This window comes from Ambystoma mexicanum, chromosome 7q (genome assembly GCF_040938575.1).
Source record: "Ambystoma mexicanum isolate Mex_15411 chromosome 7q, UKY_AmexF1_1, whole genome shotgun sequence".
Classification (NCBI taxonomy): Eukaryota; Metazoa; Chordata; class Amphibia; order Caudata; family Ambystomatidae; genus Ambystoma; species Ambystoma mexicanum.
The window spans coordinates 462,661,312-462,733,400 of NC_090941.1; positions in this window are offsets into that span (position 1 = coordinate 462,661,312).

Here is a 72,089-nt window from a genome sequence, read left to right on the forward strand (position 1 = left end):
GTGTGGCAAACAAACTCAATTCTACTTGTGTTACATTCTACATGGCAGCGGCATACACAAAATGTTACTTTATTTCAGCTTCTTTATTTTGTATATTCACTCCCGTTTGGCGACAGGTGAGGTGCGCCCTTGCACATCACCGCCTTTATCTCCACCATCACAAAACCACAAATAGCATTTTTCATTTTACTGAAATAAATACATAGATGCCAACTGAGGGACGTTAATATCATCATCGGGTAAAGCTGCTTTAGATTCCCCTTACAAGACCCTTCTCTGATAATAAAAAGGGGAAAGGAAAACCAGCATACTATTGCTACATACATTATCAGAATAACAACAAAAAATGACATGGCAATGATGAGCCACAGTACTTGGATTTAAACAAATGTTACTTATACCACCAACGGCAGCTGGCAGTTGAAATGAATTGACCATTATAGGTAACACACATTATGCTAAAGAGATAACAGCCACCTCCATAGCTCCAGGTTAATTATAGCATGAAAAACGATTAAAGTAGGTTGATGAGCTCATCTCAGAAGCGTAAACTTAGCCATCGGCACAAATGTGACTGGGGAAATCAGTTACAACTGTGCCCATTGGCACTTCCTTCTCCAATAAACGCAGGATTGCATTAAAGTCTAATTACAATGCCTGTAGGCTATCACAAATCAAATAATGTTAAAGATAATACCGTTCGTAGAGATGCAACTTGGACATACGGAGGATATCTAAGAGTTTAATTAAACTTTGCATCACCAAACGCTGGCAGTTGGAAATTAGAGTCTCAAATATTAATAATTTCGATATCTAGAAACTACCACTAATGTGATCACAAAAGAGTCACACACGCACACATCAAATAACATTATATGTAATTATTCACAATACCCACCACTCATGAATGAGGCAGAAGGGAAAAAAAGCATTGACACAGATAATTTTGACTTTGTACATTTGTCAGCGTTGAAAGGTCTTTTGAGTTTTGCCAAGTTGTGCAATTTAATAAGTACTGGATTCGCCATAGGTCAGGTGCTCATTTCACATGTAGCTACTCACTCTACACACCCGGTTTGTCATTGTATGCAAGCCACTCACACCATATGCACCGTTTTGCCATCAAATCCCCAGCTAACAACACTATTTTAGCTGGTGTTTTCAACTTTTGGCATGTATTTATTTCTTAGGCACGAAATGACCGCACCCAGAAACTCACATTGAAATGCATACATTGCAGTATTCTTCTAGTAATGACACCACTTTTCAAGTGTGTACATGATTGGCCAGCTATGCAAACATACAAGTAGCCCTGTAATATCATCATTTGGCCAAGTATTCACATTGTATTTCAGGAACTAACATGATATGCAAGCTAGTCCCATTGCATCCCAGGTGCGTACATCATATGTCAGACATTCACATCAAACTCCCAGGATCTTAGATCATAAACTATTTATTGACATCCTACCCATGTACGTACACCATAGTCCATATCTCACCATTTATGACTACATGCTGTATCATCTGCTTGCTTTCCATCCTTCGAGCAGGTGATCACATCATATGAAATGTATTGCCTTCATTTGTTCAAAGTTCCTTTCAAATGCTAGGTATTCGTACCAAGTGCCAATGCGCTTAACTCGTATGACCATCAAATGTCCAAGTACTTGCATCATTTGGCAGATTTGTCATCTATTTTCATGGACACTCCTGTCACGTGCCAGTTATCACTCCCAAATGTATAGCACTTATGCTGTTTACCAAGAGCATGCGAGGGTGAAAAACTGGACGTTTCTCTTCTTTCCTGATCCTGTCAGCAGCAGGAGAAGACAGCAGCAGTCCTGTTCTTTCTGTGGCCTACCTAGAACAAAGTTCTTGCTTCAAACGTAGTGTGGTCTTGGAATCAAGTAGGGCAGATCAGTGCAAGGACATTTTGGGCCTCATTACACGGACGGCGGTGGGAATGGAGAAGGTGCTAATTACGGCACCGCAAATTGCGGTACCGTAATTAGCTCCCTGGTCCCTTTGCGGGTTGGTTTTTAACGCCTGCACAAAGCATTATAGAATCAACATAAGCAATGTATGTTTACCAACCTCATTCTAGCTGAATGAGGCAGGACAATTTTTGAGAATATATATGAATGCAATCGGTGAACTCTATAATACACTTTGCAGGGATCGGGTGACGTACCCTACCCATTCATACTACACCAGTTTATGGCACTAAACAAGTAAGTCCATTTAATCTATTCATTTACATAGTACATTATTTGTACTTCTGATTCTAATAACAGGAACATGTTTGATTGTATTCCCATTCAGAAAGTACTTTTTACTTCGACATGTAGATTACCAGGGAGCAGACCAGAATAGAGATCCCTGAGTGGGTCGTCCTACTGCCAGCGACATGCACCTCCTTTACAGCGGCTTAGCTGATATTTACTACTACATGACAGAGTAGTCATTAAGGTTTTTCACTATACAATTAAATGTAAGAACTGTGTTCTTTTACTTACAGATGCTATGTTGAATTCATAGCACCTGAAGAAGAGTTATATACTTGAAATGCGTAGTGACAGTACAATCTTTATCCAAATTATTTACTACACACGGTTCTGGACCATCTTTGAAAGATATTGGGTGTCATTATGAGTCTGCCGGTCCGGAATCCGTTGTTTCCGTGACGGCGGTGACGGCGGTGACACTGTTACCACATCCGCAAGCATGCGGAAATAAGGTGTGATTATGGTTTGTCGGTCACGTGCAGCAGACCATCGCTGAAACGGTGAAACCGCCAGCACGGAAACACCTACGGACATGGTTGCACCGCGAACCAAAGCAGTGTTATATCCGTATCCACCTCTGCCTCCACGGAAACGGAAATACTGGTTCCTGAAACTCTGTGATCACGAAAACCGGAAGCAGAGCGGCGGGCATTACTTAAGCCACAATCCACTGTCATCCTCTGAGACCACAGGGCCTACTTCGTCTGGGAACTGCTACAATCGACCAGTACGATGGCATCATGCATCCCAGTCCCCCGACAGCGGAAGCCATTCTTCAGTGAGCCCGAGTTGACTGTTCTCGTGGAGCACATTGTGGAACAAGCCCCTATGCTCTTCAGCGCTGACCAAAGGTGCAGCACCCTGCACTGCCGCAAGGAGATCTGGGCGGAAGCAGCACGAAATTGCATTGCTGTTGGAGTGACTCTGCGCACAGTAAAGGATTGCCACAAGCAGTGGGACGATCTCCAGCTGCGAGTGCGCAACCTAATTGCAGCACACCGCCAGCACAGCACTGGCACAGGTGGAGGGCCTGCATCACCCCTGAAGCTGCAGTCATGAGCAGAGAGGTGTAGCAGTGCCCTGCACCTTGAAGGAATCCAGGGCATAGGCGATGCAGAGGCCAGAGTTAGCCCAACTGGAGATGTTGATAAGTACACAGAGTTGAAATCCAAGAGTGTGAATCCCCCCCCCCAGCGAGGCCCGAGTGACCCCACGCATTCACCAATGACCCACTCACCCCCCCAGCCATGCCCGAGTGACCCCATGCATCCACCAATGACCTACTCACCCCCCCAGCCCAGACCGAGTGACCCACGCATCCACCAATGACCCACTCACCCCCCCCAGCCAGAACCGAGTGACCCCACACATCCACCAATGACCCACTCACCCCCTCAGCCAGGCCCTAGTGACCCCATGCATCCACCAATGACCCACCCACACCCCCTAGCCAGGCACACACACCTGAGTACATCACCCGTCACATGTGTATACATGCAAGTGGACAGAGATCGTGGAGTGTGTTGCATGTGATGGACCCATTCATATCCCACCACACAACTAACAGCATGCCCTGCATTTCCCCACAGCCACATCAACCGACAGTGACACTGCGCAACAGGCCATGCCACGTCCTCCATCACATGGCCGACGTAACCGTCCATCGCAGGATGCCACTGCTGGCACCTCTGCAGCACAGTCATCGGCTACACCGACATTGGCCACGGATACCCCCATCCCTGTTGAAAAGCCATGTGCTGCCTGTTGCCACAGATTCAACAGTTGCTTCCACGTCAGCCCCACACATCAGTGCCAGTCCAGTTATCACTGTGGAGGAGGATTCATGTAGCGGCAACAGTGCACCGGTTGCACAATCCTACGATGCACCACAGTATCTGGATGACCGGGGCAAGATCACCACCCTACCTGACCTGGAATTCTGCCCCTCAGGACTCCACAGCCACATGCGCTCACCCACCCCCTCGAACACCGAAATCAGAGCCCGCCTTCAGTGCATAGAGCAACACCAGGCCAGCCTCAGACACAGCTGATCAAGAAACAACTGGAGGAGGCCAAACTGCAGCACGAGGAGACAAGGTTGCAGCGTGAGGAGCCAAGGTTGCAGTGCAAGGAGGCAAGGATGCAGAGGAAGAGCACTGCCACCTCTGTGCACAGGCTGTCAAGGACAATAGGCCGATTTGCTACAACTAACGTGACCCTGTCACAGCGTGTGAGGGAGGGGAATAATATAATGACCTCCATTGCGGAGTCAATGTCGGTGGCCCAACAGGCATTCCTGGCAATGTGCCAGCAGTAACACCACCTGTTGCCTCCATGAGCAGCACCCCCTCGAGTTCTATGGCTAGTAGCCTGTGGAGGCGCTCAAGCCGGCGGGCCGGACCCTCTGGGAAGGACACATACTCCTACAAGCGTGGTCAGAAATAGTGCAATAAACATTGGACTGTCGTCCGCACACTTGGGATGGGGTTGTTGTATGGGGGTAGGTACACTGGGGAGGTGGGAGAGGTCCTTAGTGGGGTTAGTTGGTCAGGGCCTAATTGGGGGTGGGTACGTTGGGGAGGTGGGGGGGGTTCTTAGTGGGGTTAGTTTGTCAGGACCTGGTCGGAGGGTGGGTACGTTGGGGAGGTGGGGGAGGTCCTTGGTGGGGTTAGTTGGTCAGGCCTGGTTGTGGGGTGGGTACGTTGGGGAGGCGGGGGAGGTCCTTAGTGGGGTTAGTTGGTCTGGGCCTGGTTGGGTGGTGGGTACGTAGGGGAGGTGGGTGGGCACATGTGTTCTACTTTTGCATCCAATTCCCTTCACCCCTGTATTGTAGAGAATAAAAGGTTGTGCACATTCAAGTGACGAGTAGACATCCATGATTTCATGTGCATTTAATCCATTTAATATCGTGCAAAATGAATGATTAACATGATGTGCATGTACAGTCTCTCAAAAGAAATTGTGAATGAGTGCTGCCCGTGCTTATTGCCCATCCTGGCCACCCCTGCCAAGGAGTCCACCCATCCCATCATCACTGTCATCATCATCATCGTCATTACCATCACCATCACCATCATCTTCTTCTGTGTCCGGGGGCAGTGGAATGTTCCTGCGTATGCAGAGATTGTGCAACAAGGCACATGCAAGCACTATTCTCCCCGTCTTGACTGGGCTGTATGGCAATGATCCACCAGATCGGCTCAAGCAGTGGAACCTGGCCTTGAGTAATCCAAAGGTACGCTCTATCAGGCCACTTGTGCGTATGTGTGCCCTGTTGCAGGCCTCCTCATGCCTGTTCCTTGTTCTTCATATGGGCGTCATCAGCCATGGCGTTAGTGCATATCCTGCATCACCTACATGGAAGTGGAAGCAAGGGCACATGTCAGTGTTTGTAGTTTTGTAGTCAGAATCAGATACAGTAGAATCATGTACCGTTTGTGGATCTGTCATGTGGAGCATCTTGTGATCGGAATTGGAACACTATACCACTCCGGGCCCTTTAATGTTCAAATTGGTGCATTGCTATTGGGCAATGGCTTGTTGCATGCAAGTCGATGCCCATGAGTACATGTGTGGTTGGTGACAATTGCATTGTGCTGTGAAGGCCACACATGCACCAGTCAGACTATGGTCACTGTGGTTTTGTGATCAACGCACACTGCTGGGTAAGCCCACATCGTGTGCATTGTGGGTGCACAGGAGCATTGGGCGGGCAAGGGACCCACATCCTCATGTCGGCCTTGCTCGTGTTGCAATAACATGTCTAGGGTGTGCATGGCCGTTGGCGGGGAAGGTACTTGCACACTGTGGCATTTTGGAATGTGAAGCGATACACTGTGTGGGGAGTGGTGACTGCCCATGCCCTTGACCAGGGGTCATGCATTGCCAGTCGTGCTTACCCAATAGCCATGTGCTTTGTCCTGCATAACGTTCCATGTAGCATGGCAATGTCGAAGTCCGCAGGACCATCGAGTCATGTGTTGACCCCAGGAAACATGAACAGCAATGGGTAATCACTTGCCCTGCGTCACATACCATCTGGACATTCAGTGAGTGGTATTGTTTCCTATTGCGGTTCACCACCTCCTTTGCATTTGGAACTGTCAGCTCTATGTGGGTGCAGTCTAATGCACCTATGCAATTTGGCATGCCAACGATGGCATGGAAGGCCAGCTTGGTGGCAATGACCTGGGCAGGGGTACGGGGGAGGGAAATGTACAATCTCTCAAAAGAAATTGCGAATGAGTGCTGCCTGTGCTTTTTGCCTATTCTGGCCACCCCTGCCAGGGAGTCCACCCATCCCATCACCACCGTCGTCATCATCATCATCATCACCATCACCATCCTCATCCTCTGTGTCCGGGGGCAGTGGAATGTTCCTGCGTATGCACAGATTGTGCAACAAGGCACATGCAAGCACTATTCTCCCCTTCTTGACTGCGCTGTACAGCAATAATCCACCAGATCGGCTCAAGCAGTAGAACCTGGCCTTGAGTAATCCAAAGGTACTCTCTATCATGCCACATGTGCGTATATGTGACCTGTTGTAGGCCTGTGTGGGGTGTGGTGACTGCCCATGCCCTTGCCCAGAGGTCATGTATTGGCAGTCGTACTTACACAATGGCCATGTGCTTTGTCCTGCATAACGTTCCATGTAGCGTGGCAATGTCGAAGTCTGCAGGACCATCGAGTCATGTGTTGACCCGGTAAAAATGCACAGCAATGGGTAATCACTTGCTCTGCATCACATACCATCTGGATATTCAGTGAGTGGTATTATTTCATATTGCGGTACACCACCTCCATTGCATGTGGAACTGTCAGCTCTATGTGGGTGCAGTCTAATGCACCTATGCAATTCGGCATGCCAGCGATGGCATGGAAGGGCAACTTGGTGGCAATGACCTGGGCAAGGGTACGGGGGAGGAAAATGTACTCTGCCGCAAGGGTCAACAGCACATCCAGTACATGGTCAAGTATTCGGGAAAAACAGGGTTGCGACAGCCCGTGCAGCCCATCAACAGTGTGCTGATATGTTCCACTTCCAAGAAAATGCAGTACCGAGACTACCTTCAGCAGGGGGGGGGATTGCAGTCCGGATGCCGATACAGCTGCTGAGGTCCTCCTCGATCAGGGTGACAATAGACATGATAGAGGGACTGTGAAGCCGGTACAATGTGTGCATCTGCCCTGGGGTCAGGTTCTAGGGTGAGGCCATGATGCGGGGTATTGCAGGCTGCCTGCAGGGTCGCGCCGGCTGCACATTTATGTTTGCTATCGGTACGGGGTTCGCAATTTGCCACCTGTGCCTCCTCCTCCTCCTCCTCTGCACCACTGCTGGCACAATGTGTACTGCTGCCTGTAGATTCAGTAGCCCAAATGCTGCTACAGCGGCTGGCTGCATGGTTGTGTTTGGAGGTAGCCTGGGTGTGGGCCTTTTGTAGGCTCCCAGTTGCCCGCAGGGTGCAGCTGGGCTCACTTTGTGCACCTGTGGCCTGATTCAGCTCACCTGGCACTGTTTACCGCCAGCTCCGAGGTGCCGGCGCTACCGCCACGATGTTCACAGTGTTTCTGCCATTTTCTGGCCAGTTTTTCCATGTCTGTGCCACTCGTAGTGTGAACGGTGTTACGCATTGCCGGTAACTGGGGGTGCATCTGTGTGTTGTGGTGCTGTTTCTGCGACTCAAATTTAGGGTGCATTGGCACCGTGGGGGTGGCTTCCAGGTGGTGGTGTTCTTGGGATCGAAGGTCAGAAATAGCCTGTCCGGTAAACGGTGTCGGTATGGTTTTACTGGCAACGTTAAATCTGGGCCGGCTGACGTGTAATGAGGCCCATTGTTATATTGGACTCATATCATCCCAAGAGGTTACCTTAAATCTGATGAACTGATAGATATCTGTCTATGCTTTTTTGACAGATTATATAAAGACAAAATACTTTTTATAAATGAATCATCTGAACTTTGATTATATTGCATCATGTGAAACTTGAATAATGACTATGCACAGTATGAGTTATTGGGCCTCATTACGACCCAGGCGCTAATGGGTTAACGGTGCCGTAAAAGGCTGCGGCGCCGTTAACCTATTAGCACCTAATTACGAGGTCCCTTTGCGGGACCCGACCTTAACGGCTGGTTTTACCAGCCGTTAAAGTAGGGACCCGCAAAGGGACCTTGGTGCTAAGTACGGTGCCGCAATTTGCGGCACCGTACTTAGCGCCTTCCCCATTCCCATTGAGCCCTATGGGGCAAAAATGGGAATGGGGAAGGGCCATGGAGGAAGGGGGAATTACCGCCCCGCCAACCTTGGAATGGGGTGGTAATTCCCCCTTTCTCCATGGCAGAGTCGGTAACTTACCGGCATAGACCATGGTGCTAATAGCACCATGGTCTTCCGCCAGGGTTGTAATGAGGCCCATTATATTTGATTGAATTGTGAACCCAGATAATTTTAGATTTAATTGATTATATTATTTATTACACTTCACAAATTGTTTATTACAATTTGTTCTTAAAAATTAATTGAGGCATTTCTTCCCCTTTGTAGAGTGCACTGCGATTTGTCTGATTAACTTCAGATGACACACCTTTTTTCCTTTTGTGTTACCTTATCCCTTTAGCCAGGGATAACTCTAGCAGTCACACCTTCAATTTAACTGAATAGCTGCTCCTTAATTCTTTTAAACTAAGAAGAATGTGTTATCCAGTGCATCCCTCCAAATCCTTTTGTGTTACAGGAAGATACTAACTCATGAGCAAGGAGCTCAATCCTTAGTTATGCTAAAACTGTAGGAATAAAAGGTGGTCAACACAGCGGGTTACAGTCAGGGGTGGACTGGGAACCAAAGGAGGCCCTGGAAATAATTTGCAAAATGGCTGTGTATTACACATTTTCAGAAAGCCCAACCTTGGTCCTTTTGGAAATAAAATAGTGTGCCACACAAAAGAGGCCCAGAGTGCATATGCCCACCAGGAAAACTCCAGAGTTCCCTATAGGCCAGTCCACCCAGTGTCTTATTGAGGGTCACACTAAAATAGGAATACCACTCTATGTCTGACAGGCTAAAAGGGACAACCAATTGAAAAGACACTTGTCCAACATGAGCATATTAATCCTTGACATAGTATGTCCATTTATGATGATGACTCCCAGCAAAGAACCATGGTGAAAAAAATAAATAGTAAGAGTGCTCTACCCCAACAGCAATAAGAGAAGGAAGACAAGCAGCCTATCAATCGGACGAATTAGAGGAGACAATGGGCCTCATTACACGGTACCGGTAAACCCTTACCGCCTTACTACGAGTTCCCTTTGCGGGACCCGACCTTAACGGCTGGTTTTACCAGCCGTTAAAGTAGGGTGCGGCAAAGGGATCTCGGTGCTAATTACCGTACAGCAATTTGCGGTACCGTAATTAGCTCCTTCCACATTCCCATTATGCCCTATGGGGGCAAAAATGGGAATGGGGAAGTGCCTTGGTGAATGGGGAATTACCGCCCCCGCTCACCTTGGAGTAGGGAGGTAATTCCGCCATCCACCAAGGCGGACACAGTAAAATACCGGCGGCAACCATGGCGCTAATAGCGCCATGGTTACCGCCTACCGTGTAATGAGGCCCAATGTCTATATAACACACCCCAAACAGAAGCCAAGACTATCAATGGTATCTGGTTCCCAGGGCAGTGGTATGAAGGCCGCCAGACCCTGGGCAGGTGCATTTCTGGACAGTCATACTTTTGCACCATGTGCCTATAGATAGATAATGCCCACCCCTAGTGCAGGTGGACCCTAACACCAAAATGACTGAGAGAATATTCACTGTAAAACGAATTTGGGATGAAAGGAAAACCTTAAAGTAAAATGTATTTTTCAATTGGATTGATTCCAATGGACAGCCATTATCTTCTATGGGCCTCATTCGGTTCTAAGGACTGCATTGATTTCAATGGGCTGCAACTTTCCATTAATTTAGCTTTGCTGTTCATTCCATCCACCAGACCTGTTTACCAGACTTTTCAGTTGTGACAGCTAAACAATTTTCTTTGTTATTTTTCCACTCCACCATCCCTATAATAGAGGAAAGTTCCAGTCCTCCTCCCCCACTCAGGAAGATATAGTCCACTCGTGCCTAACTGCAGGATGCTAGTTAGACATCTTCTGGAGCCTGCATTTTCTGTTTATGTTATAGACAAAGAAACTGTTGTGTCATTTTAATATTATGAGTGTTGTTGCAATGTTAATTTCAGTTAGCATTCAATTTGTAATTCGAAAGGGAATATATATTTTTGTTGTTTCTACCCCTTTATATGGTAAACCAAAAGGTCTGCCCCTAAAGAGGAACAATAACCGGAACAAAAACAGAGAAGCCAAAGGGTTGCTATTTCCCTATATTGAAAATGGTTCAGAATAAAGAAATTACTATCCGTACTCACACTGCAGTCATAAACAAATGCACTATTTAAATGATAGCTGTTTAATTCAAAATCTATCACCACAAATGTGCACAAAATATTTAAAATTGCACAGATAATCACAAACAAAAATGAATATATGCCCTAGACCAACTATTAAACATCCAGTACATAATCAAGTGCTGCAACATGCAATGCATGCTTGTTCAGCATTAATGCATATGACCAAACACTATCAAAGAATTGGCAATTGTACATATTATACAGAAAATGAGCTTCAATTTCAAATAAATCCATATGCAAATCAATTCACACATGTACATAGATCAAAAAGTGGCCGTCCATTTGGGCATTAGTCACATTAGTCAGGTCAATACATGGTTAATTGGACATTGAACATAAGTTCATTAGACAAAGTGAATGAATTAATTCATTGGACATCAGTCATATTGGTCGGGTCAACGTATAAATTAATTGAGCATTTGTCACATTCGCCGAAGTGTGCATTCCAGCATTAAAACATTATCACCTTTACCAGGACCCAATGCGTGGTATTTGTAATATCAGTGGTATTTATCCAAACTGACTAAAGAGTGGAATCCTTGTGCCATTAGCTGAATTATAAAACAAACATACATAATCATTATGGGGCCAGACTAAAGGGGTTTAGGCAAATTAAAGAGTCTCCATAACATTGTAATTATGATTATAACCCACATCCATGCTAAGCACCTATGACTTATTCTGTCCAGGGTGATGTGCAAAGCTGTCTTCATGATCAGGGTGTTGTGATCACCTGTAGATCATAAGATATCAAGTAATGCATATTCGAGGAAACATCAAACCACTAAAAGGTTTGTAGGATTATGATAAAAGAGAATAGAGAAATGATCACCGCTCTGCCTTACAGCGTATGTGCTGTCAACATAGAGCAAAACGTAGATCTATGGGACCAATCAATAAAAAATCAGAGTCAGTATTGAAGTAACAATATTCAACTGAACAACATCAGGAGGGGATACGCTATCCACTCCTTACCTTAGGTGAATTGTTATCCTGTGCCACGGGCGACTATTTTGACAAAACATTTTCAGCAGGCCGGCTATCTGATGTTGTATTGCATCAGTGTCAACAGATCACTGTCTTGAAGCCAGAAAAGTTGTATATGAAAAGACTATGGTTACTTTAATGTGGAACGGCAGCCATGCCAGAAAGAGGTGACATGCCCCAATGCATATATTTCACACAGGTTAATAAAAGTTGACTACAATTGATTAAAGTTATTAACAAACTGTTGGTGAAATGATGTTAGAAATCTATGCCTCCTGTTATGTGGGATGGTGGCTATGTCTGAAAGGGGTGACATGCCTAAATATATATTGCTCAAGCAGGTTAATAAAAGTTGAATCAGGAGCTTAACAAATTAGGTGAGCTGATGAAAACTATGCATGCAGAATGTCTACCGTGTGTATATTACCTGGAGTTACCGCTTCAAAGAAAACCAGCAAATAAAATCATTTAACCCTGAAATATGGAAATCGAGCTGATAAATTCGCATTTGTTTGCAGCGAGTGAGTCGGCTGTCTATCAAATGCTGTGGTATGTCTGGCGAGATGGTTTCCATGATCCGCCACTGCAATTTCAAAAGGTGCTGGACAAGTGGAGCTCTTTTCGTCCTGCAATTAGTAAATATGCGTAATTGACATTCTAGAGAGAATTAACATGTCCTTGAGATGTTTAGGCACAATTTGTCTAATTTTGTATGCATGATTGTTGAACATAGACACACAAACAATCTTTGGTGCATGTTTTTTAACATTTGTAGATGGATTAGGCAAAAAGTCCCACTGCAGATATTTAGCTCTTTTTCGGGACGATTAATTTAACTTGTATGCATAGCACCTGGCGATAAAATGGCTATCCAGTTAAAACACAAAACAATTGTACTCATTGATTGACAAGCAATTCCTCCAGATTCTAGGGAATTGACCCAATGATAGATGATCACAAAGGGCCAGAGGATGAAAGCTAGTGTACTGCAACACTGTATTCCTGTCAGTAGATTTTCTAAACAATGACAAAGAATGTTTTAAGTTGTGCAGAGGGATGCGAAAGTTCAAATATCAATGTTATTTTTATCCGTAGTCATGGTGAACTGAAAGTTGGACTTAATATTGTTCACACAGGCGTGGAATCTTTTTAAATTGCCCAAATCACCTCTCCAAATCATTATAACATCATCAATGTATCTCTTTCACAAGGAGAAGTTATTCACAAATGGATTGGCAGTAGGAAAAACATACTTATGCTCAAGTGCCTCCACAAACAATATGGCCACTCCCGGAGCAAAGACCGTGCCCATGGCCGTGCCCTTGACTTGTTGATAGCGGTGTTGTTAAAGTTAAAACAATGTATTTCTAATGCTATTGATATGAGTTCAATGAAGAATGGTGGGTGCACCCGGTGGTGGAGCTCTGTATGTCAGAAGAGGTCAGTTATGCACTCAATTGCATGTTGTTCTGAGATGTTACTGTATGATGCTAATATATCAAAACTGACCAACAAGTCTAAGGCTCGGTCAAAGGGATGATTTTAAAGTAAATTAATCACAGCTGTTATCTCCTTAAGGAATGAGGGAGTCTGTTGGCTTGACGTTTGAAGATATTTGTCAATGGATTTACATAAAGGTACAAGAACCGAGCCACAACAGTAGATGATAGGTAGCCCTGGGTTATTCGTACAGTTCTTGTGGATTTTTTGGTATTCGTGACTGAAAGAAGAGCATACAATGCACCTTCCTTTAAGAAATCCAATGTCTTTCGAAAGCAAGAGAGGTGACATCCTCTATGAGCATTTAAATTTCTGAAATTGGGTCCTTTTTGACTTTCTTATAATGTCCAGGTGTTGGCACAAATGTCCAGCAGCATTTTCTTAAATTGTTCACTTATCAGAAGGACAATGCCAGCTACCTTGTCTACAGGCTTTATAACAAGGTTAGAATTATTCCTGAGGTATTTGATTATTTAGCTTCGCCTCGGGCCATAACCTGGTGGTGGGTAATTTGACCCCTTCCTCACTCTATATTTTTTATTTATTTATTTAAATTTTATAATGTGCCACACGACTGTATGCCTCAGAGCGCACACTTAAGACATGACAGGACAAACACTGAAAGAAGAACGAGCAAAAGGATCAGCAGTGGTCAAAAAGGCAATAAAAGGATAGTCCTAAATTAGTCTGGATTAAGGTTAAACAGATGGGTTTGTATTGCCTTCTTAATGCAAGGCTAAAATAGCACATGGAGATGGTCATTAACCCCCTCTGAGTCAATCAGAATGTTCAGAATGCAGTCACTAACTACTTGTATTGACTCTATTCTGAACATTCTGACTTCAAACGCAGACAGGGAAATAATAATGTAATGCCCAGGCAAGATGGTTTTCAACAAGACATTTCCTCTCCAGTTGGACCTGATTTTTCACTGCAACATTGCATTTAACATACCAAAGAAAGCGATAAAACATGACAACAATGCACTTTCTTATAGATAAAACACTTACTTGTGCACAACCTGTAAATCATGTTCATGTTAAACCCTCTCCAGATTAACCAAGTTTGCAATTAAAATGCTTAATGTATTAAGACACCCTTGTCATTTAAATGTTACAAAAAAACACATTTAATTTACTGATTTTGTCGATTTACTTTCACATTTTTAAACTAACTTGTTTTGCTTCACCACCAGAACTTTAAAAACATGATTTGCTAGTACCACTACGTGCTAATAGCCTTATAGACCTCGGGTCACGGGTCATTATCCCATGGAAAGTACCCCTCCCATAGGATAAAAGACTGTATTATGTTCTTAATATTTGTATGATTCATAGTGTGGCCCACAAACTATGACACAGAGTTGCTTCGAGTTCGGGTACTGGAAAAGCTACGTGTAAGAACAGGTGCTAACATTAGACAATGTAAAGGCGCAACATTAGATCTGAGTATACCGAGCCAGGTATCGAACGAGTGAAATCATTTCTAAAGCGGACTGTGAGTTTGCTGAGCTCTCTTACTGGGTGTGTGCATAGATGTTGAAGGATGCTATGTGTATCAGCTAAACACTTGGGAGATGGACAAACACTTGCTTCAGATCTGGCTCAGTGCCCAATTTCCTGCAGGACAGATTAAGTTCAGTCACCAAAAGCAGGTCAGTGCACCTCATGAGGTCTGCCCCACCCATGCTGGTAAGGTATGCATGTGTTTTTTTTTTCACTTTTCCACATGTCCAATATAAGGCACATTAGTTTCCTTAAATTTGTCATGTGTTTTTAAAACTACGTCACCATCTGACCCAGCAGTTCAGACTTAGAAACTTAAAAGAGAAAATGTTGTTTACATAATACCTTTCGCCAAGAAAGGCTTATGCCGTTAACTAGGGAGAGTCCTCCTTCTATGCTTATTTCAAAGTACATAATTACAATAATGCAGAAACTGCACGTGTTATTTCTTTTGAAGATCTGGTATCATTAGCATTTTCATCCACTGACACTTTGCTTCCCATCAGTACGGTTAGTATAGCGTGGCAACGTGCTCGTCGTGGAAGCAAGACGATACAAAGCAACACAGGTTCGAGTCCCGTGTCTATGCTTAGAAACCTCTTTGGTATTAAGATCATTATAAATAACCAATTATTTTATATATATCTTTTAGTGAGTTTTGTTAGTTTTGGCCATGATTGTTCTATAGCTTTCAGCTTAGTCAAGTACATGTTCCTAACACTCCTACTTCCAAAACTCTTAAGATTCCCGTGTCTTCCCTTAGGTCTCCCAAATGCTCTGACTATTACAGAGTCTACAGACCAAGCAAGCCTTGGACCCTGTATCAGAGTCACATATCAATGCACTTAAAAACTTGTGTCAGGTTTGGGAAAATAATAGCAACTAGTAACAAGTAATCAGAAGCACTCACAAGTTTATTGGCAACATGCATCTGGTCTGCCACAATGTATCTTCTTTTTCCTCTCGCTTGCGCACCGGGTTTCTTTACACACAGAAACTCACTGGTTGCTTAATTTGATGCTACAGCTCCTCCACTCTCACGGCTTCTCTCGAACTGATGTCAGGATCTCACCACCTGTCCCTCAGGCACTCCTGGACCAGCTCGTCTGCCCAGGGGAACACGCACTTGCAGAACCAAACGGGAAGGTCCCACACTGCATTCGGCTTCCTCTCTCTTACCTCACCGGCTCCATGGAGACACGGCTCCCTCACCACGCTTCAGCAGAGCGCCCTGCTCTGCAACATTCCAGTGTTCTCATTTTCCGCTCTCCTTAGGTTCCCAACGGTCTGTCTTTGCTTCGCTGCTGCTCTCTTCCTCTCTGCTGCTCTCTTACTCCCTGCTGCTCTGTTCTTTTATACAACTGAATCCCATCAAGGGTGTTCAGGTGTGCTTCTCTTGCCTGTTCTGCCTGATTACAATTAGACCAATTACTGGGACATGCCCGACCTTTAGTTCTGTAGCATTCAGACTTCCTCTTCTTTGTCCCAGTACTACAGTACTATAGTGGTGTTTCCAAGAGGAAGTGTGCATTACTCTTAGTGCCTCTTCCTCGTTGCAGTACTTGATGTGAGATTACATGGAAAACCGGTAAAGGACTGACAATATCACATAAAGACTGAGGGAGGGTCTGATAGGTCTGTATTAGTGAAGGGGGATACTATGTCTCGCCTTCAGGTACACTCTCTCCAATCCCCAAGGACCTTCCACCCTGGTGATCCTCCCTCGCAAGTCCACCCCCAGGGTCAGGATCCAAAAGCAATGTCCCTTCCCAGGCCACCTGAAAAGAAAATCCCTGGTGAATAGATGTGAGAGTACTTTCAGGTTTCTCACAGGGGACACTTGATTTGGGTTTTGAGGGGCCAGCTAGGGATTTTCTTTCCACAATTGTTTTTCCTGATAACCGCAGTTATTTATGACTACCGATAGCCGCGAGTATGTGAAGTTCTGTGCCCAGAACTATAGATTTTTTGTTGTTTGTATTATATTTCTTTTTAAAATATATTCTTATAGGTTTCGTGACAGCGGTGTGAGAAATCGACCATGGTCAGTGACACGGTAGGTATTTGGGAGTCTTATCTATTTTGGTTGGGTTTTTCCAGACTTTCTGCCTTGACAACAGTAAGTCTGAGATCCTTCTCATTGGGGCGCCTATCCCCTCCTTCCCCCTACACTCTGGTTACCCTCCTTGGGCTCCTTCCCCTCACACTCGTGTGAGGCTAAAAACCTGGGTGTCATCTTCGACTCCTCTCTCTCCTTCTATCCTCAGTAGCAGCTTCACTTCCTTGGAGGCATTCTCCATTTCCTCAGCTTCCCCCAAAAACCCAATGTCTCTAGTTGACTGGTTTTCTGAAATCTTGCTTCCTGTAACTGCCTCTTTTTTAATCTACCCCTCTCCTCCCTTCACCCTCTTCAACTAATCCTGAATCTGACTGCAAGACTTATCTGTGGCCTCAAGCCCAGGGCCTGCTTCTATCCAGCCCTAAAATCTCTCTACTGGCTCCCGGTTGTTGAAAGGATCAAATTCAATACCCTTTGCATCATCCACAAGACCTTCTGGGGCCTGGTACCCTGTTACATTCAACTATCTCTCCCTAAATACCTCCCTGCTAGAGTCCTTTGGTCCTCTAGCTCCAGTTCTCTTCTTATCAGACGTTTCTCCAAGCACAGAGTGGGGGGTACATACCTCTCTTTGGCAGGAGCTTCCCATTGGAATATCCTCCCTATCCCTCTTTGACTTGAGCTGGATCTCCTTATGTTCTGGACGCTTCTCAAGACGTTCCTTTTCTCCTCCTCCTTCCCTCTCCCCTGCTAATCTCCTTTTACTGCTGCAACTGTTTGCCTGTGTTCCTTTATGAACCTTACTGGGGTCAGGCCGTTCATCGATGTAATGCACACCTGGTACCCACGGGGACGTCACTCAGCCTGTTCTGACCTCTTACGACCTCGAACCCTTCCCTGAAGTCTACTCGACTGGAGACTGGGCCTGAAACACAGGATTGTCTCTGTGTGCTTGAACCCCTTCTTCCCCGGGGTCCAACCCTTCTCTTTGATCCACAGCTCACCTTGTTTTCTTGGAAAGTGTGCTCTCCGTCCTGCTTTCAGCGCAGGGGCGCTTTGATTGATGCGGGCTCGTTGCTGCCTAGTTACTTCACTGGAAAGAGTCTGACAGGTAAGTATAATGAGTCTTTTGAACAGTTCTCTAACTTCGTTCCTTTCCTTCCTTAGATGATGGCCGGCGTCCGGGGATGGCAACGTGCTGCTGAGATGAGTAGCGCTGAAGGTGAGTGAGAGCGCGATGCGTGATGCGACACTTTTGTATTTGTATTGAACTTAGTTCTTTTTCTGTGTCTTTTAGGTGCTGCGACGTTTTCAGCGTGGATGCCGGTTATGAAGAAGAAATGCGGTAAGCACGGTATGTGGCTCCTCTAGATGTTTCCACGCTAACCTGGAGTGTCTTTTCCCTCTTGCAGATGGATGAGAAGTTCCAGAGACAGAGTTCTCCCAGAGCGGCTGGGATTAGCCGCTCTGGGAGATAAGCGTTTGAAGCTGGTACAGTCTTTAAAAATAAGTGAAGATTTGCTGAATGCTTATTAATGCCTTTTTTCTGTTCTTTTCCCTTTTCCTTAGGAAGCTGCGTGCCGGGAGGGGAATGACAGCGCCGAAGATGCCCGCAGAACAGAAGAAGCGATGAATGATGGGCAGAAGGGCCGCAAGGTAAGGCTGTTCCTAACAGTGTTCTTGTTCTTGCAGGAGCTGAGCACAGAAGAAAGATGCAGGCCTACTGGAGACCGATCCAAACACGGTGAGTGTCACGCTGTAGGTACAGAAAACACAAAGCATGTTTCCCAGCCTGGGCATGGTTTAAATAGTCTCTGGGTATCCCAGGTGTCTTTGGGCTGAACCACACCCAAAAGACTAGACTGCACATGCAGTTCTGGGAACCGAAATATGTGGGGGCATCCATCTTGTCCCCATCAATGCACTACAAGTCCAATCCCTAATGTTATCCTATGGGAGTGAGTGAGTCTGGTGCCACAAGCACCAAGTCTGACTCCAGGTGGGTCTTTGGAGGGATGGAGAGGCCCTTGAGGGCCATGTAGGTGATCGTGGCCTAGCTCCAGCCTGACATCTTGGAGGGCTGGGGACATGAGGGGCAGGAATCATGACAGCCGACCAGCCTTCCCCCGCACACCTTGCTACCCACACTTGCCCTCGGGCACCCTTCCGTGACTAGCCTTCTGAGGCTGGTCTGCCCCTCTGCTTGCACTTAACCCTACCCCACTGATTCCACCCAGGGACTCACCATCCTGGGTACCCTTTAGCACTTGCCCAGCCCTGGACCCCTTCCTTCCAGCCCTTCCCCCTCTCCATCCCCTCCCTATTCCATCCTCTCACCCTGATCGCCCTCCTCCACCTATGAACTTTTATACTGCACTTGCTCAATTCGAATGTCACAAGGCCTAGTAGGACCGTTATTGTTGATTTTCTCCTATGTTCCCACACCCCCCCCTCTCTTTTCTTGTGGTGCCTGGAAAAACCTTTGCTGTATAGGCGCTTTATAAGTGTTCAATACAAATGTACTTCTCTGTGATATGTGAAAATGTAATTTTATTAGTTTCCTTAAAATATAGTCCTCTTTTTCTGTTTTTGATTTTGCAAAGTATGAAACCCACCATTTTGTCTACGTTTCTCATTTTGACTGCAGAACACACACTGGTGCACATCATGTTATCTGTGACAACATATTATTGGCAATAATCAGTTGTTTGTCGCTGTTTTGTTAAAGGTTTTATTTGATAATATGTTTATAATGGGGCTTTTTGATTTTATGTATCTTACTGGATTTGTTAACAAGTTGTACTGCTGTATATGTAGAACATGGGTGGGACTAATTGTGGGAAATTGCTTATTAGGAAGGACAATGTTATTTGTGAGCGTGTGTCACTCAGTGGTTATTTATAAGAGAACGTATTTTGAATTAATTTGGTGTTTGTTGTTTTGTGAAACCTAGTGTTGAAAAATATGTTTGATTGGTGCTATATATAAATAATGTAGGAATGGTATTATTTGTGCAAACTCCTGTTATGTAAAAAAGAAATAGAATGTTTTTTCCTGGTGCACTTTGGCCCAATATATACATGCACACTATCTGCATCATCAGTGCAATTTCATTCTACACATAATATTTGAAGTATGGGTTTGTTGTGTCTACAATTTTCATTAGTTTTTAGTTTTTATTTTTGTAAAATAAGAGCATACAAATATCGCCACTGAATAAAACATATATATATATATATATATATATATATATATATATATATATATATATATATATATATATATATATATAAATATCAGTAAAAAAAACTTTGTTAAAGGGACACATCATATGAAACATATACATAGCGGAAGACACAGGCTTGAAAGAGAGCAATCCTTTCTGTGCATGAAGATAATCATTAGGGTTATCAGCACTTTCTCATAGTTTTATTTTTATTACTCTACCTTCCCTGTATATGCTCATATTTGTATACATTATACTCACTCTCCTTTCCTTTGGGTGCAGTCACATCATGTGATACACATACATATGGTAAGTAGCAGCTTTGAAACAGAGCAATAGTTTCTCTGCATAAAGACAATCAGTTAGGTTATGAACTCTTTCTGCTACTATTTCTGCGTTTTTGTTTACTTCACTGTCCCTGTATATACTCATATTTGTATGTGTCGTTGTCTCTTTGTGTTTTGTCTGTAATAATTATGTATTAAGTGGGTTTTATTATCTACTTATTACAGGTTTCACAGTACGCAAAACTCTAATAAGAAAGCAGTTATCATTTCAGTATTCAACATGGCAAGATTATGAATATGGCACCTTCATCATGTATGCTGCACACACTGCCTATGTTTCTGCACGAGTAGCTTAGTATACTGGATAGAACTTCATAATAGAATGCTATTTATATCAATGCATTGCTTAATGCAGTAATTAGCTCATGATATTTATCCCAATGATCCTTGACAGTTTTTGGTCAGCATTATAAGAATCCCTTGTACAGAGTTTTTATGAAAAGTAAATGCACATGTGATGTCATCAGTGATGTCATCATTGACATTTGTGATGTCATCTTTGATGTCCTGGGTGTTAGCAGTGCACGGTGGCGCAAGTTATGGTTGCTTATGTTATCATAACTGCCGAATTTCAGGGGTTTTTTGGTTTTACTTTGAACCATAACGTCCCTTTAACAACGTTTTTTCACTGAATTCCATAGGTTTTTTGTAGCGCAACTTAACCATAACGTCCCTTTAACAACGTTTTTTTACTGAATTTCATAGGTTTTTAGTAGCGCAACTTAACCATAACGTCCATTTAACAAAGTTTTTTCACTGAATTTCATAGGTTTTTAGTAGCACAACTTAACCATAATATCCCTGACTTCATATACATGTAACATCGAACATACTAACCCCCTCGTAGTGATTTTCATGTCCGCGGACTACCGCCATGTCCGCGGACATATCGAAAATCTGAGCGTGGTGAATGTAAATTTAAATAGTGTGCCCTATTTCCCCTTTGCAGTTGGCTCTGAAAAGAGCCGTTTTTTATTTATTTATTTTTTTACAGATGCTTGACAGACACCTGTTATTTTGTATTTTTTTTCTTGTTTTTTTTTCTTACTTTACCCCTAAAATCTTCACATAACCTTCTCCAAAGCAACCCTTACATTCCAAAATAGAAAGGCATTTCCCGTAAAAGATAAAGAAATGCCATCTTCTTTAAAATTAACAGCATTACTGGCATCAATATTCTCATTATTACAGAAGAACATACCAGCTCTAAGCATGAAGGCACACATGCCTCGGTTGATGACACACCTAGCAATGTTTTGCTGAGGACAAAAAACTGAACTATTGTCGCATATTGCCCTAGGTAGTAATCCAGAAAAAAATACTTTCGCATTTGGAAGGATCTTCATTACGGCTTGAACCAAGCGTTCCAAATCAGCCAACAAAGTAGGGGCACTGACGTTGCCCAAATGGAAAGCACCATAGTGCAAAACTACCACATGCGGACTGTTCATCGTGGCCATATCCTCACAAACTTGTACAATTCCCTGTACGTTGCAATCAGGCACAGTGCTCCACACCACCTCCACTCCTTTCACATCAAAGTTCTATGCAACATGCCTGCATTCAGCGTACTGCTGTAAACCATGCACAAACATATCTCCGAGCACCAACACCCTGACTTTCTCCACTTCTGTCATCTTCACTACACACAGTCTCTTTCAACACAAATCCACAACCTCGACATCTGATTGGCTGATCCGTACAGTCTTCTTTCCATGTTGGATTTCCTGGAAAAACCCGGTTGTAGCACGCCCTGTCCACGAACAGCCGCGGTGTCCGCGGACGGCGTCCACTTTACTCTCTGTGCCATTCCCTTATTGCATACAGCTAAGCAATCACACAATATGAATAACGTCCTCAGAACACCCCCATTTTGTGAATTTTTGAACATTTCAGGACAATTATCATTTCATTATTCAACATATTAACATTACAAATATTATACTTTCATCTTGTACTCTGCACACAATGCTATGTTTCTCCATTAGTAGCTCAGTATACTAGATAGAATCCCATAATACAATGCTATTTATATCAATGCATCGTTCAAAGCACTAATAACGGTATGATATTTATTGCAATATCCTTGACACTTTTTTCGCAACATTATAATAAAAATCCCTCGTACACAAATTCCATGAAAAGTACATACACATGTGATGTCATCAGTGATTTCATCAATGACATTTGCCATGTCATCTTTGATGTCCTGGGTGTTAGTCTTAGCAGTGCACGGTGGTGGCGCGAGTTATTTTTCATAGCTCACCATAACTTGCGATTTTCAGGGGTCTTTCGGCTGTACTTAGAACCATAACTTCCCTTAAACAAACTTTTTTTAATATCACGCAAACAATATACAAACATGGCGTGCAAAAAACAACTTCTCACATATGGCTTTACACAGAATGTTGCAAAGTAAGAATTTATGCTCGTTCACAGTGAAGGTCAGCTGCTTCCATTTTTTTCTCGGGCCCCGGAGAGGCTCACGAAGCGGACTATAAGGTTCTATTGTGTTTTGACCTTGACAGACAGAGATTGTGATGAAAGACTTCCCTTGAAGGAGTGTTGCTAAAACGTAAGAGAAGGTAAGGATGAAATTTCTGAAACGAAACCACTTTTATATATTATATCACTATGCGAAAGATCGTTCGCACACGCAGAGTCGTATTTTGGGACTGCACTACTCGTAGACAATGGAAATTGCAATTGTACTGTAAGTAACCCTTTAGATTATTTTATACCAAATATAATGACAATAGCGTAGCATTAAAGACCGCTCAAGTTGAACTTGTTCGTTGAAAGTGGCATAATGTTTTCTACCGCGCACTATCACCGCTGAATTGATCCCCTGTCGTTTAGAGGACTCTGAAAAAGGCAGACGACACAGGGTGGGTTAATAGAAATAATGTTACCGGTCTATAGGCGGTCAAGCGCTCTACTCGCTGTGCCACTTCACTGTAGCCTATCAAGTGGCACAGTGAGTACAACGCTCGCTTTGACATCCGTGCACACCTTGCTAACGCAAGTTCAAATCCCGGCAAGCCCAAACTCAGCCTTTCATCCTTCCGTGGTCGATAAATGAGCACCACACACCGTGGTTAATAATAAGCACTGCTTAGATACCTCACGGTTCTTAGCGCTATATGAATGGGAAAATATTATTATTTTATTATTAACATACTCCGTTGCACTATCTTCGATAGCAAATAGTTTCACGCCCTAATAAATAAAATGATGATTTTTAATGAAGATCGGCTGGTGAGACTAATTTATGTTTTTTAAAACAGGTATGTGGCCCCATTTTGCCTATGTCACGATTTACAGACTCCAGCGGATGGGGTCTTCAACTGCCAGGTGCAGGTCCAAATATGCAACTTCATGACCTTCACCATTTTATGGGACAATCGCTAAGGACCAATATGCCCTTACACAGTACTAGCGGCTACAAACAACATACCAACCAGTAGGGTGGTCTAATGGCTCGTTGTTGGAGCAACCTTCCGATTATCAAAGCGACCATTTACTGCTTTTATCATAAACCAACAGCCTATCTACCGCAAAGGAACAACGCGTGGCTCAAAATAAACTTTTGCTGATCGACAGCAGAGACAATAGCAAATCGCTGAATATTCACTAAACCTTTCATGTGAAATAAATGTACTTTACCAAATGTACAATCCTGCTGTTTACTTTTAAACCACAGTTTCATATTTCGAATTGTGGCGCACTGAGTTGAAAGCTGATCTAACACCCTCTGTACCGCAAAGGAACATCGCGTGCCTCAACATGAACTTTTGCGGATCGACAACAAAGACAAATGCAAATTGCTGAATATTCTCTAAACATTTGATGTCAAATAAATGTACTTTACAAAATTTACAATCTTGCTGTTTGCTTTTAAATCACTGTTTCATATTCCGAATTGTGGCGCGCTGTGTTGTGACATAATATGTGGTGTCTTCCGGGTTCTGTGTAAAGTCACTTAGTTTAGTTTAGTTTAGTTTATTTATTTGTACCGCGCACCGAACCCTGGGGTAGCTGGGCGCCGGAGACTTAAAAACAGTTACAGCATGGCAAAAATATACAGTACAGATTGTGAAAAAACAACAACGGCTTAGTAGACCGGGTTACAGGTGGTCAACAAAGGCAAGCAGAGAGAAAGTGCATTAAACGGCATTTTTGTTGGAAAGCCATGTTTTTGTTTTGGCTCTAAAAGTCCAAAATGAGGGTTCTGCTCTAAGGTATGGTGGCAAAGCATTCCATAGTTTGGCAGCTAGGACCGGGAAGCTGGCGCCGCCTGCTTTTTTTAGGGAGAATTTGGGAACAGAGAGGCAGTGTGCGTATGGAGTTCTAGTTGGTCTAGTTGAGGTGTGATTGTGGAACTTGTCTGCCAAGTATTTGGGTGCGTCGTTAGAGCGGCATTTATGGACGATGACGAGGGATCTGAGGGAGATTCTGTCTCGTACTGGGAGCCAGTGAGCATCTTGTCTGAAGCTGGAGATGTGGGCGTTTCGTGGGATACTGAGGGCTGCTCTGATGGCATTATTTTGAAGTACCTGTAGTTTGTTCAGGTTGTGTTCTGATGAGCCAAGAAAGAGGGTGTTGCAGTAGTCAATTTTTGAGAGCACTAACGCTCTGGCTAGTGTAATGCAGCTAGAAGGTGATAGGAAAGGTTTGCAGGCGTTGATGAGCTTATTGGTGTAAGCGGTTGAAGAGGCAGTTGCGTTCACCTGTCTTTTGAGCGAGAGAGTAGAGTCTAGATAAACCCCAAGGGTTTTAATTTCTTTGGCTACTGTGATTAGGTTACCGTCTATGTTGAAGGACGCGTAACGGGGGTCTAGTTTGTTTAGCCGGGGTTGGGAGCCGACAATGAGGAGCTCAGTTTTCTCATCGTTGAGGCATAGGCCGTGCTCTGCCATCCAGGCTTGGATCTCTAAATAAAGGTTGTTGATTTTGGTGGAGTCCTCGTCGTAGCACCCTGATAGGGTGATGAGAACCTGGGTATCGTCAGCATAGTTTGTGTAAGTGACACCTAGATTATCTAGGCGGTCAAACAATAGCTTTGTGAAGATATTGTATAGGGTCGGCGAGACGCACGAGCCTTGAGGAACGCCGCAGGTGATGGGGACAGGGAGTGCTGATGCCCCTGGGGAGAAGACTCGGGTGGTTCGGTTGGTTAGGAAGGACTGGATCCAGGCAGTCGCCTGGTTAGAGAAGGCCGCTGAGGTCATCAGATGTTCTGTGAGGATCTGATGGTCGACGAGGTCGAAGGCAGCTGATAGATCTAGCAGTAGGAGAATGGCTAGATTACCCTTGTCCTTTGCCTCGTCCATCTGGATTTTTAGGTCCAGTAGGGCTGACTCTGTTCCATGCCTTGGCCTGAAGCCGGATTGTCTGAGACCCAGGAGGTTGTTGTCTTCCAGGTGCTTCTGTATTTGCAGGTAGGCCACTCTGTCTAGGATCTTTAGGATGTAGGGAACGGTGGTGATTGGCCTGTAATTAGTTGGGTTATTGGGGTCTAGATTAGGTTTTTTTAGAAGTGGCATGACCCAGGCCTCCTTGAGGGTACTGGGCACTGAGCTTGATTTGAAGGATGCATTGATGAGGGCTGTTATGAAGGGGGCCAGAGTGTTGGCGCCTTCTTGGATGATGGGAGCTGGGCATGAGTCCCCTTGGCATCTAGAGGGCTTGAGGCCCTTAATGATGCTTTCCACTTCTTTAGTGGAAACTGGTGAGAAGGAGAAGGGGGGGCAAGTAGGTGTTTTGGGGGTGGTGGGCGGAGGGTGGTTTGTTTTTTTGGATAGGCTGAGCTTTTTCTGTTCGATTTTGGATTGTAACATGGTGATTTTGTCTGCAAGGGCTTTTTGAATCCTCTCACACCAGTCTGCATCTTTCACGCAGGTTTCAGCCAGAGTGGGGGGGGATTCGAGTTCCCTAAGGATATTGAAGAGCTCTTTTGTTTTGGATTTGGCGTTCTCAATTCTGTTATCATATGTCTCTTTTTTGGCCTTAAGGATAGCAGTTTTGTAGGTGGTGGCTGCTATCGAGAGTTGAGTTTTGTTGGAGAGGTTGGGCATTTTTCTCCAGGTGGCTTCTGCGGCTCGTTTGGAGTTTCGGAGGATTTTTAGCTCTGGTGTGAACCATTTGTTCATATGAGCTGCCGGTTTGGCTTTGGTGAGTTTGAGTGGGGCGATGGTGTCTATTGCTGATTCTAACGTTTTGTTGTAGAGGTCAGCGAGTTTCTCTGCATCTTGGTTGGCGTAGTTTGTAGGGGTACAGATATTGTCTATAAGTGGGCAGAGGTTTTGTAAAGTAATGTTGCGGTTGTTTCTGGTGAGGGTTTGGGGGACTGCACTTAGGACTGCAGAGGACTGGGCGTGTTTGATGACGCACCCTGTAACGTCACGGAGAGAGGCGGGGAATATGAATGCTTTGATAATATCAGGCTTCGGGGCGGCAGATATGATTTAGTGTAGCAAAAGCAAGTCAGCCAGGTCAATAGCGCCAGTCATAGGATTACCACATAATGTCGGCGCACACCAGCCGGATTTATCGTTTCTTTAGTGGACAAAAAGTCGGTTGACGTCCATAGGAAATTGTACTATTAGCGGACAAAAGGAGTGGTCTTAAAACACTTTCACCCTGACAACGAACAATACAAACAATGTTCTCAGAACACCCCCATTTTGTGTAATTGCAACCATTTTGGGACACCGCGAGTGTTCTTAGAACACATTCAACTAGACAGATTACAATACGGACAGCGTCCTGAGGACACCCCCAGTTTGTGTATTTACGAACAAATAAGTACACCGCGAGTGTTCACAGCTCATTTTTACCTTCCTTGGGAACAAAAATGACACACACTCCGTCCTCTAAACACCCCACCATTTAGTTTATTTACAAAATGTCAGAACAGCCGTGTTCTCCGCGACAAATCGAACGCAACAAAAACGTCTAGCACCTAAAAAAACAAAACATTGAACCTATCTCATACTCCCCCACCCTCCCCAAACACTCTTACACAACAACACACGGCACTAAATACAATTTTTTATCCACGTTTCACCGCGCTCTACGCGATCGACGGCGAATACAACCTGGCGGGCACCACAGAAAATCTGACTCGCTCCACGCCCCTCGCCATCCAATCAGCGAACACATTGCATGTCCGCGGACATGACGCAAGGCCATCGGCCAATTGGGGTGCTTTCCGCGGAGGGAACAGGGAAGTCCGTCCGCGGAAACTAATTGTTTTGCCTTACGTTTTGGTCATTTTATAAAAAACTACTGGATGGATTTACACCAAATTTGCAAAAGCACGCTTTCGGGACCAAGCCCCCGCTCCTGCCGCAAATTTGGTGTAAATCCGTCCAGCGGTTTGGCCTGTGGCCGTGCACAAAGTTTTTTCCGATTCAGTCTATGGGAAAAAAAAAGTTTAGTGACCCCACCTATAACTTTACCCCCCCTGGACGAATCCTCACGAAACTTTGCAAAAAAATTCAGAGTGACCCATACACTTTTTTTGCAAAGTTTGTTGAGGATCTGTCCAGGGAGAGCGAAGATATAAGCCACCCAAAAAGTGCTCTTCCTATGGAAACAGCAACTTAACCATAACTACATGGCCACTACCGTGGCCATGTAATATATATATATATATATATATATATATATATATATATATATATATATATATATATATATATATATATGTAGACAAAGGACTGGAAACCAATCCGGGTTACACCGGCACTCCGGCTATGATGAAAGCGAAAGGCTGGATGTCTTCAATAAATCCACACACAGACTTGTGTTCCGTGCAGTCAAAGTGTCCTTTATTATTTAAGATACATGGACAAAGGAGGCAGCAACGGTCTTAGGTGCAAGAAAGGAACGACGCGTTTCACCCTACTCGGGCTTCGTCTGGTATGTGACATAGAGAGAGGACTGTGGTATTATATAGACAAGTATATGAGTCCTTTTTCAATGTTTTGCAATGAAATAAGGTAACAAGTGGTAGACAAAAATGCAGCCATGTTGGAACCTGCATAACAACACATCTCAGTGCATTTATAAGAGATACAGCGTTTTCATAAACAGTGTAGCGGTTCGAAACATGTTTGTTTGATCAAACCAAATGTCCCAAGTGGGTAAGGGGTGGACAGAAAGCCTGAAGTTACTGATATTGAATCACTGATATTAAATCATGTGGTTTCATCTTGGTATTTGCCAATGTCAATAAAATTAGGTAAGACGATCGTACACCGTCTTCTATTGTGTGGGGTTTGTTTAGTTCAGCCCAAGTGGGCTGACACAGTGTCTCAACATGGACTGAAGTGTGCTCTCAAATTTTTTTTTACAACATACATGTTGCAGACATCAAAATTGAGATATGCAGATGTTTTATAGGTAATAAAGTGCTGCATGCTTTGTAAACATTGAAGGACGGTTGATTGATAAAGTGCTGAGTGCTATCAATAAAGTGCATAGTATAAAGTGCATATTGCAAAATCGCAAGTGATTGGGAATTAAATCTAGAGGCGGTACTTAACCCTTGCGGGTGCCTCTAATGTGTATTCTATCCCACTGAGATCTCTATATATCATAAGTATCAAAAATGTTAATATTAATGGGCAGTGTGTTACTCTCGCGGGCGCCCAGATGCTGTGACTTGAGGCTGTATATGACCCTTGCGGGTGCCTCATATATGGATCGATTCCACTATACATAACTATACTGAGAAGAGACATACGATCCATGATATATATTATGAATATTCATAATAAAACATATAGGTGGTCTAATATGTACACATAGGCAGTGTGTTACCCTTGCGGGCGCCTATATATTGTGACTGTACCAACCTGTATATTTAGCAAGGTAGTAAAAAGTAATTAATGCAAATGCAAGAATAAATATTGCCCTCTAAAATTGTTGTATGGACATATTTTGAAAGAAGTTTTGAAAAAAGAGTTAAGGTGCTTGATGTTATATGTTAAAATTACTCCTTATAATTCAAGTACAAACGATTTAAGGTGCATAGTGTTGGATGTCATATTCATGTGTTGGTGTTTTATGCTTAAAATTTTTTTTTAGTGGATATAGGGCATGATATTTTTAACATTCAAATGATTGCCTTCTCCCATACTTCAAACCCATCGGTTACATTTAAAACAATCCTGCGGTTGATGCACATTGTTTTGAGGGAACTTGCAATACAATTGACAACTAAATGATAAATGCACTTTACATATTGATAAAAACAGCACTTGGTAAAGCTAAAGATAAAACATCCTCTCCCTGAACTAAGTTGCTAATTTAAAATGATTGGTGAAATAAAAGAACACACAATCAAAGTGAAAAATGCTTGCAGGGAAAACCGTGTGGGGATGCATAGGCATCCAAATTAGCCTCAATTTCCTAAAAACCTTATTTCATTGTACATATCCACCAAATAGACAAGATATACAAAAAATGCAAATAATATATATAGAATTTTCAAAAATGCAGAAAAATGCAGAAAAATTGGAAAAATTGGAAAAATTGGCTCAGGTCTATGAATGATTAAGATTTGAAGTCTTTAAATGTTTAGGATCCCAAAAATGCCTATAGTTCTTCGTCACGATTGTGACCTCCTGGGTACTTGGTGTTAAAATCTACTATATATCTGGATTCCATTTGTCTGAGTATTCACAGTCTGTCCCCTCCTCTTGGGTTAATTTTAGCTGAGTCAATAATGAAATACTTAAAAGAACTAATGTAATTTTGATGTACTTCTTTAAAATGTTTAGCAAGTGGGTAAGACATATCATGATTTTTGATTGCACGTAGATGTTGCAATATTCTTAGCCTAGCTTCTAGATTAGTGCTACCTATATACCATAAATTGCAGGAACAAATAATCACATAGATGGCAAATTGTGTGAAACATCTCAGATCTTGTTTGATTTTAACTTCTTTCTTCGTCCGAGAATGTAGGAATATTTTCATGTTTATTCCATGACGACATGCTTTACATTTAGCACAAGTAAAAAAACCCGATATTTCGGTGGGTAGCCAGGTGTTAGTACTTTGTTTGGGCGATCGGAACATACTCAGTGATAGTTTACTTTGTATCGAAGGTGGTTTTCTATAAGTCACAGTGGCATGTGTTGGCAAGTATGGAGTAATGTCCTGGTCTCTTTTCAAGAGATGCCAGTGTTTCTTTAAGATTTGTTTGATTTCTTTTGCTCCAGAATTGAAAGTGGTAATAAATCTGAGTGCGCAATCTTCGTGCGGTGGATCCTTTGTTGAATTTTTGATTGTATTTCTTTTGGCTAGAATCATCTCTCGGGTTTTCGTGCAGGTTTGATCGTAGGCTTTGTTAATAACTGTTTTCTTATAGCCTCGGATTAAGAATCTAGCCGCAGTTTTTTTGGCATTTTCTTCCCATGTTTCATTCTCACTACAGTTTCTTTTTACCCGTAAGAACTCTCCGTATGGAATACTGTTTTTGAGACTTTGTGGATGCGCACTGGTTGCATGTAATAGTGTATTAGTACTTGTTTCTTTTCTGTGCAGTTCTGTGCTTATGCTGTTTCCAACGATTCTCACCTTAATATCTAAATAAACTATTTCTGTTTTACTATGATGTTCCGTAAATTGTAAATTCTGCTGATTTTGATTCAGAGTATGAAAGAAAGTTATCCAGTCAGTGTTCGTCCCTCTCCAAATAATAAATAGATCATCAATGTATCTTTGCCACATGATTACTTTATCTGTGTGTTCTTTATAGTTGTCATTGTGAAAAAGGTCTTCTTCCCATGCACCCATGTATATATTAGCAAAGGTAGGAGCCACTGCTGTACCCATTGCCGTGCCACAGATTTTATTGTAATATTTGGAATCAAACATAAAGGTGTTGTGTGTTAAGATGAAAGAAAGCATATCCAAGAGCATAATAGAGTGTTCTCGAAAACTCAACGATCTAGTTGACAGGAATCTTTTAACTGCTTGCAAACCTTTTGAATGAGTAATGCATGTGTAAAGGGAAACAACATCTAATGTGACCAAAAGAAAGTTGGATTGCCAAGGAATATGTGCGATTTGGTTCAAAAATGCTGTGGTATCTTTTTGTATATGAAGGTAACGTTCCCACAAAGGGGAACAAAAAGTTGTCAACAAATTTGGAGGTATTTTCAAATAAGGAGTCTATTGATGCCACAATGGGTCTTCCAGGTGGTCTAATCAGGGATTTGTGAATTTTCGGTATAAAGTGTATGATTGGTGTTTTGGGATGGTCTTTGGTTAGATATTGTTTCTCTTTAGTAGTAATGAGTTCCAAACCATGCCATTGGTCCAACATGATGTCATATTGTACTTTGTACTCTGGGTAGGGGTTACAGGGCAGTTTAACATAATTACTGGTGTCATTTAACTGCCGAGCTGCTTCTGCTTGGTAGTCTTTGGTGTTAAGGACTACCACATTTCCACCTTTGTCCGAGGATCTAATGATGATCGATGTATCCGCTTGTAAATTTTCCATAGCTGTATGCTGCAATCTCGTCAAATTCTGAGCTGTGCTTCGTCTGATCGTCATTTTTTTGAGGTAATCTATAACAAGATCTTCAAATAGATCTATCGATCTATAAGCAAGACGACGCAGAGCAACACAGGTTTGAATCACGGGTTCGCGCTTAGAAACCTCTTTGGTATTAAGCACCTTATAAAAAACAAATTATTATTATTATTATGCTGTAGAGTGTTTTGCGGCATTGTTTGTGTCCTAATGTTTTGAAAATAGGTCCACCTTTTGCTGCTATTAACTGTAGGATGTTTCAAAAAAATAATGTGTTTTCCTCCAAACAGTTCTTGCATTCTGAGGTAAATTAAAGTAAACTTGAGGTAAGAAACCACGCTTACTTCATTTATAAGGAGCACTTTCATTTGTTTCAGAAATCTGCATAGTTCAGTAGCAGCTTTTGCGGATAATTTGTAGTGTAAAGTTACACCTCCTATGTAGAATGTTTTGCTAGAACCAGCTTCACCACTTACATACAGGAGCAGAGGTTTATAATTTGTACAGGTACAAGTTTTAGTTTCATGTTTAAAACATGTTCAATGTCTTCACTAACTTCTACTTAAATGGTGAGTTTTCATCATTTAGCTGTGATTTTAGCAGTGACAAGTCTTCTTCTGATTTTTTTTATTTTGATACATGGTATTGTCTACTTCAATCATGGCTATTTCTGCTTCATTTAGAATGTGTGGTTCTCCAAGTTGTTATTGGTTTCCTGTAAGGGAAGATTGATTGCCCACAGGAGTGTCTTTATCTAGTTGAGCTTCAAATTCTTCCTTTTGTTGGCATTCATTGTCCAACATTTCTTTGTATTTCTTGAAATTAACATTTGTTATACTGCTCTGATTTGCATTGAATGCAGCTTCAAATGGTCATGGATACATAATAATTCTTCTTCTTGTCTCCATATTTTAAAAAGTTGCAATAGGGCCATGTAATAAAGTTCCCTATGTTGCAGAGATTTAAGTTATCATTTTATATGATTAATTAGGATCAGTTTAGTAAGTTTGACTAGGCATCCTTCACAAGTTGAGACTTAATATTTGCCAATTTTGTCATCTGGTGTGACATTATACTTCTAGGAGTAGCTTTGGGCTATGTGGTACAGGCAAATGTTTGTCTAAGCTTGTGGCTATGGTTTCTATCTCTGGGTAGGATTTCAGTACTCTTTTTTTGGGGATGAAGCTGGACCAAGGTTTAGCTCGACAATATGGTTAGATTTGCGATATAAGGTAGTACCTGTTAAACGGTCTGCAGCTTCTTAGCACCCGCATTCTCTATGGGAGAGCATTTTTGTACTGAATATGTAACATTTTTGTAACAGTGTTTTGTCAGATGTTATGTCATCACAGAGGTCTTTTAGCTCTGTTTTCTCAGCTGTGGCGAGGTAGGATGTGACATATATTGCAACAGCAGTGGAAATGTCTGCAATATATTGTATGTCTATATTTGCATTTAACAAGAGGACAATGATTGCACTGTAATCATTGATGTACTTTGATGGTTCCTCCCTTTTAATAGTGTATGTGTTTTTAGGTGATGTGCCTTTTTACACTGTGTCTAACAGAAATCATCAAGCTATTAACTTGTCCTTTTATGCAAACTGGCCTAGAGTAGCCAAAGCAACATTTGTTATACCATTTACCTTTGTTTGTATTTCTACATCTGCAGTATTTGCCCCACTTATGTTTTTGGAAGAGTAAGATGTGTGTATGCGGGTCACTAACTGTGGTTTCTGAAGGGATGTCTCAGGTTACATATTTCTCATAATCTGTAAAACAGTCAACTCACTCTCATGGCCACATTTGGGAGAATCTGTTATCAACAAAGCATGTGGATGTGAGGTGCACCTCTGGATTGAAATGTCTTTCTCCAAAAGAAGTGTTTCACTTCTCCAAGTAGAATGGTACTATTATTGCAGATGAAGTGCAGCATGGCATTAAAGCGATGGTGAAAGTACCGTGATACATTGAAAGGGTCAAGAGAAGAGAGTTCTCCTGATGTTTGTAGTTCTATTCCTTCTTTATTTTGGCTTGCAATGCGTAAGAAATCGTACAAGTCATCCCATGTGAATTCTGCACAACTTAAAGTAACAAACCATGTGTAGGGCATAGATTCCTTTGCAAACAACATACATCAGTGTGACGTCAGAGCCAGTATTCTTTTGTACACACATGTTTTCCAAGAGATTTGCGATACTTTACAGCAAAACTCCATCTTTGTCTTTTAGCTTTTGAAACAGTTGGGTAGCTGACATGTTTAAAAAATGAGAGCCTGTTTTTGATTTGTGTGTTCAACTCCATAACATAGAGTTGCTATTTCATTTTCGAACAGGAGGTGGACAATGTAGTCTACATTTTGTTGGAATCTGGGGTCTTCAGAATACATTCATAAAGAGTGATATTCTGATACAGTAATTTGTGTAGCTCTTTCATCATATCTTTCTCCATTTCACGTAGGAAAGATTAGATGAAAGGAACGTGCATCTACACTGTTCTCCCACATGCTCATTGGAGATCCTTTGGCTTGACACATTTGATATGTTTCTAATGCATCCTGTATGCTTTTGTTAGAGTGTAATGAGTGAATTGTACACTGGTCCAAATTTTGGCTGCAGTAATAGGATCTACATGTTCAAATTGGTCAGTTGGTGGTGTACCCTGAATTATTTGGGTGATTTCTCGCAAGTAATCCTCTATGTTTATATCTTTGTGCTAGTCATTGTTTTATTTTTAATATTGTAGGGCTTGTCTAACATTTTTTAAGTCGACTAGTTGTTGCTAAATTATTTTGTCTTTTGTTGGTACACCATTAACTAGTACAAAAATTGATCTATTAGCTATTGTACTCCTAGAGTTTCAACATTTTCTTTAAGATCTAATGGCAAATATACTACCTTGCCACAAGTTTGTTTGTTTGTTTGTTTGTTTTATTCACTTTTTATGCGTGCCAGACCCAGGGGTAGCAGGGCGCAGTGGCAAGAAAATACGAAACTTACAGGTTACATCATGGCAAAATGTACATTAAGATTACAGTGGGTTAGACAGATCAGGCATACAGTAATTACAGCAGGTATACAGGTTCAAGGAGGTCAAGATACCCGTGGGAAGTAGGAACCCCCGGTCAACAAAGGTCAGTCGAGGTAAGGAGTTGAATAACTTTTTTCCTAAAACAACGGTAGGGCATGTCTGCTCTCAGGTCTTGTGGTAGAGAGTTCCAAGTTTTAGCCGCCTTTACTGGGAAGCTGTTGCCTCCAATAGTGTTGAGTCTAAAGTTCGGTATTGTCAAACAGTTGAAGTTACCAGCTCTGGTGGGTCTAAAAGATGTTCACCTGTGGAATCTGTCAGACAAGTAACTAGGGGCAGAGTTATTGAGGGCTTTGTGGGTCAAGGATAGCATCTTGAGTTTTATTTTGTTCTCTGTAGACAGCCAGTTGTGTTGTCGTCTGGTGGACGAGATATGGTACCTTTTGTTAATGCCTAGTGCCGCTCTCAAGGCATTATTTTGTAATGTTTGTAATCTCTGGGTTATTTTTTTATTCGCTCCAGAGTATAGAGCATTACAATAATCTACTCTGGAAAGAATTAGGGCTCTGGCCAGGATTAGACAACTCTTGTTGGAGAGGAAAGGTTTACCAGCTCTAATCAGTTTGCACATGTAGGCTGTGGAGGAAGCAAGGGATTTTAGCTGTTTATCAAAAGATAGGGTAGAATCAAGATAGAATCTCAGGGTTTTTACATCCTTGGATACTTGGATGATATTCCCGTCTATGTTGAAGGAGGCAAATTCCTGTCCTAGTTTTTTGATATTGGCTCGGGTACCTAAGATGATCAACTCTGTCTTATCATCGTTTAGACAAAGGCCGTGAGTGGCCATCCATGCCTGGATGATAAGGTATACCTTGTTCACCAATTGCGTGTCCTTAGCATGATCCCCAGAAAGCGGGAGGAGGATCTGTGCATCATCTGCGTAGTTAGTGTAGGTGATACCAAGATGATCCAGATCGTCAAACAAGGGGTTGGTGAAAATGTTGTATAGAGTTGGGGATACGCAGGAGCCCTGAGGGACACCACACGAGATCGAGATAGGATCTGCCTCCGCGGAGGGAGAGAAGACTCGCATCGTTCTCTCGCTCAGGAAGGACTTGATCCATCCAATGGCTTCTGCCGAGAAATGAGCGGCGGAGTCCAGGTGGCTACAGAGGACTCTATGATCCACTAAATCAAAGGCCGCTGAGAGGTCCAGGAGTAGTAGGAGTACTGTTCTCCCTTTGTCTCTTAGCTCATCGATTTGGGACTTCAGGTCTATGAGGGCAGTTTCTGTTCCGTGTAGGGGTCAGAAGCCTGATTGTCTTACTCCTAATAGGTTGTGCAGTTCCAGGTGCCTTTGAATTTGGATATAGGCAGCTTTATCCAGAATCTTAAGGAGAAACGGTACCATCGTGATAGGGCGGTAGTTAGTAGGGATGAGAGGGTCTAATGTCTGCTTCTTTAGGAGAGGGAGAACCCAGGACTGTTTAAGGTTGGCCGGGATCGTACCTGAAGCGAAGGATGCGTTGATCAGTTTAGCAATAAAGGGGGATAATTCTCTGGCGGCGTCTTTTATCAGCTGTGCTGGGCAGATGTCACCTTTACAGTTTGAAGGTTTAAGCGACAGGATAACTTTTTCTACTTCCAGGGTGGTCATTTTGGAGAAGTGGAAGGTGTTACTATGCACCAATGAGTTCTTGGTATAAGGCGGATCCTGAATTTTTAGTGCATTTTTTTTTTTGCTTGATTTTGTTTTGGAGTGTGAAGATTTTATTGGTAACGGCTTGCTGGATATCCGTACACCAAGGTTTGTCCTTGGTACAGGTGTCCTGAATGGCAATGGGGGACTCAAGTTCCTTTAGGATCGAGAAGAGCTCTTTCATACTGGAGTTGGATTTCGCTATGCGGTCATCATATGAATTACGTTTTGCCTGGCAGACTTCTTTTTTATACGATGAGGAGAGAGTGGAAAGTTTGGCTTTGTTGTCAGCTGATGGGCAAAGCCTCCAGGCAGTTTCACTCTTCACTCTTTCTTTTTAAGATACATAGATCTTTTAACTGTGGAGTAAACCATTTGTTTAGATGAGCTTTCGGCTTACTCGGTCTAAGTTTGAGAGGGGCCACTTTGTCTAAGGTAGTGAGCATGATAGTGCTTTTATCTACTCAGAAGGAGACAATTTGACTGTTTTGGGTTGAAGGCATATTATAGCTCTTAATGGGTGTACTGTTTGGATAATAATGCTCACATACAAGTTAAGTTGTTGGAGAGACTTTGGAAGTTCGAATATTTCTGAGATATTAGTAACTGCACGTATTGTCAATCTTTGTATTGTAGGATGTGGAAACTATTGAGAGGTCAGTTTTTTGTAATTATTTTCTGTTGTTAGATATAAAGCTAATTTGAACCATTGGGCTTCCTCGTTGTCCTCTATTTTTTAGGGCATATCTACTATTTTTGTGCTCTTTTTATAAAATGTTCTGCGAAAACAGACTCATACTTGGTCTGGTATTTCAGCAAATGTGTTTTGAAACTTTGCTATTTCATTTTGTATGTGTTTGTTAGGAGGTTGGTGTTTGTAAGGATTTTACTAATGCTTTCCTGAACGTCTGGGCGCTTTTGGAAGGTCACTTCTGGTGGAAGGATTTAAGGCTTCTGAACTCACTGCCAGTGGCAGCTATTCAATTCGAGCTGGTGCTCCAGTCAATGTAGTAAATTGCAGTATGGAAAACAATGTAATTGTTCCAGAAATGCATGTTGACCGATGACATCCCGCCACTAGAAATCTTAAGAGAAAAAGCCCAGAATACAGGGGATACATTGCATCGGAATTGGAAGGAGAACTGTGATGCCATACTCAGGCATAATGATATTCCAATTGAAATCTTAATAGAGAACCCATTGAAAGCTAAGAGAAAACTGCAAAATTGGGATTGGATAAGTACCCAAGTATTAAGGACATCAAATGAATGCTACCTGAAAATGGGCAGTGAGAATAGGTCACTGAACCAAGCAGAAATTTTTTTTGGCTCATTTGTTAGACCTGTTTATGAGAGCGCACTTGAATATATTACCTACTAGAAAGATCCAATTGAGGAAGAAACAACTGGAGGATACAGAAGCAGTTTGTAAACACTGTAGAGAATAGGGGATTATTGAATCGCTATTCCATCTGATGATGACGTGCAATGCTTTGACAGAAATAAGATGTCGCTACCTCGGAGGGTTTTTTCATCAGTCAAAATCACTGAGGAATGGTGGGAAATGTTAATGATGGGGGTAAGGGTCAGCCTGAAACTGGGATGTATGAAGTTTATTGAAAGGGTACTCTCTTTTTAGATCTGGAGGGAATAAGTCTCCTCCTAAAATAAGAATAGGCCTTTAAAAGTATAAGGATAGATGATTTTATTTGATTGTATTTGATGTATTTTGAATGAAGGTAGGATTGGTAATGATCAGACCTGTTTGTTATTGATGGAGTTGTTTTTTTTTTTTAATGCGTGAATGTAAAAGGTTTGTGTAATGAAAGTAAACTAAATACAATAAAAAAAATAAGGTACATTTTCTAAGTGAACTTCAGTTCTAAAATATTTACCTTGGATGTGCTGTATTTCCTGAAGGAGTTGTTTGGCGGGTCCATACAGGAGAATGCCATTTAAATTTTGAAGTTGTAGAGCAGGATGTTTTGCATAGCACAGTCTATTCACAGAATTTTGAAAAGGTATATATAAATATTGACATTGAAAAGTACTTTTTGTAATTTACTGATTAATTTAGTTAGTGGTTTCATTCTTTTTAAAATTAATATGAACAACTTTATTTTTAGAAGACATGCATTTAGAACTTTGAGGAGTACTCTTCTGCTGTAGTTTTTATACGTAGATTGTGACTTTTCAGCTGTCTTCATAAGATTGTGAAGCATTCTACGGTGGAACATTTTTTGTAAAATACATTTTTTGGACTCCTTAACTATTGCTACATTAACATTGGTAGATATAATGTACGTTCTTTAGTAGGTTTGCTTTTGTTTATACATTTTTTTTACTTTTAGTTTTTGGAAGAGGGGGCATCTTTTTTTAGTTGTTGCTGGTTGAGTTTTGTTGAGTGACGTTACTAGCAGTTTTGTTTTAATGTTTTCCATACATTGCTTTAGACGTGCATGAATATATGGTTTGATTTAATTGTATCCGCTCTCTTTTTTCTATGTGGTCTATGGTTTTTATGTTTTTTAGTAGGCATGTTGTGTCTGTTGGAAAAAAAGAAAGTCTGGGTTTGAAAGTTGTGGAATGTATATGGATATATTGTGAATGGGTGTGTGAATGTCTGTATGAGTTGGCAGAGGTGAATAGAGTGCTGTGTGATTATGCAGTGGGATGCTAGGTGTGGTTGGGGAGTTTGTAAGAGTAAGAGTATGTAGAGGTGTGAAGTGTTTGGGTTAGTGAGTAAGAGAGTGGTGGTGTGAATAAATAATTAGCGACATGCTGGTGTTTAGATGACAATAGAAAGAGTGTGCATGTTGAAATATAATTAGTAAGGGAGAAATACATGTTGATTTGAAATAAATACTGTAGGCTAATAGACAGCAAAACTATATTGTTACAATAATATAGAAATTAATAATATAGTACTGTACTTACTTTGTAGGATGTGAAGAGTAGTCTTCTTTTGGCTGGTGTCTTCGAGAATGTTCTTGTTTCCTGTAATTGTAAAAGAAAACTAGTGGCTATATATGGTAATGGTGAAGTATTTTTAGTAAACAAGGTTGTTATTTATGAATGTATGAGGATATGTTGGGAAAAAGAGTTAATAAAGTTGTGTTATGGATAGTTTACTAAAGTATGTTAACTATGTTGTTAGAACAATTGGAATATGGGTAGTGCTGTTTGGGACATTAGAAGGAACAGGGCAAAAATGTGTGTAAGAAAAAGATACATTTGTAGGTTAAGTTAGTGCTGCTGATTGTAATGAAAGAAGTGTTGTGTTTCTGGTGCAATGCATTTGTAATGTGTTGCGCTGGTTTTAAACAATAGGGGAACAGTGGCCCAGTAGTAATGCTAAAGAGAATTGTATTTGCAGCAGTGTTTTGTGTCTTATAGTAGAGGTTTCGAAAGAAGAGTTCTTTACATGTAAGGGGAAGTGTTAAATATAGATACTTTGGTGGTATACATGTATGTGTGAGCAGGTGGAGAATGGAGGCAGTGTAAGGGATGTAATGAGTGAGGTTGGAAAGTGTGACATTTATATGGAATGAAAAATTGAAAATGCAGAGCATTTAAAATGTTTGTTTTTAGGAGCATTTTATGAAAGTTAAAACATGGATATGTGAATTTATAGCAGCACTGTGTGTAACTTTTATGTAAAAGAAAAGAAAATCAGAAGGAAAAGATTTGTAGAACATTTTTAAGTGGCACTTGTGTGGCAATGTAATATGTTGGCAGTACATGTATACTTGCCAATACGATGTACAGTGTATACTTCCACTGTACATAAAAAACAAAGAAAAAGAAAAAAGGTGTTTGTTAACTAACTCAAAAATAACCCAAAAACAGTTCTAATCAGAGCCACCACTAAATAATAAATAACTGAAATTGAGTTAAAATCCCCTGCAACCCCTTTGAGTGGCTGTGATGTCTGCGGACACTGCAGTAGTCTGCGGACAGCACGTGCACAACCGCTTCTTTTAAGGATGCCTGGCATGGAAAAGGGACTGTGGGGATTAAACAATCAGGTTTACTGAGTGTGTTGTACAGGAAGAGAGGGTAGCCGGAGTTTTATTTGCAGTATTTTTAGAGCACTTAACATGGCTATGTCTTTGAGGAGGCAGAGTGCATGGAATTTTGGGGACTCTTGATCCATTGGTTGAAGGTCTATGTTGAGCACTGTGGATTGGGTTAAAATCTTGGATTCCATGAATTTAATTTGAAATGTCATGGTATGTGCGAGAAATGAAGTGGGCGAATGTGCTCTCATTTTGTGAGAATATGGTTCACTTAAACATCCAGACATCATTATTCTGCATTGTGGAGGGAACCATTCAGGGTACGTAACTGGAATTTCATTGCAGTTTGCAATTAAGTAGACATTTGGAAAGTTTATGGAAATGTTTCCAAATTCCAAAATTATTTTCTCTCAGATTGCTCAGAGACAAATATGGATGTGTTCCAATTTATTTTGTCCGCAAATGGAAAAAGTAAGGTGCAACGTGAATAAAGCTGTGTGTGCTTTTTTGCGAGATTTTGGCATGACATCTTTTTAAAATGAGAACATTTCATTTGATATTGTCAACATTTTTTGGAGAGATGGTGTGCTCTCCCAACCCTCCTCTTTACTCTCATCTGAGGAGGAAGAGGCGGACTAGCCTGATGATCTGATATTGCATCCTTCTGTGTGGGTCCTGGAACTTCCTTTCTTATCGAAGAGATAAGGTCTGTTCCGGGAAGTTGCCACAATGCCCTTAGACAGGTAGCTAGGCAGGGACTTATGGCACACCTCGAGAGACAGCCCGAAATGGGGAAAAAGCTGTGAGGCACAAAACATCCTGGTCTACAGGATCGAGCACTGAATTGGTAGTGGCTCTGGTTCATAGAATGATGGCAGAGCGACATCTGCTCTGTAGTAGTAATGCAGAAAGAGGCCTCCAAGCAGAAAAAGGGGACAATGCGAGGATGCAAGCCACAGCTGACAGGAGATTGCAGACAGCAGTGCGTGGAAAAAGCAGAAGAAAGAGATGCCGGTGTGGCAGAAAGAAAACAGTCAAAGCGGAAAGAGAGAGAAAGAGGAAAACAGCATATGGCCGAAAAAGGAAATCTAGAGGATTGCAACGCAAGGCAGGGTGGTAGCTTCCCGTGTTTAAGGAAGTGAAAGCAGCTATTCAGGAAGACTAGACCACTGAATGCACATTATGATAGAATGTACAGGAACAATCAATGGTGACGTCTCCACCGAGCCCATACCTTCCAAGAATGCAGACTATACAGGCTACAAAGGGGCTTGTGATTTTTTTCTCACTTCTATTTTTTAACTGTGAAAAGTAGCTTCTAAAGGAACCTTTTTTTGCTTTTGTATTTTTGTTGGCTTTTTTGTTTTTTTTTCCAGGTGAGGTAAGGCTAGGTGGGGGAGCAAAGGCAGGGAAGGGAAGGAAAGGGCACCATCCACACAGAGGAAAGGGCAGGTGGACAGAGGAAGATGTTGGGCCGCCTTTAATCAAGATAGGTGGCAGTGCTCCTTGAACATGGCCTTGAAAGCACTCTGAAACTCACCCTCACCCTACAGATTGGTGCTTCACAGTATAAACATAGGACTGTGACCCTTGAAAAGGTAAGGATCAACAGTATTCTGTATGGCCTGTGAAGTTGGCCATGTGATCCTCTGCACCAAAGGAGTATCCTTTGTGCTAACAGGAGCAGTTGAAGATGATGGGGTGGAGGATGTTAACCTACTTTAACCTGAGAAAGGTATCACCTTCCTTAGAGCATTCGGGTGTTAGGTTTGGTGTGGCACCTCATGGAAGTTGTCCCATAGGAATACAAGTCAGGATTCCGATGACTCAGTGCATTGCACCTTGCATGCATGAGCCTTCAGGGCATTTCCAATGGTCATAAAAAATTGCCAAACCCAGGACTCACTCTGAGTACTGGAGATAGGGACTTCCCCCACCTCATTCTCTTCTCCGTCTTGATTCTCATCTTCTGTATCTCTGTGCCTGTTCCCCTCTCCAGACCCTCCAGGTTGTTGAGGTGGTGGTGGGAGTGGTTGGGAAGCATAGATGGCAAAGCAAATGCCATTGCAGCAGGTATTCAAAAATATGCAGAGCAGGTGTTTCCCAAACTCTCTCTCCTGGACAGCCAAACTGAGAATGAGGAAAACAAATGGGTGGGTCCATCCAGAGGAGCTATTTGTGGACCGCGAAACTGTCCTCAGACTACTGAGTCAAAAAGGGGTCTTGTAAATCTGTAAAAGTTGCCAAATTAACTAAGATTGTGAATAGGAGCTATGGAAGGGTAAATTTCGAGCTTGAAACACGCTAAACAGGCTGCAAATTCAGTTTTAAACTGACCGATGTGACGGACACCGTCCGCAGACACCCCATCATGCCACAGGGGTGATATGATATGATTGGTTATTTATAACACGATTAACACCCAGAGGTTTCTACGTGCGGACTCGGGGATCGGACCTGTGTTGCTCTGTGTCGTCTTGCTTCCAAGGCAAGCACGTTGCCCCTGAGCTATCCTCCTGGGACTGTCACATGATGATGTCCAGCGACATCCGCAGTCCTCACGGCCGTCCACAGACACCCATCGGGTGGGAGATGTAGTGTGCATGCGTGCGAGTGCACGTAGAAGAGCTGCTGTGTCTGCAGACTATTTAAAGGTGCATCATGCGAACCTGACAAGTCCGGTCTCACCTGTCTGGGGGCACCTCCATTTTGAGTGCAGGCACCCCAGACAGTCGCTGTGTCTGCCGACTCCTAATGGGGCTTTTAAAATAAAAATAGAAATATCACTCAATGATATGCAACATATTTATAGTATTAAAAATACATGAATTCATGAAAGGGATGGGGTATCTGAATGGGAAACATAAATGGGAGAATTAGGAATTTCTGTACAATAATGATCAGGGGAGGAAGGGAGTGAGGTTTCTCAAAGCGTCTTTGATTAATATTTTCAGAATTTGATGGGAATGATTGCAGGGGATAAGGGGGACAGGTGCAAGAAGGACAGTGATAGGGAACCATTTTAATGACATATTGTGAACATTTTTAAAATCATTACTTAATTCATCCCATTGTGTAGACAAGTTCCTGATTTGATTATATATAGTTGAGGATAGATGTTCTTTTTGTGATTTTTGGAATTATGTATAATTATGCTGGGCATGGTTTCTTCACGAAAACTATGTACTGTAAGAAAAAAAAAGAAATGTGAGGTGTGCACAAATGACATTATTTGTTTATATTAAAAGATTGAATGTATACCATTGGAGATGTTATCATCACTCATTTCTTCTTTTGGGAGGTTCTCACCACTCAAGTAGGTTTGGCATTTCTGTGAAAATGAAAAAAAATGGATTTTTCTTTATAATACATGTTTATATAATGAATGCTAACGATAAAGAAAAAATACAGCGTACTTACTTTGGTGAGAGATTGTTTTAGAATAAGCGCTTGGTGTGTGTCAGTCTCTATTAACAGTTGTACTGAAGTGATAATATGGGGTGTACACTTATGGTTTATATTTGGTGCATTCCATTATATTGTGTGTTATAAATAAAAAATAATGTGTACATTTTCAAGTAATCATTTGTACAAAAAGATATATTTGGGTGCAGTAAATATAAGTAACGTTTCTTTATGTATATGTGTTTGTTGGTTGATGGGTAGAACATTCTCTGTTCTCCCCTGTGCTTCTGGGCTTTGTGAATGCTACCTTCTGTCGGCAGACATTTGTATTGTCCGCGGACTCTGCAGCTGCTAATTGGGGGTGAGTACAATATGATGAAATTGTACCAAATTTAGGGTACAGTGGTAAAACATATGAAATGTTGTGAAAAAACATTGTTAAAGGGACTTTATGGTTAAGTTGCACTATTAAAAACCTATGAAATTCAGTGAACAAACGTTGTTAAAGGTTGCAAGTAAAATCGAAAACGCCCAGAAATTCGCCTGTTATGGTAAGCAACCATTACTCGTGCCACCACTGTGCGCTGCTAAGACTTGCAGGCAGGACAACACATGGGTATTTCTGTTGGCTTCTCACCATTTCTCAGCTGACTTGTGGTCCAGCACTTCACACTGCATCTCAGCATTTTAACAGCTCTACCTCACCCATCATTTCACCAATGATCAGCGACTGGTGCATTGCACTGTCTTCTGTGGCGGCTCAGTAGTTGGGCAGCAGCTTGACCCTCACAGCATCTGCTGCAGCTCTGCCCGGCTTTCTCGTGGTCCATGCAAGACTTGACTGTTGTGACATCCGCATCAACGGAACTATCAGCATCAATGCATTAGTGACTCCATGCATGTATTTGGATCATGGGTGATCTTCAGAAAACAGGAAAGCAGTCTTGGCTTGCAAGCTCTGATATGGAGACTGTTTAGCTATTGTGGCAAGGAGAGGTAACTCTTGCTCTGGGACCCCATACTTCAGCAATTTCAGATATGGCTTACATGCTTCATTGGACTATCATCCATCCTTCAACGTGCCCTGTACCACCAGTATGCAGAACACTGCCATCTCTGCCTTATTAATTTTCTGCTGTCCTGTCTTCCATCACAGCATCTCTGCTCTGCACAATGTAGGCAGTCGCTGATGGAGCTGCTTTTTATAAGTAGATATAAACAACAAATTGCATCACGAGGCCTGTTCAGACCAGTCTCTAAATGCCTAGAAAGTGAAACCGCAATAATGTCTGTCTACAGCAAACTCCCAGCTCCTTCCTTATTAAAACATACTCTGCCTAACCAAATCATTGGTGGCTCACCCTCGCACAGGGGGCGACAGCATATGAATTTAGAGATGTTTTTTTTTCTGCGGGGGTGCCCGGCGCCCCTGTCCACACATGGGTGTGAAGATACATTCCGTTGACGCTACCTTTGGTGGCGCAGTTTGTTAGCCTGCACTCCATGTCACATAGACGGTAAGCACTTGTGGTAGCCATAAGGGCCAGTCACCACTTGAATCGTTCCTGCACGCCCTTGTAAACAGTGGTGTGCAAGATGCTTTTTTGACACATTTCCAAAGCAGGATGAGGCCAATAAACAGGGTCCGACTGGGGCAGGAAATAGGCCTGGTCATCCAAAAAATGTGGCCCACCCCTCACCTCAAAAAAGTGGCCCACCCCTCGCCTCATGACCCTTGACCTCTGGTGACATCACCGGAAGTGATGTCTTTTGACCCCACCCCAAAGTGACATCCCAGAAAGCGATGAAACACAACCTTTCACCCCTTGACAAAACAGGAAGTTGCATCAAATAGCATTGCGCCTAAGTACACTAAATTACTGTGAATCCAAGCAGACATGCAAGGCCAAATGATAATATGTTATTGTATAGCACTTACGCCTAAACTCTTTTTTATAGAACAAATATGCATACAATATCACCCCAAAAAATGTTTACTTCCAAACCGGCCCAGGCATGGCCAGGAACTGGCCCCCACTCCCCAAGGACGATTTTTGCCCAGACACGGGCTGAAAGGCCGAGGGGCCAATCCGTTCCAGCCATTAAATACTGTTTAGTTTCATCAGAAAGACATGCTTTCTGTTAATCAGGAACCCATCCACCCTTTGAATCATCAAGAAGTTGTGCACTGGCTGGAGCAAAACATGGGCATCGGTGGTGCAACTGCTACAACGAAGTTTGCAATGTCTCCTCTAATCCATTAAGTGTGCATTTCTGTGTGGAAGTCAATGGGAAAGCAGCCGTCTTATTTTAACCGTTGTCGCATCTCTGGCTCACACATAGTTATAAGAATCTTACAATGCAATTGAGTTTCTCACCAGTTATCTCCATACCTTTTTACAAAGATTTCTCTGCACTGAATAACTATGCGGGCCATCTGTCCAGGAAGCTAATTAAAGTGCACATCTTTTTTCCTTATGACAATGGATATTTATGGTGTTATCCCAAAGTCCCTTAGCCATTAATTGTGTCAAATGTGTTTGAATTGTTCGCCACATGTTCTATGCCGGTGCGCATTTTAAAATGAGCTATTTTCTTACATTTTTAGTCAGATTTCTATGTGAAGATTTGAGATGAGAAGTAGCACGAAAACTACAAATAAATAAATAAATAAATGTGCAGTATGACCCAACTCTACTTTTACATCAGACACGGGGAAGCTTGAAGAATGGAAAACAATGATGTTAGCCTCCCAAGAAGCATTCTAGCCCTGGAAATTCCTGTTAAATGGGACGAACAAATTGAATTGAATTATACAGTGTAATTTGACATTCAGGTTTGGATTTCCACAGACCAGCGGGAACATAGCGTCCTGCTATTTTATTTTATTTTTAATATCGAGCTTAAATTACATTTAAACGAAATCCACGTAGATATACATATTAAACTGTAGGGTGCAAACACTCACACATTCATGCCCCATGACGAGTTGGTGGAGAGGTTGTGTCAATGTCATAGGTCTTTTCTGTGCTGCACTGTCTCATTTGGTATGGCTTTTCACCACTTTTTACTTGTCGAAGGTGCATTTAAGGGTGGTGCCTAGGTTGCGGATTTCCTGAATGTGGTGACTTGCAGATATCATAAGTAGAATAATTCTAAAGAAGATGCAAAATAGATGGGGGCGAGCTGGGGCTAGAGGGGTACTCCAAACCAGCACAACATGTCACTAGCTGCGGCAAACTCATGCTTCGTTAAGCGAAATGCCAAGAAGTGCAGTGTGTATGTTTGTATGGCTTTCACCCCTGCTTTGGGGAGGAAGTGGTGGGCATTGAAGGTAACGTCCCACCAACCCGAGTCTAAACCATGGCAGGGTGAATTCCATTCGCACCAGAGCGTTTATCTGGGTTGCTAATGGTTTATTTTTTTTCCTCAGGAGATTGGCTGCACAAACAACGCCAATCTTCCAATGAAAAAAAACAAACAAGATGACCAAAGTCACAAGGGAAAAGGGACTATTTTAAGTGTAAAAAAGCACATTGGTGTCCTTCTGCCGTCTGTGCATAAACCCCAATATATATGTTCAAGGTTAAAATTGTTGGGCTCCACTCACACATGTACATCCACATGTAATAAAGAGACGGAGCTTTGCCTGCTGTGAACTGCCTTTATTCACTCCTACAACGTAACCTAACTCTTTCCTCCTTTGGCCCCTCCCTTTCTGCCCTCTTCCCGCTTCTTCCAGTGTCTGTGTTCTTAAACTTTTTACTCACGTATAACTCCTCCCCCGTGCTTAACACGAAAGTCCAGTTACATCTGTTCGATGAGTCTCACTGGTTTCTTTATTGTCCTGGGAGGTCTCCCTGGGGATTCCCTGCTTTCGCCTGTCGTTTCCACCGGCGGCTCTGTTTCTTCTTCCTCACTGGGGGTTCCCTCTGCAGGCTCCTGTAGCTCTGGTTCTTCAAGATAGAGTCTCTTAAAGAATGAGGAGTTTCGAGTGATGTCTCCTTGTTCTCTGGTCGCTGTGATCATGGGCCCTTTGATGGCTGTGATGACCCGAGGCTCGGGGCTGTAGCGCGTGTCTGTTTTCTTGCGCTGGGTTTGCCTCATTAGGACGGTTTGTCCTATTTCGAGTTGATGCTCTTTCGCACTCCTTTTTTTGTCAGCCCACTGTTTTGCTTTCCTCTTCTTTTCGGCGGTGCGTTCTCCGATGGCCGTGTCCTCTTCTGGCGTGTAGTCTTCCCATCAGGGAATGCGTGTCCTGGGTTGGTACCTCACCATGAGTTTGGCTGGTGGTTTTCCCGTCGCGTCATGTTGGGTATTTCGGTAGCTTCTGAGCATACTGCAGATGACTTGTGAGTGAGGTGTCTGCTCTGCCACTGCTTTTTGTCTGGTCAGTTTGATGGTGGCCATGAACCGTTCCACCATCCCATTAGCCTGGGGCCAGAGTGGTGTAATCTTCTGGTGGTGGAACCCCAGGTGGTTCACAAACTTTGCAAAATCTCGTCCCTGGAACGGGGATCCGTTGTCTGTTTTGACGACATTGGGGATGCCCCACTTGCTGAAGAGTTCGTCCACGATGGGTGCTGTCTCCGTGAACGCTGTTGAAGGTATTTTCTTGATGAAGGGGAACCTTGAATGTTCGTCCTTTATCACTAGTAGGTATCCCCCATTCTTCTAGGGGTCCATAGAAGTCCATCCCAACTTTTTGCCAGGGCCTTGTTGGGAGTGTGGTTAGTTGGAGGGGGTTTGGTGTTGGCCCTTTTGCTGCCAGTTGGCAGGGTCTGCAGTGCATGAGCATGTCTTCGAATATCACGTCCATGTATGGAAACCAGACGTAGTTCCTGAGAATTTGTTTCGTGTTGTCGACTCCCCTGTGGCCTTCATGTGCCAGTGTTACTAGGGTCTTTCTTAGGTCTCTCGGGGCTACTAGCCTCTTCCCATGCAGCAATATGCCTTGGTCCATGGCTACGAGTTCATTGTGTACTTTGGCTAACCGATCTAGCTCCTTTTTGTCTGCCTCCTCCCCTCCGTTTCCTCTTTTCTGGCGCTCTCTCCATTTGTTGGAGCGGGTGAGAGAGACAGCGGTTCTGATCGTTGGGTCAGCTTTGCTCCTTTCCTCGAAAGTCGCAGTTGAGATCGTTGGTGGCATGGCGTTTGAGGATAGGTAATCGATGTAGTCAGTGGCCTCGTGGGCCAGGGTGTCATCCTTGTCCATCATGGGGTGTCCGGACAGGTAGTCCGCTGGGTTGGCGTCGCCCCCTGGTTTGTGAATTATTACATAATCGTATTCTTGTAGTCTTATTCCCCATCGCTCTATACGGGGTGGCATCTTGGTTTTGGGGTTTCCAAATATTGAAAGGAGCGCCTGATGATCTGTCACTAGGGTGAACTTCCGGCCGATGATAAAGTGGTGATACTTCTCGCAGGTCCATACTGCATCTAGGCTTTCCCTCTCAACTTGTGAGTAATCCTTTTCTGTGTGTGACAGGGCGCGGCTGGCATATGCCACCACTGCATGTCGGGCATTGTCTTTGGCATCGGTCTGGGAAAGGATCACTCCGAGACCCACTGGACTGGCATCCACCGTAATGGTGGTGTGCCATTCTGGATGAAAGTATGCCAGCTGGTGGTTATTGGTGAGTCTTTCTTTTATGGTCGTGAACGCTTCTTGGCAGGGTGCATCCCAAATGAAAGGTTGGTCCTTCTTGAGGAGGTTGCGGAGTGGGTCAGTTATCGTAGCGTAGTTTGGGAGATAGCGCGCACAGTATCCTGCCATGCCTAAAATGGAGCATAGTTCTGCAGCAGTTGTGGGTGCTTGGAGGTCGGTGATGACCTTGATCTTGTCCGGGTCGGCTGCTATTCCTTTGTTGGACAATATGTGCCCGAAGAACTTGAGGCTGGTCCTTTTAATGTCACATTTGGGTTCATTTAGCGTCAACCCTGCTTCTTGGAGGATGTTGCAAACGGCTTTTAGGGCTCTGTCGTGCTGTTCTTGATCCTCTCGAAGATTGAGATATCGTCACTGTAGTTTAGTGCATTCATTTCAGATGCTATCAGGCTTCTGAGTGTCTCTTGGAAGATCTCTGCAGCAGACGATGTGCCAAAATTTAGTCTTTTGTATCTAAATAGTCCATCGTGGGTTGCGAAGGTGGTGATGGGTCGCGATTCCGGGTCCAGGACGAGCTGGTGGTAGCCCTGGTTGAGGTCTAGCTTCGAGAAGAACCTTGCTTGATTCAGCCTGATCAGCATGTCTTCCAGGCTTGGGCCTGGGTGCCTCTCTCTCTGGATTGCAGTATTCGGGATGCGCATATCGACGCATATGCAGAGGCGTCCATTGTCTTTGGGCACAATAACTATTGGGAATACCCATGTTGGTCCCTCCGCTTTCTCTATGATGTCGTTGAGGAGGAGGAATTGGATCTCCTTCGACACCTGTTCCTGAAGGTGGAAGCCCACCTTGCGGGGGTGCTGTGGTACCGGCGTGATGGCGTTGTTGATGTGTAGCTTGATGGGCGCGTTCTTGAGCATCCCCACCCCTTCAAATAGTTTGAGGAATTGGCTTTTGAGGTCTCCTTTCAAGAGGGGTCAGTCTGCTATCGCCATGATGGATTCTCGTATCGATGGGTGGCCCTCTATGACTTCCGACTGGTCGTAGTGTAGGTCAATTAGGGCCTGGGCATTGGCTGTTCGGTAACTGGGGACGCAGCGGCCGACGGATGGGCTCCTTATGACATGTATGGTGGAGGTCACCATGAGGTCACAATGTCGTAGGTCACATTGGAATTGCCATCTGGAGGTCATGGGTAGGGCCGCTCCCCATTGAAAGATGTGCGTTCTGGATTCTCGAAGGGGGTATGCAAAGGCAATATTCCGGTAGAGGTCTTCGTTTATGACGTTTACCGTCGCTCCTGTGTCAATGACAAACTTATTTCTGGTGTCTCCCATTTGAATTGTTACTCTGGGAGCTGATGTGTCTTCCACGTCAACACTGAGGAGGCGGACATACTCCCTGTCATAGCCATCTTGTAGGTATTCTGTGTGCTCGTTTTCCCTTGGCTGATATCTTGGTGGGGAGTTGAGATACGGGTCCACATCCTGTTCGTGGGGGAACAGGGTTTCCCCCATGTATGTCGCCCCTTGTTCTGGCGCTTGCATGAGGTCTCGTTGGCGGATGTCGTATAGCTTGTGGTCTTTTCTGTCTGGTTCGATCTGGAGTCCTTCAAGGGCCCTTACGGTGTTCGGGCGTTGACAGGCGTTTATGGTAGATGGAGTGTTTCTATCTGTAGGGCGATGTTGTTCCGCGTGTGTCTCTGTCGTGCAGTTGGCAGGCCGCTGGCGTATTGGGCTTCCTTCAGGTAGTTGTGCCTTGGGTATCAGGTAATAATATCGCCATATATATGGTCGCCGTAAATAATATCGCCGGGAAAATGTCGTGGCGATATTATTTGGGTGACCATATATATGGGGACAGGGGCAAAAAAAAAAAAAGAAAAATGTAAAAAAAAAAAAAAAGAAAAAAAAAAGTTTGGAGTTGCGGGGGTGTCCCCCGCATGTTCCATGCAATAATGTCGCCACAAAAAACAGCCATTTTTCGGCGATATTTTTGCATGGCGAGATTTTTGTGGCAACATTATTACATGGAACCGTTCCTTGCACATCACTTGGAAGTGTTTTTCCATTCCGCATCGTAGGCAGCGTTGGCCGATGGCAGGGCACGGTCCTCTGTGTGGGTACTCAAATCCACAGCGATAGCATTGGCGGTCACTTTGTGTCCGTTGACTTGGGTATCTTGAGTATGGTCTGTTTTGTGAGGTAGGGTATCGGCATAGGGGTTTACAGCTGCAACAATGTCTCCCTTCTTGGGATTTTCAATGGCTGCGGCCTGGATGTCCACTCTTTCATAAACTCTGGCTAAATCCAGTACTTCCTTTTGGGATAGGGGCTTCTTTAGGAGGTGTTTCCGGAACATCGAGGATGTGCATCCTTCTATTATGCGCAGCTTGATGGCTTCGTCGGCATTAAAGTTGGCGAAAACGCACTTCGTTATCTTCATTTGAAGGCGAATGACAAATTCTCCTATTGATTCATGGGGGAGTTCACCACATTGATTAAACGTGTATCATTCATAGTCGCGATTGGGTGAGATGACAATCTTTTCATTGATGGCTTGTAGGAGTTTTGCATATGTGGTGCGGTCTTGTAGGGGGATTGTGCGTATGATGTTTTGATTTCTCTCCCTGCGACGTTGGCAAAAATGCTGAGTATGTTGGGTGGTTCTTGTGTGCCAATGTCACCTACGAAGTCCTCAAACTCTTCCACCCACTCTTCCCAACGCTGACCCTGGTTGTGGTGTGGGTTCAGTGTCAATGGGGCAGGTCTCCTCATTAAGCTGGCATGGGAGGAGGGTGTGCCTGGTGGTTGGGCAGCGGGGGCCGGTGCGTCCTGATTCGACATGGTGGCGTAGCTGGATGCTCTTTAGTGGTTCAGGTGGCCCGTGGGCGCCGGTTGTGGATGTCTCTGGTCGGCACTGGGGTTGCTTGTCAGGTGTTGGGTGTGGTCTTGCCCTCTGGGGCTTGAGGTGGCTGGGCCGGTAAGGTGGGTCAGCCGTGATGTTCTGTGGTGTTCTCGTGGTGTCGTTGGGCCCTGGGTTTTGGTCTTTCCCTTGAGCTTGTGTCACTGGTTGCAGTGCCACTTTCTTTCTAGAATTGTCTAGTGTCACTAGATGGGGAGACGCGGGCTTGGCCTCGCTGGGTTTTATCAGTGTGTGTCCACTTGTCGCTCTGGGAGACACGGGTTTCTCTGTTAATTTCGCCAGGTATTATAATTTTTCCAATTGTCACTCTGGGAGACACAGGGTTTCTTTTGACCGTGGCTCTTTCCGCTCCCAGCCCCCGTCCAAGTTCCTTACTTTGATCGTTGCGAACCCGCGTCAGTTGGGTGGTTCTTCTTGTCCTCCCCTGGTGGGCGGACGGATCAGCTGGGCCTGCAGCGCACTCTCCTTCCTCCGCTGGCGGCTCTGCAGTCGCAGCGCGGTCTGGTGTTCTCTTCGTTGGAAGCTCCCCACAGCTGTTGGGACTTCCATCACGGGCGCACGGGCCTTCGGTTCACAGGGCGCACCGGCCCACAACACTTGCTGGGCACACGGGCCCTTCGGCCGAGCACACGGGCCTCGGCTTTCACAGGGCACACAGGCACACAACACTTGTAGGGCACAACGGCCTCTGCATTCATGGGGCTCACAGGGCCGCCACACTTGCTGGGCACACGGGCCCTTCGGCAGGGTACACAGACCTCTGCACGGTTGCAGGGCACACCGGCCCACCTAAAACTGCTGGGCACACAGGCCCTCCGGCAGGGCTCACGGGCCTCTGCTCTATTACAGGGCACACAGGCCCCCTCGAATTGCTGGGCACACGGGCCTTCCAGCAGGGCACACAGGCCGCTGCTCAGTCACAGACCGTGCGCTCTTTAGACCTGCTGGGCTCACAGCCCTCCACTGCTGCCGTCACACGGGGTACTTGTTGGCCTCGTCGCCAGTGTTGGGCTCCACTCACACATGCACATCCACACGTAATAAAGAAACAGAGCCTTGCCTGCTGTGAACTGCCTTTATTCACTCCTACAACATAACTAACTCTTTCCTCCTTTGGCCCCTCCCTTTCCGCCCTCTTTCCGCTTCTTCCAGTGTCTGTGTTCTTAAAGGGGCCACGTCCCTTTTACTCACGTATAACAAAAATGTCCTTATATCTCAATAGATAATAGTAAGCAAAGGTCCATGAGTTGTCAATTTGTAATATTATGATATTTAATTTTACTCCAATGGTCATGAACAAAAAGTGTTTCTACCCTACTACTAGGTCCTCTTCAGGGCATTGCTGCATCTACCAGCCTCTACTCTCCGCCCTCTGCAACTAATCCAGAACAGGACTGCGAGACTTGTCCTTGGCCTCAAGCCCTGGGATCGTATCTCTCCAGCTCTGAAATCTCTCCATTGGCTCCCAGTGGATGCAATGATTACATTCAAAACCCTCTGCATTGTCCACAAGGCTTTCTGGGGCCTGGGTCCAAAATACCTTCAGCTATCCCTCCGCAAATACCTCCCCTCTCGAGCTCTTCGCTCCTCTACCTCCAACTCCCTCAGGGTCAGTCATTTTTTCAAAGAAACGAGCTGGGGGTAGATCTCTATCTTTGGCTGTGGCCTCCCTCTGGAACAGCCTCCCTGCCACTCTAAAACTTGAAGAGAACCATCTCCGGTTCTGGAAGCACCTCAAGACCTTCCTCTTTTCTTCTGCCTTCTCTCCCCCTCTCCCCTGCTGATCTGTTCTTTCTTGGCACCGTGCACCTGGCCACCCTCTGTCCTCCAGGCCCAGGTACCTGCTCACCCTGCCACCCTCCCGCACTGCCTCGGGGCCACACCTTGCACTGGGGTCTGTATCTGTACCTATACAGCCCATCCTCCCTTTTTTCTTCCTGCACTTGTCGACCTAACCTGTCTGCTGCCTTAAACCTAGTTGCACTAAAACTGTTTGTTGCCTTTATTGTTTATTTATCGTTATTTATCTGTTTCTCCTCTGCTTCGCACTTTCCACTTCTCCCCCCTTCCATGCAGTTTTCCCCTCCCCCTCTCCCATGCACTTGCACGTTCTCAATGTCATTGGGCCTAGTAAGATCGCTGTTTTGTTCTCCCCTGTTCCCCTCCCATGCCTTGTCGCGCTCTGAAACACTTGCATCAATATCAGTAACATAGAACTAGTGCAGGAGCTATCACGTTAGCATCTCTTTCTTACCGGAACCACTGGTCGCCTAGTATTGCTCAGCATGTATGCGAGGTTACGATTCTTTAACTTAACACATGCTCACAATTCTTTTCTCGTGCGCGGTCACGATCATGAGAGCCCTTTGGCCACTGTTGTGGTGCTCCTCAAAACCGAAATGAACCCAATCGGCGATTACAAATTGACAACTCATGGACCTTTGCTTACTATTGTCTATTGAGATGTAAGGAAGTTTTAACCTTGAAGATGTATATTTGGGTTTATGAGCAGGTGATAAAATGACAATATGCTTGTATGTTTATTTGGGCCTGAGAGCTCATCACACTCCTTTGACCGCTGTAGCTGCTCATAGGTTTAGGTTATGGGTGTCAGTTTGGTGGGGGTGAGTCCAATTTATATAAGAAGCCAATACTATTTCTAATGTGATGGCCGGGAACCACAGGAGCGCCTGGATCGAGGCACATAGGAAGGGGTTGGGTTTGTTAAGGGGGTTGAAGGTGGGGAAGAGGGGAGGTAACAGGGAGAGGCTGCCTGTTGCCTCACCACATCAAAAAAAGAAAAGAAAACAAGATGATCCCACCCGGGGAAGGGCCTCGGTTGGCTGAAGCAGCGGGCGGAGAATGTGTATTCTCACCGGCTATTCCAGCCACTTGATTGGCTGAGCAGCCTTCCCGTGGTGAGAATGTGTGGTTACAGCTGCAGACCAGACGTATGCTTTGTTATTGGGTTCTGATGTCTTTCTGTAAAATGCAGGCAAAAAAAGCACCTCTACAGAGTCTAGCCAGAAAGGATATGTGAAAGTAGTTCTATGCATTTGAGCAATATATAGTGGCCCTTGCCAATATTAAGAGTTACTTCTATCACCAAATGGTAGCTAACAGGCAGTAGGAATGTCCCGGGAGGATAGCTCAGTGGCAACGTGTTTGCCTTGGAAGCAAGACGACACGAAGCAACATAGGTTCGAATCCCAGGTCTGCGCTTAGAAACCTCTGGGTATTTAAGCACGTTAGCAACTAAGACAGAAATTACAATTACAACTAAAAAACAATCAATTTCTGTAACAGCACCTCGATGCCCGTGGTCTGTGTGAGCGCTTTAAAAATGCAAATAAATAAAAGGATGAAGAATTAAGTTGAAGTATGTGCATTCATATTACAACTAGGAGACCGTCAGGATGTGCTAACCTGCAATAGTTGTGGAAGGGCCTCTGACTTTACATTAACCGAACCCACAATAAAATGGCAAATGAAAATTTCCCCTCTATATACCACACAACGATAATACCTAAACATAAGTGCTCTGTCCCTTTTGATGGCACTTTTCATTTCATGTTGAGGACCCATAGGAGGCTTAATCTTGCTCTTCTCGCTTCTAATTCGGCCAAGGTGTTGGAGTACAGACAACCTTGTGGACCCCCTTCCATCACCCCAGGCCCTTTTTGTCATGTGGACTACTTCGCATATTGCTTTACACCACAGTAAGGTCATCACACCACGATGATGGTGAACAGCAGTGAGGGAAGGAGGTGGGAATAGTGGATGTTGCACCTCACGTATGCATCAGTCCACTAAGTAATATCATTGACCCCCTGCTTAAGTGGGTTCTGAAGGCCTTTACACAGAGGAAACACAGGAGATCCAAACTTGCCCAAAATATGCCCAATGTATGTCTAGTTCACAAAACAAGCATATCACACTGGGGGTAAGAGACAGCAAAAGAATGGCATGCTAGATGCCTTGTCATGGACAAAGGGGGATTGGATAGATTCAGAATAACATCTAAGAGTGATGAGAAATGAATGGGCTAAAACACTGCACTTGAGGAAAGAGACCCATGCACAGCTGGCGGACCTGGCGGTTCTGTTTCATGTTCTGCCATTAGTGTGTATTCATGAATTTTGTTAGGTCCCTTTGGCTTACCTTTACCTTTTGAAATCTGTTACAGTGCAGTCATCTGCCATCACCCCTGGAGTCTCCAACATTAACATCAATAAAACCCAGGGCTCTTAAGGTCTGCAAATTATAAAACAGCTGAAAGGCATCGGTTAGTGTTTTTTTAAAGCATTTTTCAGAGAGTTAAAGGAACGGTTCGCCCAAAAAATTTTATTGCAAAAAAAGATGGCCAATAATAAAAAAATCGATTGCCACTTTTTTTTTAAGTCCCTATGTAAAATTTTGAGAAAATGAAGCTCAAAGGGAAGCACATGGGGGCATCCATTTTGTGAAATGGATGCCCACCGCTGTGCTTGCTTTGGCTTTTGCGGCACTAATGAAGAAAAAGCCAGCCAGCTGTAGTAAACAAAAGCTACCACTTGGTGGCTTTTCCTTCATTGGTGCCGGGACTCGGAGGATGCTCAGGACGGAGACCAGAGACTACAGGCAGAAAAGCTGCAGCTGCATCTCGGTAAGTGTTATTTTTTTAAATAAAAATAAACACTAGCTGCATTTTTTTTCTACGTTTTCCGGGCTGGAGGAGCCCGGAAAACTTAGAAATAAAACTGCAGCTTTAAAAACGTTGTATTTATGTTTGCGGTACCTTTTGAAGCTACCGCAAACATAAATACAACGTTATTGTGTTTGAAAATGCTGCAGTTTTTTCTTTCCAATTTTCTCAGGCTCCTCCGGCTCGGAGGAGCCTGAGAAACTTGGAAAGAAAAACCGCAGCGTTTTTGAAACACAACCGCGTTGTGTTTCCATGCCGCAGTGTTTCTGCCTAAAGCTGTTTTCCCATTTGGGGCTCTCGGGCTCCCCACGGGGAGCCCGAAAGCCCCAAATGGGAAAACAGCTTTAGGCAGAAACACTGCAGTGTTTAGCATTTCAGAAAACAACCGTGTTGTGTTTCTGCCTAAAGCTGCTTTCCCATTTGGGGTTTCGGGCTCCTCAGGGGGAGCCTGAAAGCCCCAAATGAGAAAGCAGCTTTAGGCAGAAACACAACGCGGTTGTGTTTGAAAACGCTGCGGTTTTTCTTTCCAAGTTTCTCATGCTCCTCCGAGACGGAATAACGTTGTATTTATGTTTGCGGTAGCTTGGAAAGCTACCGCAAACATAAATACAACGCTTTTAAAGCTGCGGTTTTATTTCTAAGTTTTCTGGGCTCCTCCTTTTTAAAAATAAATAGCACTTACCGAGATGCAGCTGCAGCTTTTCTGCCTGTAGTCTCCGGTCTGCGTCCTCTGAGTCCCGGCACCAATGAAGGAAAAGCCACCCAGTGGTAGCTTTTGTTTACTACAGCTGGCTGGCTTTTCCTTCATTAGTGCCGCAAAAGCAAGAACAGGCGGGCATCCATTTCACAAAATGGATGCCCCCATGTGCTTCCGTTTTAAAATTTTGAGCTTCGTTTTCTCAAAATTTTACATAGGGACTTAAAAAAAAAGTGGCAATCGATTTTTTTTATTATTGCACATCTATTTTTGCAATAACATTTTTTGGGCGAACCATTCCTTTAATGATTTAATTGAAGAAGATGTAAGGGTGCTAATGGTGTAATAAAACATGTCTTAACCATTTGTGCCTCAAGCTAGAGTCTAGCCACTCCATGTATAAGCACAAAGTGTGTCCTTCACTAAAATCCTGATAAAAAAACCAGCATTGTCAAAGCCAACTGTTTCGGCTTGTCCATAAGAATTAGGCATGTGTGAGTCATTGCTATTTTATGCCGAGGTACTCCCGCCATTTTGCAGGTGCTACGATTGATGGCCACTTAATATCACTACGGCAGTGCCTGTCAAAAAGCTTCTCCCATGCCCACAGAAAAGCCAAAGCAGTTGGCATTGCCAATGTGTGTTTCTTCTTGAATGGAATGTATTCTCAGATTTTCCCGGGTGTACGCCACAACAGGATCAGCCCTTTCAGATTCTTTTTTCACAGTAATAAATTTAGGTAAGGGCAATAAGGATAGGTTTGGCCTGTGATTGCTGAGAATTAGTGTGCACCAAATGAGACCATCAGAATATGTGTTGTCTTGTTGAGAAGCCAAAGCACACAATATTCTGTGATTGACACAAGCTTGCTTGTTCTCACAATTCCCTTGCTCTTTACCTTCATTGGCCATTTAATTGGAGTGTTCTTCCTGCACTTTATGTGTATTAACTAAAATATGGGGATCAGGACCTTTTTGGGTGTGATTTTGTGTCCACCTATTTCTTTGTCAGTGGGTAAGTAAGAGGAATATGACATCTCTGAAATTTGCAATGTACACATTTTCAGAATGTATAGGGTGTGTGTTAGATCTTTGGGACCTGTATCTTGAGGTTTTACTGATATCTGCCAATGGGTAAAGTTGTGGACGTGGTTTACTATTTCCTAGCCTACCATGGCTGAATTATTGGTTGGCACGATGTACATAAACAGCCACTGACAAGATGTTTTTGTGTGTTTTGCAGCACTTTGGCTCCCCCTTTGTGATGTCAGTGTTCTCGCCTGTGGATACTACCTATCATCGCATCACATTTTTAAGCAAAATATCTTTGCCACCCCCTGGGCATCATTTTCCAGATTTCATCTTATGTCCCTTTGCGTGGTCTCTAGAATATTGACACGCCTGTTTCAGCAGTATCAGTCAAGCTTGTCGTTGCCCTAGCTTAACAATTAGCATGCCACATTTTGTGTGGCCCTTGAAAATTAAAAATGATATTTTCACACTGTCTCTAAAGCAATTGACATTCCATGTTGTAGAATGCTGTCTCTCAATGGAACCCATCGACTTCATTTGGCAGCATTCCTGGAGTATTTCTGAGGAAATACTACGAAACTCAGTTACCATTACCACCACTTGATCCAGTTAATTAACATCCGGATTACGGGTGGTGGCAAGGTGGAGTTAAACAACATTTTTGAAGTCCATAGGTCTTCACTGGGGATTTGGTGGCTTTATTGTGAGTGTCGATTCAACCTGAGGTATATTCATAGTTGTTTGGCGTTTAAGTGGATGATCTACAGCAGCTTTCTGGAGGAAAATCCCCATATCAAGGTCAAAATTGGAATTCAGCGGCGAAACGCCAATCTGAGGGAAATTGCAAAACTCAAGCCTTGGCCGTGCTGGGTGAGGGATGGGATCCAGAAAGTGGGGGATGTCTTGAAAGATGGGAATCTTGCCCCGTTTGCGGACCTACAACGCAGGTTCCAGCTCCCAGACACTGAGATATACCATCACATGCAAATGTCCCACACCCTAAGAGACCACATATCGACAGAGGACAATATCCCGGAATGCTCACCTATTGAACGCAACATTTTGCCTGAATATATCCCCTCCAAATGCACATCCATTCTTTATAATGCCATCACTTCCTTTGCGACTCCTGAGTTGACCAGTCTAAAGGCCAAGTGGGAAATAGATGTAGGGGAGATCGACCCTGAGGACTGGGTCCGGGTACTAATGCACCCACGGGAAGCCGCCATCTCCTCGTGACTCAGACTGGTGCAACTTAAAATACTGCATACAGTGTACTATCCTAAAACTGCACTGTTTGGGTGGGGAAAAGCAACAAACCCGAACTGTCTCAGATGTGGGGATGAGGAGGGGACTTTCTTTCACATTCTATGGTCCTGTTCCCGCATCCGAACTTTCTGGGAAGCCTGTTGTCGGGAACTGGCCCGGATACTCTCCAAAACAATAGAAATGGACCCGAAGGTCCTAATCCTGGGAGCACCAGGGGAGCACGAAGTGGATACATGGGAAGAACTGCTATTGCATATGGCGGCCGCCCTAATCAAGCGCAATATTGCACAAAAATGGGGAGCCACGGACTCTCCGACACTGGAGCAATGGGCATTGGACATGGACACATGTGCTATGATGGAAAGAAGGATCTATAACGCAAGAGGCTGTCCCAACAAAGCCTCTAAAATATGGGCGGCATGGGAGGAGGGAGGGCCCTGATGTATATGGACTCGGGGGATGTTACTCTGAACACTTACAAGATGAACTGTAATCGTATTCCATGAGAATGGTGATGCAAGACATATCACTACTGTAAGACGGGCCGTGTCGGCCCCATGGATGTAGCTGCCTCGTCTCTCTCTTGTTCCTCCCTCTTTGGTTTTGGTTGTTTTGTTTATGTTGTAACCAATTGATAATAAAAAATGTTTTATAAGAAGAAAAAAAAAATTGGAATTCAGCTGTGTAGTAAAACTGCGGGTAATTATGTCACCATCATAAAAGTGTTGATAATGGAATCACCACTAAATATTTACCACACTGCCAAACTCGTAATGAGGCCTGTTATTTACAGCCATGGTGCATCTTGGTTCAAAACCGACTTCACAATTCCTGCTTGGCTTCCTCAAGCATTATCAGATTGTGCTTGTGGGGTTTTCATAGCCTCATCCACATGCCATTTAATAACATGAAATCCTTCCAGATTTCATTTTGAAATCTGAGCCCCCCCCCCCCACAGGACATGGATTTCTCTGTCTCCTGTGCTCTGCTGCACATGACAGGAAACAGAGCTGGCTCCTTGTGTGCGTGCTGCAGCATGGGAACCAGAGTCATGCCTGCAGAGGAAGAGCAACAGATTCTGGAAGGTAAGGACATTTTCTTTTAATGTAAGATTGTATGTGTGTGTGTATTATGCAATGTACGTGTGTGTATATATCATGTAATGTGTGTGAATAAGTGCATGATGTTTGGGTGGCTGGGCGTGCTTGTGTGAGTGAATGGTGAATGAGTGCTTGTGTAAATAAGCAAGTGGTGTGTGAAAGAGTGTGCTTGAGTTAAATACCTGGATTACTTACAAGTAATCTTTATTACTCATAAGCCCACTCTCCCTCATCCCTGTGCATGCCTATGAAGTAATGAAGTATCTTGCCTCATACATAAGTACTGGGACGAGTAAGAGGGACATTGAGGTAATAGTGGGCCGAGTAGTTGATTTTGGGGGTTGGAGGAGGAGAGTGAGAGGGGATGTATAGAGGGGATGTATAGGGAGAGTAGGTCAGGGTAGTGGTACGCTAATGCATAAAGGTCATCAATGATAAAGCAGGCATGATTAGTGGCTAGACAGGCATTTTGGAACATCCAGTCTAGTAATTTCTTACTGTGGTATGACATTTTTACCATCATCTATAATAAAGTTAGCATTGATTGATTGATTGGGGGTTTTATATTGTGCTACCACGATGAACCACATCGTATCTAGGTGCAGCTGTTATATACATTCATCAACAAAGTGATACCAGATTCGAAAACCTTGCTAACTAATCATGGTCCAGATTCCATCTTCACTGTTTAAACTGATACATTTTAAACTTTTTTGGGAACTGGGAGAAGGACTCTACTTTCCTAAGCTGCAGCGGGAGGCTGTGCCAGAGTTTAGGTCAACATATAGAAAATCTGAGATCTCCTCTGGACACACATCAAGAGGGAGGGATGGTAATCAATAGCTTTTACCGTGATCTAAGAACCCATGTTGGTTTGTATAGGATGACTTTTCTATCAAATGTGAGGGGGCTAGATTATTCAAACATCTGAATATCAAACACCCAATCTTAAACTTGATCCTGTCCTCCACTGCTAGCCAGTGGATGGATCGATGCAACACTGAAATAGGAGAGGACTTGCTCACTGCAAAGACCAGTCTAACGGCTGCATTTTGTGCCTTCTGCAGCCAATGTATTTGGTGGGCAGGGGCCCCGGCTAGAAGACTATTACAGTAATCCAGTTGTGAATTTATCAGGGTTCCTACCACTGATGCATGGTCCTGCTGAGGTAAAAATGGAAGAGAGTGCCGTAACAGCTGCAAGATTTAAAAGACGGCCTGTACTTTGGCCTCAATTTGGCCTTCACATCTAAGATCACTATGCCATATGCAGCCAAGGTTTTTATTCCTGGTGGCATACTTCAGCTCCGATCCCAAGAGGAAAGGAGGAGGGGGACGTCTATCTTCACCTAGCAGATATCTTCATCCAAACAGAATGACCTCTGTTTGTATTGAGTTGCAGCCAATTGGTGGACATCTGTCCGTTAACCTCCTCCAGGCATTGACTCATCCGTATAAAGGACTCCTCTATATCATTCGAACTGTGTATCATCTGCAAATGAATGAAAACAGACCTTATGGCTCTGTAGGATGTCCATTAGGGGATGAAAATATAGATTACATAATAGAAGTGAGAGAGACAATCCCTGGGCGACTCCACAAGCCTGAGGTAGGAAGTCTCATAGATAACCTTCAGATCTCACTTGTTGTTTCTGCCCTGACAGAAAAGATGTGGACCATTTCATAGCTCTAGTTGAAAGCACCTATCGTCCTCATTCAATCGATAAAAAAATACCATGGTCCCCTCTATCAAATACCGTAGAGAGATTCAACATTACGAGTAGTGATGATTTCACTTGACCTCCCACTCACAGAAGTTCATCCCATACAACGGCCTATGCTGTTTCTGTTACAAATATTTGGCGGAAACATGATTGCAAGGGATCTGACAGTGATTCTCTCTCGACATATTCCTGCAGCTGCAATCTGCCCACTTTCTTTAAGATATTACCAGGCAAAGGCAGACCTGCCACTGGTTGGTAATTCTGCAAGTTTTCTGGTTTCAAATTAGATTTTTTCAAAAGTGATGAAATTATGGACAGGTTCATTTCGGCTGGAACTATACTTTGATGACTCAATGATGAATTTACAAAGCAAGTCATGAAAGGAGCAATATGTGCTGTTAAATTCTTTGCTGTATATGCTGGTAGATGGAATAATGAGTCATGTGTGGGTTTGAGAGCAGACAACAGAGCACAGATGGTTTCTTCTGAGACTGGTTTAAAGTCAAATGGCAAGATGCTCAAGGTGTGCTTTCCCTCCATCAGAGTTCCCGTGTCTAGATAACTATGTTCCCTCCACCACCTCTAGTTCCCTACCATGCAAAATATGTTCCTGGATTGTTTTTATCTTTTCAGAGAAAAATGTGTTAAAGTCATTAGCCTGCTCTAATAACAATTCTCTACCTGATAGGGCATTGTTTGGTCGCACAGAATTAGCAATTACTCGAAACAATTCTTGCACATGATTTGTTGCTGCTTCATCTTTTTAATTAATAAGTCTGATTTGGCCCCAAATATAGGTATTTTATAGTCTTTTAAAGTTGCCTTGAACTTAGTGGCCCATTTAGAGTTTTTCTTGGATTTTTTCTCTGAAAGGCCCAGAGATAAATGTTACTACCTGGTATTTTTGTGCAGCCAGAATAGCCTTTTTTTTTAAAGTGTCATGACATATTGTATAGGCATATATAATGAAGTAAGTATCATAAGTGTTATTACGTGGCTAAACTAGCCTTTTGGTGCAACTAGTCTAGCAAGTTCTTACTTGACATTTGTACTGGGCATCTCTGATATAACAATCATGATAAATGTCATTACCTGCCAGACTGGCATTTGGGTGCAGCCAGTCTAGCCTTTCCTTACTGTGGCACAGTGTATTTTTCTGGGCATCTGTGATAAAGTAAGCATGATAAGTGTTATTATGTGGTCAGATTGGTTATTTTGGAATTTTGATACAACCAATCTAGGTATATTTTACTGTGGTAACGTCAAGGCTACAGCAAACATGATAAATGTTATTACGTGTATGGCCTAGATTGTCCAGTTAATTTTGACATTTTTTCTTATTGCAGCAGTGCATTTTTAATAGCAAAGCAGTAAGATAACTCAGCAGTGTGAGCGCTCGCTGCTGCAATCTATGTGTGATCTGAAGGTTGCAGGTTTGAATCTCGGGAAGGCCAACTCAGTCTTTCATTCTTCCGAGATTGATAAATGAGTACAAACTTCAGTTGGAATGATAATTGTATTTAAATAGGTGCTATGTTTAGTTGCTATGTTTAGTGCTTTGCTGAAAGTGCTATATAAATAACAAATCACAATAACAAATCACTATCATGAATCAAAGCATTAATGTTCCTGTACATTGTTGCTGACTTGCATATATTGGATTTTTGGGTACTGTAATATCGCAGCAACTAGCAATGTACCGAATCTACTTATCATATAATATTAATATCTGGCATGCAGCTATAACTGGCATAAAATGGAACTAACTAGCCATACAATGCTAAAGTGGCATATCTATGGCTGTTACCTAAGGGGGTCTCTCATTCCTCCTCACCTGTTTCCCCTTGCATGTTATCGTCCCCGCTAACACTGGCCCCAGAGTCAGGATCAGAAAGTGACTGCCTCTCATTTCCAGATGAGAGGGGTTTCAGGACATGTTTCCTGGGAGAATCATTTCTGATTCATCACATAGGCTTCCCCTAATACCACTGGTTTTTCCAGCATCTATTGGGAATCTAGAAAGGAAATCACCATTGCCGTGCTCTTTTTCTTTTCGATGTTCAAAAGAAGAACAATAGGGCTGTAGATCTAAAAACTAGCACATGACTTAAGTATCCTTCCTTAAACCTAGCCACCTTCGAGGGGAGCATGATCAGTAACCAATCTGAATTTTCGGCCTGTCAAGTAGTATTTCAAATAGGTTACTGCCCATTTAATGGCAAGCGCTTCCAACTCTAGAGTACCATAGTTCTTTTTTCTTGAAAAATAATGTCCTACGTATGTAAAGGATTGGATGCACTTTATCATCATGTTTTGTGATAATACAGCTCCCAGACCAGTATGTGAGGTGTCAGTTTGTAAGATAAATGGTCTATTGAAGTCTGACAGCTTCCAAATAGGTTCACTACACAGAATGTGTTTTAGCTGATCAAAACAGGCATGATCTTCTGGAGGCCACCTTTGTTGAAGTTGACCCTTGGCTTCTGTGGTCCGTGCCGGTCTCTCAATGAGGCCCATTGCAATTTCTAACCTTACCTGCTAAGCACATTGTCATGCTTCAGCGTAGCCATCACACACATAGCATGACAGTTTCACAAAGCCCACTCAATGTTGTCATGCCTGTTTCATTGGAGGCAAGGTATTTTGCCACATTTAATCACATTGGGCCCGATTCATGGAATTATTTGCGTGGCAAATAGGGTACTTGCATGCCATTCTCCGCACAAATCCCTGTTCGGTGATTCATGGAATCTAATGCGCAGTATTTTTCTGGTACTTGTGTGGATTTCATTCAGGCTGGTCACGTCACTGCAAGCTGTCGAGGGCCTTGGGCAAGACTTCATGCAGAGCATGAGTGTGGCTTGTGCAGAGGGCTGGGAAGGGGGTAGAACACCAAAAATGGGGAAGAACTTGCTAAAAAAATGCCAGTTCCGATGGACGGCCTGCAGGCAGTCCCCCGCACGGCCACAATTGCACGGCAAGAGATGTATTCATGGATTCAATCGCGCAACCTCTTGGCTGGGAAATGGCCACACAAGTCCTTTATACTATCCGCCACCCGAAGGCAGGCGTAAGTACACCTGCTCATAGGATTTGCAGCGCGGAGGTGGGGTTGCATGTCGGATATAGGGGTGTGTGTACTCAACCGGGTTTCAACCTATTTAAGGGGTGTGCATATGCAGTTTAGCTGGGTGCAGGAACGGTTACGAAGGTTTGCACGCAGATTTCCTGAGTAATTACATAGTTACGATTTTTTTTAAACGCATGGTGTCGGGGTGCCAGATGCAATTACAGGGACCCCAGGCAGGTTCCCCGCGATGCAGGCCTCCTTGTGAGGGACCCCACAAACTGTTTGAAGGATGCGAGTATTCACACCCAGGGGAACACAGAAAGGTAGCTGTTTTGGCTGTTTATGCTTTGCATGTGGGCGTGTCGGGGTTGTTCTGGCCGTGACTTGTTGTGACGATTACTTTGCGCTGTAAATTCCATGAATATGTGGGGCACACATTTCCATGTATCAGCCCATTTTGTTTGTGTTTTTGTACTCCCCTCTCAAAATTGGTAGTACAGTTTTACTTTGCCTCCATATGTCACGTTCAACAGTTCCATGCCCATTTATCCTAGATACGGACATCCCTGTTTCAGTTTCTAAACTAAACTGTCACTAGAAAACTACCATACAACTTTCACATTGTCTACGGCAATTGCAATCAAGAGTCTCCATATTTCCAGATATTGCCATTGTTGCCCTTCATAACTCATATACATTGCACTGTGTTAAAGGGGCATCTGCTAGCTGGATACCCCAAACCAAAGCTTTGGTAAACACACACACATACAGACATGCTCAAACTCAAACATTAAGCCATGTACAGGTACAAGTCTTACAGTCTTAAAATTGTATTATCTTGCTCTGTGATAGAACGAGCAGCACAGTGGACTACATGGCAATGTCTCTCACGTGTACCAGTGTGAAGCAAGTCCAAAAGCAAAGAAGGGATGTGCACATTATTTCCCTGAGCCCTTGCCCCAAATCGCTGGGAAACATATGACGTGTGTGTCTGGCACCAGCGATCTTAAGAGCGTGGCAGTCTTGCAGTGTGCTGATAGCCTCGCCAACCCTGCAAAGTGCTACCTCTTTCCCTAAAAACTAATTTCAAATGCAGCTGTGCATCTGGGACGGAGTTGTACCCTATGTATACCCATGAGCACGAATAGTAGATGTTCATTAGAGAGAGACTGCCTTGCCCATCACAAAGTGAAGAACTATCACCCTCAGTGCTTTTAAAATAGCAATGAGGCTGACTATTTGTCTGGCTTTTGTGCTTTGCTCACCCATATGGAGCAGGGCACACGCGCGCGCGCGCACACACACACACACACACACACACACCACACACACACACACACACACACACACAAACACACACACGCGATCTCTCTCTCTCTCACACACACACACACACACAGCCACAATTGCACTATGGTATTGTTTCCAAAATAGCTCTAGTTTTTTTATTTTTTTATTTTAATTTCTTTATTTTAGTGCCAATAAAAGGCAAAGGCTAATAATATAAAAAACATAACCAGTACACACAGTGTAAGTCAACTGTAGAGCAGTGAGGTCATAGTTAGTAAGTAGCATATTTGAGACATCAAGAAGAAAAAAAAAAGAAAGAACATCTATACAACAGGACACTATTGTAATACCAGCATTGCCACCAAAATCACATTGATGTAAACATTTCAAAGAACGCATCATGTAAGCACGTCAGCCATAGGTATCCAGGAACAACCCCCATATATCAATGAATTTATCAAGCTCCGCTTTGTGTTTAAAAATGGCCCTCTCATACGTGGACAAGGTCAGCAATTCCTCCACCCAATCATCGATACAGAAGGAATTGGAGGATTTCCATGCATGCAGGATCATCTTTTTGGCAAGCATCCCGCTCTACAGTAGCCAACATGTCTTTGAAAATGACAGATTTGCTAATAGGCCAAAATCCCCAAGTAGCAAAAGTGAAGCCCTTCTAGGAATTATACACTCCAATGCTAGGCCCATCCTCTCACAGACTCTTTCCCAGAAGTAAGTGGCTCAACGTATCCCTTGACTGATTACATTTCCAGCATTGGTCACTCTCTGAAAGGTGCCTCTTTGTTCTGGTGTCCAATATGTCCTAAAAAGTAATTAAGTCTGAGAGGCCCTCAGATCCCAATCCATGCTTGTCAAGCGGACATTGTTACAGCACCTCTGGCAGCATCCAGGGCTAATTACCTTACCCAGATCACTAACCCAGACATTAGCATGAGCAGAATCACCTTTGCAATTGAACATATGGACATTGTATAAGGTGGCGGCTGGATGGGCTGCTCGGGCACAAAGTTCCAGCGTTGACCATGCAGCACTCTGCACGGTTATCTGTGGAGTGAGCACAAGCTTAGCAGTAATGATCCCTCTCAGCTCTCTGGATTCGGCATACCTGTAGACTCTCAAATCAAACTCTATGCACATACAGGTAAAGGAATCCAAGCTCTCTTATTTTTCATCTCTTTCAAATGTTGACAAATGTCTCTTCTTTCTCCTCCTGAAAAACTGAAAATACATTGTAACTTCCCATCTTTGAGGCTTTGTGATATCACAAAATTTTCTTAACACTCTCCAAGCTACATTTCATGCAGATTGGTCTGGTGGTGAGTCTGGTTAGGAAAAAGAGTTCACTTACTTATAAAGAAGCTATTTAGTTTTTCAATGTACTTTGCGATTAAAAGACTTGATTTATGAAGGCAAACTTGTTGCTTAAACATTATCAAATAAAAATAAATGTAATGTATTTACTAACTCATATTGTCTATTTACTGTACTCACTACAAAAGTAATATTTTTTATTTCACCACCAAAACTCTAACACATATTGCTGTTCCTGCTATGCGCTAAAAGCCTTATAGACCTCCAAAGCGGTCATTACTCCTTGGGATAATGACCATCCCTTAATTTATGTGCCTCACCATCATCTCGGGCCATAACTTGGTTGCGAGTAATTATCCTAGGATTCCCTCACGTTATAAGGGCTATAATCACATGTGTGTGTGTCTAGTGTAAGTCTCATTCTTTCCATAAAGCGGAAAATAGAAGAACAGAAAAAATAGCAGATCATTCATTGACTACTGTTCATTTTTAGCACAATGGGCCTCATTACGACCCTGGCGGAAATCGTGGCGCAATATGCACCATGGAGCACGGCGGAAAGCTGCCGATAGCGCCATGGGGGTTGGCGGATTTACCGCCCCATTCCGACCTTGGCGGGGCGGTAAATCCCCATTCCCCATTTTACCCTTCCCCATTCCCATTTTTGCCCCATAGGGTATAATGGGAGTGGGGAAGGCGTTAATTGCGCCACCGTAAAATACGGTGGCGTAATTAACAACAAGGTCCCGTAGCGCCATGGATTTCTCCGCCCGGAAAAACCAGGCGGAAAACGCTCCATGGCGCTACGGGAACTCGTAGTAGGGCGGACGGGTCCGCCGCGAATAACGCTGGCGTAAACCCACTCCGCCAGGGTCGTAATGAGGCCCAATGTGTTTTAATGCTCACATAAATTAAATACCTTAGAAATATACACTGGGTAACCCTCACCAAGAGAAGTCAGGCTTTGTTGTTACAGAATCTGCCACAGAATGGGGCCAAGAAATCAGAAGTTGCAATTTGGCCAAGTACCTCAGTTCTCAAGAATTAGCAGCAACCGGTGCCAGTCAGAAAAATGAATAGGGCAAATACCACAGAGGCTGCAGCTTATTTGCCTCTAATTCGCATAGTATCACAAATAGAAAATATGTTTTCGGGTTCACTATGAAGCAAAACTCCAGACAGTTTTTAATTTAATTGAGTTGTCAGTGCTAAAACTTGCTCGAGCTATCAACGCTTCTCCCACACAAGTTTAATCTTGGGAAACGATTTCGCTCCTCGCTTGCGTTGAGTTTCAGAAAGCCTTTTGAAGGAATTAGGAAAAAGAGTTGCAATAATCGCAAGCAGTCTCAAAATCATAAACTATCAGAAAAGGCCCCTTGGTCAGTATTTTTTTTCAGATTCAAAAGGTGGTCAAGGTTTGCTGATCATTTGGTCTGAATCCCCTCAAATGTCCCCAAAGTTAGAAACGCCCAAATGCCAAAGAGAAGGGATGAGCGGAGCAAAGCCAAAAAGCTGAATGCATAAAAGCCCAAAACCAAGGGCATTCCCCACTATTATACAGATTTCCTCTGACATAAGACAAGGGCATACCCTACATCTTTAAGTTAGAAGGGACATCTCACATGAGCTCATGCAAATGGTTTGACGTCAATGGAGGTCAGGGACTCTCTGTGAATTAGTACATTTTTTGTTAGAGTCTCACGATCCGTTAATGGTTAGGCCGAGCTAGTAACCGTATTTGCTGAAGCAGCCAATCCTGATGCAAAGAACACATCGTGTGACCATTATCTCAATCCTATAACTACCAGTCTTCTCCATGAAATGGAGAAAAATCATCCATGTTTTGCTACATTTCAGCGGTTCCCTTAAAATAACATCACTTTACTTAAATGTTTGTTAATACATTAAAACTATCATGCCTTTTCATGGCTAACGGTCGACATGGCTGAACATGTTACAGAGATGCACTACATTTAGAGAGCGTGAATGAGAAGGGAACCAATCTGTAAGTACATGACTATTGGAAAAACACAACTGTGAATATAGCTTTTGTGTATGGTGAATGTTAGGCATCTTCTTTCCAATTGTCTACCACCAAAGCTGAGGTCTTCCATTGTGTGTGCCTCAGGAGCCCCATTTAATCTGGCATGGAACTTGGTCCCCAGGCTGATACAGCAAGCTGCCTCGGGTCTCATCATTTAAATGTACTTAGGGATCCATGTTCATATATATATATATATATATATATATATATATATATATATATATATATATATATATATATATATATATAATGCAAAAGAAAGGGTCAAATGAGCATAAACCAACTTACACACGATAATTCAATGTAACATAAAGTGCAGTGGATTAACTAAAACTAACATTTGCAAAAGCACTGTTTTTGTCTATTGCAGTTGTTATTGCATTTTACAGTTTTCTGTGGACCAGGACGTGAGACCTAGGTGAGTATGAATGCTAGAACGATGGACTGAGACAAGGCACTAGTATGAGTATAAAAGACTAGAGTTAAGTGACTATGGCTGAATGACTTGGAACTAGGATGAAAGACTAAAATAAGGGTCTGGGAGGGCAGGAGGGGAACAGGGGACTAACACTGGTATGAGGAGCTAGGACACAACATTTGGGTGAAGGACGGGAGGAGGGACTACGTTAAGAAACTATGATGGGACTGGATGAGGAACTAGGATAAGGGGCTAGGATTAGGAACTAGAACAAGTGGCTACGAGAAGGATAAGTGACTAGGATGTGGATGAGGAACTAGAATTAAAGACTAGGGAGATAAGGCATTAGGCCTAAGGTGTGGAACTGATAACAGTACTAGGATGAATGAGTGTGACAAGGGATTAGGACGAGGGACTACCCTGAGTGCCTAAAATAAGGGATTAGGATGAGGGACAAGGATCAGTGATGAGGTACTCAGAAAAGGTATTTGGAGGAGGGATTGCAACAGGGATTAGAAAGAAGGACTAGGACAAGAGACTACGATGAGAGATGATAACCAGGCACTAGGATGGGAATCGTACCAAAATGTTTACCTGACAATTGCGACGGCCAAAAATGCTGATTTGTATTTATTTGGACCCCCTCTTACACCACATTTATATGTGAGGCGGTATAGAATATAATATTAACATGGGGTGGTGCAGGGAGTCCCCCCCTCATATATATGTGGTGTAAAGGGTTAAAAAAAAGTCAGCATTTTCAGCCGTCGCAATAATGACATAGATCCCTAGGATGCAGGACTA